General features: G+C 46.7%; 1 protein-coding gene across 1 annotated transcript; it reads right to left on the minus strand.

Moving 5' to 3' along the window:
- Window positions 1–9,054: 9,054 nt before the first annotated feature.
- On the minus strand, window positions 9,055–44,664 carry LOC135370523 (uncharacterized). Its single transcript, XM_064604299.1, has 2 exons — window positions 44,616–44,664; window positions 9,055–9,806 (listed from the first exon to the last, which is right to left on the minus strand). Exons 1-2 carry the CDS (start codon window positions 44,662–44,664, stop codon window positions 9,055–9,057), a joined length of 801 nt encoding a protein of 266 aa, XP_064460369.1.
- Window positions 44,665–72,089: the final 27,425 nt, after the last annotated feature.

Below are 72,089 nucleotides of genomic sequence, written 5' to 3' on the forward strand. Positions count from 1 at the left end.
ATGCTATACATTGCTGAAACCGGCCAACAAATGAACAACCGCCTTACCGAACACAGAACCGACACGTCCAACAAACTCCCCAAAGCAGTCGCCGAACACTTTAACGTTCCTGGTCACAATTTTGACAACAACAAACTATATATTCTAGAAACCGGGTTTAGATCCACACGTGACAGACATGATAGGGAGTCTTATCTCATATACAAGTTCAACGCTCTTCACCCGTTCGGTATCAACAAATCACAAGGCACCCTAGAAACACTTGATTTGATTGATTTGATTTTCTATTTATTTCATTTCCAAAAATACAGGAATGAGGTCCAGGTATAAAAGGCGGAGCCTGACGAGGTACCTGGACCGACAAACAGGAATGCATACAGACATATACATAAACAGTCGGCGGATATCTGTCCGCCATTACAGTGTCCATTGCAACGTGATTATGCAGTAGTAACATCGATAACATTTTTTTACATATACAGTATAAGTACTCCACTGTTCGTGGACACTCATCTATCACCTAGAGGGTACACACAAAAGAGAAAAACGAAATACAGCGCTGTGCAAAGTGTCCTTTAGCCAAAGGCACACGCAACCATACTAAGGTTTACCACTTTAAAATACCTTAATATTATAATTAACATCTAAATATGAGCGGAAGACTCCTCTGAACTGTGCCTGTGTGTACCCAGGCTTTACAAAATTTGCAAATTTGTTTAAAAATTGAGGCACTATAGATAGGCCATGGATTGACACCCGTAATTGGTTCGCACACATGGCGTTGTGTAATTCCTGAAGTGCCTTAGCCCATACGTCGTGGTTTTAGTTGTAAGGTTTATGCGATTTTCCTTAACTTCTTTATGAATATGAATTGAGAGTTTTAAAATGAACATTTGTTTAACAGTAAGAATGTGAGCGTCGGAAAAGAGGTCTAGAGAAGGAGTAAAGAAGTCGGCATTTGTTAGAAAACGTATTGCTCTTCTCTAGAGTATGTGTAATTTGCCTAGGTTATTTGCTGATGTGTTGCCCCATACTAACAGGCAGTAGGAGAGTATGGAATAGACAAGTGCGTTATAAATATTCCTCATGAGCCACCTTGGCAGTGCTCTTCTAATGCGACTGATAGCACCGATTACCTTGGATAGTTGTTTTGTAAGGTGATCAACATGCGTATTCCATAATAAATTCTCGTGAAACCATACGCCGAGGAATTTTATCTCAGAAACCTGTTCTAAGGGAATAGCATTAATACTTCGCGAGAACGTCGGGTCGGAGACCTTGTCGATAGATCGAACTATTATGAATTTTGTCTTGCTGACATTTACCCTTAATCGTTTTGCTGCTAGCCATCCTGAAAGGTGTTCTAGATAGCTGTTTATCAAGGTGGCAAGAAGTTACAGGCTATGGTGGGAAAAAAATGTTAGTATCGTCGGCATACAAAATTATATCTGGTGTGTTAGGAATGGAGACGATGTCATTGATGTAAAGACGGAATAAGAGTGGACCATCCACATCGAAAAATCCCTGAGGTACCCCGTACTTTATTAAAAGCTTATTGATTCATAACCATGAAGCTTGACGTATTGGAAGCGCTCAGACAGATAGCTTTTTACTAATTCGTGAATCTTCCTGCGTAAACCAGATGAGTAACATTTTCGCAGTAAAATATCGGGCTGTGTCTAGTCAAACGCCTTCCTCAGGTCTAGGAATATGCCTACAGTATAGCGCTTATCTTCTATATTTCCCACAATCTGGTCTCTGATTCTCATTAATGCGGTTTCAGTGGATTTCCCCTTCTGAAATCCATATTGTGCGTTTGTTATTATATGATGTTTCAAAAGGAAGCTGGTGAGTGTGTCGTTTATTATTTTCTCCACCACTTTTGAAAAGAGTGGTAAAACGGATATTGGGCGGTAGTTATTGAGGTCATTTCCATCTCCTCCTTTGCAAATTAGTGTAACTTTGGCTATTTTTAATGGGTCAGGGAAGGTACCCGTTTCTAAAATATTATTACACAAATAGCAGAGCTTGTCACTAATAAGTGGCAATATGTGCTTTATTGGCTTTACTTTAAGGTCGTCGACGCCAGCAGCCAGCGAATTATCTAATCCGCACAATATCCCCTCAATCTCGGCAACTGTAGCCGGATAAAGATAGACGGAGCTCACAGGGAACGAGCCATCGAAGGTTGTAGAACTGGCATCTGTGTTATCTGTTGCCCCAACATTGACAAAATGGTTATTAACTATGTTAGCTAGTTCTAAGCCCTGATATGATATAGAGTCAATGGTTAGTTCTGTAGGGAGCGGTGGTGGGGTGTTACCAAATTCTAAGTTCTAAGGGGGCTACTGCGGCCATCGCCCGGCAGTAGCCGCAGTAGCCCCCTCCCGCATTTACGGTTGGGTCGCCGCGGGAGGGAGACCCCCACGCCTAGCTGTGCGTGGCTCTCCCGTGTCTGGGGAAAAGGGGACCCTGGCGGTTGAGTGGCCCCGGAGGATGTTTAGGACCCTTAAGGCCCCTCCGGGAAAGCAACACACCGCTTTGGCCCCAGCTTCCCATAGTCGGGTGGTCCTGGAAGGCCCGGCCAGGGCTATCCAGCTTAGTCGCTGCGGCGGCAAGGGTCAACCTCGTGCAGAGCTACGCGCCTGCGCCTGGGTATAGTGTGAGGGCACGTGCCACCGTGCGGAGCACGGTCCCCTGGTTGGGCTCGGTGGTGGGCGGCACGGCCTCCGCACTGAATCACACACACAACACATATGGCGAACAAACCCCTTAAAAACCCCCATGATCGGCGCCTGAAGAGGCGCTGCACCGAAGATAATCCAGCAACCGAGTTTTTCTACCAGAAACAGCCAGCATGGTTCCCTAGAATCCTTGTCATACACGCAGATGAATCGATCAAGTCACTGTCAAAGCTGTCTCCATTTGCAACTGCTAAAGTTCTGGAACAGACGATAGGCAAAAATTACACTGCTCGAAAGCTCCGCTCTGGTGACATCCAGGTGGAGGTCCAAGAAAAGAAACAGAGCGTATCCCTCCAATCCCTGAAGGCAATTGCCGACATACCTGTCACGGTCACTCCGCACAAGACACTCAACATCGTAAAAGGCGTCATTTCAGAGGAAGAGCTCCTGATGTGCTCTGACTCTGAAATTGAGGAGGGTCTCAGAGAGCATGGAGTGGTCAGTGCACGGATAATAATTATGCGTAGAGACGGCAACGAAATACCAACAAAACATGTCGTACTATCATTCCAACTTCACACTCTTCCATCTACAATACATGCTGGCTACCTCAACTGTAATGTACGGCACTACGTTCCAAACCCAAGGCGCTGTTTTAAATGCCAGCGCTTTGGGCATGGCTCACAGACATGCCGTGGACAAACAACATGTGCAAAGTTTGCGGGAAAAGACCATGAGTCGCCAACATGTGAAAATGCCGTGAAATGCATCAACTGTAGTGGCAGCCACCCAGCATACTCCAGGTCCTGCCCACAGTGGAAGGACGAAAAGGAAATCCTGAAAGTTAAAGTTGAGCAGAATCTTTCTTATACTGCAGCGAAGGCACAGGTGGCATTTTCTAGAAAGGGCTCGTACTCCGAGGTTATGCGCAGGGGAGTGGCGCCACCTCGGAAATCTGTGGAGACTCAGACTGAGTCCCCACACAACACTCCCAACACAAACGTTGGGGACACAGCTCATGTGTCTCCCAAAGGAAACGTGGCCTGCCCAAGGGCTGGCCACAAGGAGGTCGCCAGCCCCAATCAGGCTGGCAATACCTCTTCCGAAGGGAATGGGGGCGGTGAGGGCTCGGTCCAAACCGTACCCCAGTCGATGGATGTCGATGACTGCTGCACGCCGCAGAAGTCATCGCCAACCCCTCAGAATTCCCCAGATCAACAGAAGGGGAAACAGCCGGGTCGAGGTAGAGGACATTTGCAGAAGGTGTCACCGAAGGCACCTCCAGCCAGGGTGCAAGCGCCCTAAGTACACCAAGCATGCTGAATACGCAAAAGATTTTCATGCAGTGGAACTGCAGGGGAGTGCTTCCAAATGTTGATGATGTGCATGACCTCCTGGAGGCGCACAGGCCAATTGGCGTCTGCCTCCAAGAGACGTATTTGAACTCTGGACACACAAATCCGTTCCAACAATACCAAATGTTTAGAAAGGATCGCCCGGTGGTTACGCGATCCTCAGGTGGAGTGGCGATTCTAGCATCCCGGTCTGTTGCTGCAGTTGAGATGCCGTTGACAACAACATTGGAAGCTGTGGCTGTTCGATTGAATCTCTCTACACCACTTACGCTCTGCTCAATATATCTTCCTCCTGCAGCAGATGTGCAGCGACAGGATATCGAAGATCTCTTGGACCAGCTGGCAGCCCCATTCCTCATTATGGGGGATTTCAATGCACACAGCCGTTTGTGGGGATGTTCAGATTTGGACTCGAGGGGCAGACTTCTTGAGGATTTACTCCTCCGCCACTCCATCACACTCCTGAACACAACACAACCAACATACTGCAGCACATCAACATGGACATTCTCTGCATTGGACCTTTCCATCTGTAGTGCGACCATTGCACAAGATCTGCAGTGGCACGTGATCCAAAACCCCTATGGCAGTGACCATTTTCCAACTTGGGTCGAGTATCAGTGTGATGATGCTGTGCTGTGTACGCGAAAACCCCGCTGGAGGCTGCAGGATGCGAACTGGGCGGTGTTCAGCGTGCTGGCTGACCTGACCCTACACAACACTGACAACATGAGTATCGACGAGGCCAACGACTTCATAACAAACACGATAATACATGCTGCTACACAATCCATATCCAAGACGTCGTCATCTCTGCCCAAGCGTTCAAAGCCTTGGTGGAACGACGACTGTAAACGGACGCGCAAGGAACAACAAAAGGCGTGGGCTCGTTTGCGTCGATACCCGACAGTTGACAACATGATCCAATACAAAAGGAAGCGTGCTGCAGCCAAACGCACAAGGGAGGAGGCCAAGCACAACTCGTGGAAGGAGTTTGTGGGTACATTGAACTCGCGAACTCCAGCCAAGGCTGTGTGGGACCGTATCATCTCGGGACCGTAAGATCTCCGGGAAATACAAAGGGTTTACAGTGCCTTGTCTTTCGCAGAATGGCGTTCCCTGTACGTCCTTGGAGGAACAGGCTAACGTACTTGGCGGACACTTTGAACACGTGTCTAGCTCCTCGCATTACAGCCAGCGTTTCCTGTCACACAAAACCGCTGCTGAAAAACGCATCATCAAACAACCTAAACAAGATACAGCACCTTACAATGTACCCTTCAACGCACATGAACTTCAGAGAGCCCTACAGGCAAGAAAGAACACTGCACCTGGCCCTGACGGCATACACTATGACATGTTGCGGCATTTGACACCCCAGTCGCAACAAATCTTACTCCACTTTTTTAACCGTGTGTGGAGAGAAGGAACTCTTCCGTTGTCCTGGAAGCTAGCCGAAGTGGTTCCGGTTCTCAAGCCAGGGAAAGACCCGTCTGCTGCTATTAGTTATCGCCCCATCGCATTAACCAGCTGCCTTGGAAAGACTTTCGAGCGCATGGTAAATGCAAGGCTCGTATATGTTTTGGAAGAGGCAGGCATCTTTGACAAACACCAAAGCGGTTTTCGTTCCGGCCGGAGCACCCAGGACAACCTACTCCACCTAGAATCACAAATCAGAGAGGCTTTTGTTCGAGGGCAGTTCTGCGTATCCGTGTTTTTTGATCTCGAAAAGGCGTACGATACCACATGGCGCTTCGGGATTCTGCAAGATCTACACGCATGTGGTATCACAGGGTGCATGTACAGGTGCATCGATAATTTCCTCAGAGATAGAAAGTTTCGTGTCAGTCTGGGCTCAACTTTATCTAACGTCTTTGTACAAGAGAACGGGGTTCCACAGGGGTCTGTGCTGAGCGTCACGCTATTCGTTGTGAAAATGAACTCGATAGCCAGAGCCATCCCACCTGGCGTCCAGTACTCCCTGTACGTAGACGATGTCCAGGTTTCCTACTCGGCATCAAATCTTTCAACAGCTGAGAGGCAGGTGCAGCTCACGATCAACCGTCTATCTAAGTGGGCTGATGAAAACGGCTTCAGGTTTTCCGCGCAAAAGACAGCGTGTGTTGTCTTTACTAGGAAGCGAGGCACATTTGCTGAGCCCTCGCTGCTCCTCGGTGGCAACACACTACAAGTTTCTGATGAGCAAAAATTTCCGGGGGTGGTGTTTGACAAGAAGCTGTCTTTTGTGCCACACATAAACTATATAAAACAGAAGTGCCTGAAATCCTCCAACATACTCAAAGTTTTATCCCATCGATCGTGGGGAGCCGACAAAGTCACACTGTTGCGGGTCTATGACTCGGTTGTGCGATCAGTAATTGAGTACGGGAGTGTCGTGTATGGCTCGGCGCGGCCTTCGGCATTGAAGGTGTTGGACCCCATCCACCACGAAGGCATCCGACTCGCCACCGGTGCCTTCCGGACGTCCCCTGTGAAGAGTTTGTATGTTGAGGGCAATGAATGGTCGCTCGAGAGACGGAGACAATTTGAACATGTGAAGGCTGCGCTAAGGTACAGATGCCAGGGCGATGCCCCAGTTGTACACTCTAGTGTGAACCCCGCTCTGGAGCGACTCTTCCTTGCAAAGCCCTCTGTTGTACCCTCGTTCCCGCTTCGTGTGGAGGCGGCGAGTTCCCGTGTGGGATTCAGCCCCTCTGGCGTTCCCTTGCAGCAGGCAGTCCTCGATGCTGCGCCTTGGCAGAGACATCTAATACAATCCAATTTAAAAATGACACAGTTTGACAAACAATCCACTGCACACACTGTCATTCTCCAGGAATTCCTGGAGATTCACCATAACTTCGGGAACCACCATGCAATCTACACTGATGGGACTAAAGTAAGCAATGGTGTGGCGGCCGTTGCCCTTGAAGGTGATTCTATTATGACGGCACGCCTGAACACGAACGCCACAGTTTTCACCGCAGAGCTTTACGCGATTCTCCTGGCTCTGCGGCACATTCAACAAAACGACCTTCAAAATTCAGTGATTTATTCCGATTCGCTAAGCTCTGTGCGTGCGCTGCTTTCATGCTATGACAGCAAGAATCACCTCGTCAAGCGAGTACGAGCGCTTGCGACCCAACTTTGTTCCCGAGGCTTTTCAATCTGTCTCTGCTGGGTCCCCAGCCACACTGGGATCCCGGGGAATGAACGAGCCGACCGTGAGGCTCGGCGAGCGTTGGCACAAGAGGAGTCAGCTCTAGGACTACCCTACCAAGACATCCTGCCAGTGTTAAAGAGAGCTGTCTGCACACAGTGGCAGCAGGAGTGGGACATGGAAGAAAATAACAAGCTACACCTCACACAGCCACACGTTTCTCCCCCGCATCGGACTGAACACATCAACAGATCATCCGAAGTTCTTTACGCGAGATTGAGGATTGGACACACATGGCTCACGCATCACCACCTACTCAGAGGTCAGGATCCGCCAGCTTGTGCGCACTGCGGTGACAGCTTGACTGTCTTGCACGTACTGGCATCCTGCCCTCACTTCGAACACCAACGCCAACAGTATTTCACCGCATTCTACAGATACCATGTCCCACTCCACCCAGCCCTTCTACTGGGTGACACCCCTCTTGTGCCGTTTGATAACGTAATCAAATTTTTGACCACGTGTGGGTTTCTTAGTCAGATGTAGATGATAAGCATTGCTCCGCTTTTATCCATTATCACCGAACTCCTCATGTAAATATCTCATTGTCACACTTGTAGATAGCTTTTAACTGCCATGCTCGCTTGCTATCGTCATCCCCCTCTCTCTTATCCTGGTCAATCAATCATCGCTCATCGCTCATACCTGTAGATAGGTTTTAACTACCACACTCTCTCTCACATCATCTTTCCCATAATCGTCTCCGACACACTCAGCATAGTTTTGGCGCTCTATGGCCTTTGTTGCCTTTGTGCCATTAAACACATAATCAATCAATCAATCACAGTCCTCCAGACTTTCTGTGGGTCATTCCGCTTATTTGTAAAATACCGCGCGTAGTATTCTTCCTTCGCTATCTTCGTATCTGTGGCTAACTGGTTACGGATGTGTTTGAATTCCTACCATATCATGCCATCACGCGTTTTTAGAAACCATTGAAAGAGCTTAGATGGGTAGAAATCCAGCGAACCGGTAGAATGTAGGAAGGAGTTGCCTCAGGACAGAAGCCGCCGATATTTCGAACAGAGACTGTTCTTCTTCTGGGCACCGTCCTCATCATTGGCATGGTATTTAAAGGGTTAGGTGTGACGTGTTTAAAGGTTCATGCGAATTGTGGGTCAACAGCCCGGAGGGAAGAAAGGTTCCGTACGGGGTTTTACGGCCGGAGTGAATGGCAGCTTTGTTAGAGTGTGGAGGGGATTATGTGAACGTAGTGATCTAGGCTACAGACCGGTTACAGAAAAATGGAAGGTTCACGAACACGTGGACGACATGTCTCCGACAAGCAGTACTGGAAGGTTTACGGAAGCAGCGTACGATAATATCGTCTCTACATGGTTCAAGAAAGAAATTCTATTCCCGGACGGCGGGCGATAAACAGTACCGAATACCATGCCGCACGTTGCAATCACCAGGGCTTCGACACTGCTATTCACAACGCTATATTTGTCACAAAGAATGAAGGCCTGTTCTGTGTATGTGGCAATACCGCCGCCCTGCCTATCTGTTCTGCCATTCGATACACAGCGGTAGCCAGGAAAATTTACCTGTACTTGGTTCCCTCTGAACCATGTTTCGATGAAAGTAAGAATGGTAAATCTATGGTCTAAGGATTCCAGGAATAGCTCCACATCGTTGTGTTTTCTTAATAAGCTTTGCGCATTTAAATGCAAGACAGACACGCAACAATGTGATATGGTACTATACTTTTCTCTAAAAACAGCTGGGTCTACGTACGATTTATTAACGTCGCTTGTCATAGTTATTGCGAAGAAAGAACATGTGTACAATCTGACTACACAGTATCAAGGTCACTGTCCCTGTGTATCCTAATCGCGGGGGACCCTTCCGATTTCCGCACAAAGCTCAGACCGTCCTTGTGCCAGGCAAACCTACCCTTGCCTTCCTTCACTTTCTTGCGGGAAAGAAAAAATAGCCTCTTGTTTTGACTGGTCATATTCTCGTCTATGTAGATTTCCTCCACATCTAACCGGTTTTCCACTCCAGTTCTTAATCTGTGCTTATTTTTAAGCCACTCATTTCGGTGTCTTCTATTTGCAAATCTCACAATGATGAGTGGAATCTTTCCGGGCTTCGACGGTAACCTATGAAGGGCTTCTATTTGGTGAATTTCAGGTTTAGCGAGACCAAGCCGGTCTGCAATCTCACAGAATTTTCCGTGAAGATCTTCATGCTGAGTCACCTTGACACCATGTATTTCTAGGTTATTCAGTCTTGTGTACTGCTCAAGTCGATTCACCTCTTGTCGCAATTGTTCGCAGTCATCGGTTTTACTCTCCTCGAGGCGCCTAACCTTAGCACCTATCTCTTTCAGCGCTTTCTCCTGCTCCATTTGTCTCCTCATAATTTCATCATATTTTTCAGACGTCACCTCGACAGAAAGCTTGATTTCCTGTGTTGTTCTAGACAGCTCATCTACTTTTCCCCTGACAGGTATTAATGTCAACAGCATCTGCTTAATCTCACTCAGCTCCTGAGCCAGGTTTGGTGAATTAGCTGTTTCAGATGGTTTCAGGTTTCCTCTGCCTGCGCGACAGGTTTGACATTTCCAGGCATCGTAAAATGCATTACGCTTACTGCGGTACGTGCTCTCTGACACGCCTGAGCAGGTACCAAGGTGATAGGAAAATCCACATTCACAACAGCTAAGACAAGCACTCTCTCGATCCAAAATTTCCTGACAGGAAAGACATATGTCGCGATCATTTTGGGCAATTGTACCCAGTTGCAGTCGGTGGCGACGTTTGATCTATACAGTGGAAGTTATTCAGTTTGTTCACCTGCAATGATAAGACGAGTAAGCACAACAGTCGACAGGTTCGCCACCGACTGCAGAGATTCTTGGTTTGTCGTTGTTTTTATGCTGACACCAGTCACGTGGCAACTCGCAGATCGCAGCGATCCCAACGGTAGTCGTCGTTGATGCGATGCAGTAGATACAGAGGAAGGCTGTAACCCGCAAAGTGGCACGTTGCGATTTCGTGGTAGCAATCCCAGCGGCGGATGGGTTCACGTTATCTTGGATGTTACTGCAATGATAAGACGAGTAAGCACAACAATCGACAGGTTCGCCACCGACTGCTTCACTTCACTGCTGCCACGACTGCCACACTCCACGACCGCCACACTTCACAAATAAAATATGCTTTTCCCTTCTATCTCCATTATGATGTGTTATGTTCTGCATGGCCACTGCGTTTTCCTTTCTTTATTGCATACCACAACTTTGTATTACAAATATATATCTTTAAAAAAAAATCATTTGCTCGCTCTGGAGGTTTCCGCACAAAACCACTAACCTCATTATCTTTCACTATGCTTGCCAATTCTTGCCTGTTGTCCCGTTTCGTCCACGTGTTCGTGAACCTCCCGTGTAACCGGTCTGCAGCCTAGATCACTACGTTCACATAATCCTCTCCACACTCTACCAAAGCGGCCATTCACTCCGGCCGTAGAAGCCCGTACGGACCCTTTCTTCCCTCCGGGCTGTTGACCCACAATTCGCGTGAACCTTTAAACACGTCACACCTAACCCTTTAAATACAATGTCAATGATGAGGAGGGTGCCCAGAAGAAGAACAGTCTCTGTTCGAAATATCGGCGGCTTCTGTCCTTAGGCAACTCCCTTCCTACATCTCTACCGGTTCGCTTGACTTCTACCCATTTAGGTGCCTTGAAGTTCTGCAGATGCAGTGCGATATGCTTAGGCGTATGCCCGTCACCATCACGAAACTACTTATCTCCTCTGTACTCTAGGGGCGAGTTGTAAGTTTTTGGGTAATGTAGTACTGACATCGCAATGATGGTTTGTGAGATGTTTCGTTTGGGTAGTTCTCTGGGACAACCTGGATCCTTGAGCAAGACGAGCACAGCACCTGTTCTTCGTTCATTATGCGACGTAGTATTGTCGCGCTTTGTAACGCGACGCAATGTAAATGTGTTAGATGAGCAGGAAAAAACAAGAAGAAGAAAATGCGAATAAAGTAATAGTGGTGAATATTATACCGTATAATGCATTTATTACACGGACGCATTCCACGAAACACCTCTCGTCAAGACGCTGCATTAATCCACCGACGTTGTTGTTGTATTACACGGACTCATCATCGGCATTATCACGGAAGATTTGGCACAATTCGGGCAAAATGGGCCCGCCAATAGCAGCCCATATGAGGTCGTTATTGCCGAACTTGGCAGCCCACACTCCGCCAATGTTGGTGTGCAGTCTGGGATATGGTCCACTTTCGAATGCGATATCGGCACAACACATGGCGCAACGATAGTAATATGAGCTGCGGAACTGCTAACAATCGATTCGAGACCACCGTGTCGTGAGTAGTACCTTGATTCCGCCTATATTGACTTCCCATTTACCCAATATGATACCAATATCGAGCTGCCGATTGCGCAATATGGGGTGAATTGACAATGCTGGAGCTGAATATTAGCTGCCAATATTAGGCCTTGCTTGGGCAGGGCAGCGATTGTAAAATTGGGCCAAGATTGGGAATCCGAGATAGCCTATATTTGTCCAGCCTAGGACCAACTGTGGGGTGCGTGCTTGGGAATTGGCACAATACGGCCAAGATGTGCTTGCCAATATAGGCAGCCCATATTGGTCCAGCGTGGGGCCTGGCTGCACTTTTCATGTGAGACGAATATTCGCAGCCCATATGGGGTAGACATTGACGAACCTGGCAGCTCAAGTAGTTCAATATTAGTGTGCTGCCTGGGATGCATTTTAAGTTGATCATGCGTATGCCCTCGCCGTTACAGTGCGTTTGAGTTCCCTGTTACTCCAGGTGCAGGATGTGCGTGTAATTTGTTGAGCTCGCCAATGAATCTTGTTGTCATCGTGATGCATCCCAATGGGGACGTTAAGTAGGCGCCCCCAAACGCGAGTATTTCAGTCTCCACTCACTTTACGTGACGGAAGCGCCACTCTCACACCCAAAATTGTGAGTCTCCGTACCGCTGTTAGTGCTCCTGTTTCAAATCGGTGCATCAAGCAGACACTAACCGTCCGGCTTCTTGAAATTTTCCATGACGTACTTTCTGTTGAGCGGCGGCAGGACAACCTTCGAAGTATAGACTCGGAAACAACGTACGAACTGTCTATGGTACCCAATGCTCCCATTTGAATAAAATTTAATATTTTTATAACGGTGCAGTGTAGCCAATGTGGTGCTGAAGTCGGGGAAGTGTTGCGATCGAATACTACCATATGCTGTCTTGCCTGAGGTTTTCCCTGCGTTTTCCGAACACTTTCCAGACCAATGTCTGCAAACTTCCCCCAGGAGTCGACCCAGGAATTATACTAACATCAGAGCCCGGTACTCCTTTCTGCTGTCCTCTCTCTACCTATCCACATCTGTACGCCGCTCACACCATAGTTGCTTCACTGCGCTAACACGGAATAAAATATCACTCCCGTGTCACTGAGACATCCTTTCACTCTTGGCTCCCCTCTTCCAACTGAAGCGTTGCTTCCAGCCCTCATAACTACGCCTGTAGTCTGGGACGCGGCGCGTGCGATGCGCTTGGAACGGAAAGCGCCAAAGAGCCAAACAGCATCCGCTCAAAGCGTCAATTCCCGGATATTTCTTAGCGCAACGCTCTGCGGGGGCCACAGAAATGATATATTTTTAAACGTCGCTGTTCTCGTTTCCGAACTGCCTGGAGTAGGGGCGTACAGGCCCTGCCACAGACAGAGAAGCGATAGATATATCTATATATATAGAAAAATACAACAAAAATAACACTGCTACTTCGTAAGAGCGAAGGACAGGCGCAGCGCCTGTCTTTCTCAGTGGTCCAGATGGTTCTACAGAGCTACCACAAACATTACATCGCACAACATCACCGAAAAACTTACAACTCGCTCCTATAGAGGTCTAAGGAGGAAAACACTTTCGTGAAGCTGTCGGACATACCCAAAGCAGCACAGAATATTGGATCTGTATTGGTAGGTCATTGGCGATAAGGGTCCAATATGTGACCTCTTTTTCCAAGATTTTTCCATATCGGCTCAAACTTGGCAATATAGGCCCAATATTGCAAGTTTTAGCCAAATATGGGGGAAATCCTGGCAATGTGGGCCCCATATTGCCCGTGTACACCCTATTGCGTACACTATTGTACACTAAATGCGGAAAATGGTACGTACCCGTGATGTACAAATTCCCAAGGAGCAGTTCAAAATTGGACGTTGTGTGGCGGCCCGTGGAAGACGATGAAGAGGTGCCCCTGCTGAGGCACGCTACTGGGCATTCCAGCCAGTTCTACCGACATCGTCCTAGCGTGAGGCCACGACCATATAACCATATGCTCGCTGGGACGTTCCATCATCGCCGGTCAGGAGTCATGTAGGGGAACAGTACGTTCTCTTCATTCCGTGACCCGAACGACGAACACCATGTTCGCCGTCATTCGACCATTGCCATCCCAGATTTCTGCATGACGACATTTGCAGCCATCGCAGAAGGTCCGGTGCACCGTTCTACCCAGGAACCGCTAGGCGGCTGCTCACTGCACGTACTTCACCTCAACACCAAGCCGCTCAACACCTTGGTTCGCCCATCTTTCTGCTCATTTCGCCATGGCCACGCACTCAGCGTCAGGTCGCTACACATTTCGCGATCGCATTCCGCGGGCTTTCACTAGCGGCACCTTCCCAAGCATCACGCTCCCATACCGTTCGTGGTACGCCGCTGGCGACTGCATAGTCCCATCTTCATGCCAGTCCCAAGAACCCTGCCCGCCCTGCCTTTCCACCTGGCTTCGATACAGGGCGCTGGTAGCCCATTCAATTTCGGTCTAGCACCGGGCCAACGTCCCACCGGGGTCCTGCACGGAGGCCCGTGCGTCACGACGGTCCTACACGCAGTCTCGTTGGCGGCAATACTACAAGCTCAGCCCTCACGAACAGGTCGCGGTTCATTCGCCCCATCCTGCATACCGTTCGGCCTACCTGCCGGCATCCCTCGCGCGCCACTGAAGCCTGCCCGGCTAGCCCCCCTCCGCGCTATAGTCAGCACCACAAAGCAAAGACGCCTTGCCCAGCCGTCCCCTGTGCACGCAGCGTTGCCATTCTTCCCGTCTTGGTATCGACGCGGCCTTCAACTGCAAGAACCGCTTCGCATCTGAGGGGGGGGGGGAAGGGGAGTGGTGTGGCGGCCCGTGGAAGACGATAAAGAGGTGCCTCCGCTGGCGCGCGCTACTGCGCCTCCCAACCAGTTCTACAGGGACCGTCCTAGGTTGAGGCCAAGACCATCTCGCCGCTGGGACATTCCATCATCGCTGGTCAGGACACTACCTCCTGTCCAGTTGAAGCGTGTGAAATGCCTAATTCAGTATGTCGTTACGTCCACCAACTTCCCACAGATGATTCACATTGTTCGAAAGAGTCAACATACACGGCACTGCAACATTGACTGCAACTCAGCAACTCAACTTTGCACTTGTTGCAAACTGCCGCCACTTTGCTTCGCGGTGCCAATGCCAATCGGTCGAATCGACTGAGAGCGTGATCGTTTCAGCGAAATCACGTGTCCTGCAACTACTGTGCATGCGCGGCACTCGGATCGGACCTTTCATTCGTGCTAAAATGCCACTGGTTCCTCTAACGACAACGGAATTGCGGCAGGCCGAATAAAAAACACGAGGTTTGAAAGGAAGGGGTGTCTCTTCTGTAACGCTAGGTGCTTTCCAGTTACTCCAGGCAGCGTAAGTTGCTGAAGGGTATGTCCGTCACTGTCACGAAAGTGTTTCGCTGCTTTGTACTCTAGGGTTGCGTTGGAAATTTTTGGTTGATAATTGCGACCCCAATTAAGGCTTCTTGGGATGTTTGGCATTAGCCGTGGGAGCGCCTGGGTCTTTCAACAAGACGGACGTAGCACCTGTTCTTCGTTTTTAGGGCGATGCAGTGTTTTTGTAACGCCATGCAACGTAGATCAATAACAGGTTCTGGAGAAATAAACGGACGGAAGAGACAAGAAATATCATTGTTGCATATTATACCGAATAATACTTTATTCCCAAGCAGCACACAACAGTGGGCCGCAATAATGGCTGGCCATTGGCGATACAGGTACAATATGGGGCCCGTTTCGCCAACACTTCCCCCATATTGGTTGAAACTGGGCAATATGGTCCCCATATTGCCCAGTTTCAGCCAATATGGGGGAAATGTTGGCGAAACGGGCCCCATATTGCCCACTTTGAGCCAATGTTGGGAAAATCCTGGCAATATGGGCGCCATATGCCCGTGTACACCCCCTATTGACTGAAAATACAGAAAATTGTACGTACCCGTGCTGCACAAATCCCAAGCAGCACTGCAAGATTGCATGTTGAAGCGTGTGAAATACCTAATTCAGTACTTGGTTACATTCAACAACCTCCCGCTGATGATACACATTATTCGAAGCAGTCAACGTATGTGGCAATCCCATTGTAACGTTCACTAGAACTCGACAACTGAACTTTCCACGTTCTGGAAGCAGCCGCCATCTTGCTTGGCGGTGCCAATGCCAATCGGCGAGCCGACTGAGAGCAAGCGGGTCGTTTGAGCGAAATCACGCGTCCTACAACTAATGCGCATGCGCGACAATCTGATCGGGCCCGTTTCATACGGGCTAGAATGTCACTGCCAGTGACATTCTGGCAGTGACTCACTGGTTCCTGTAATGATAACGGAATTGCGGCAGGTGAAGTAAAAAACGCAATGTTTGACAGGAAGGTATGGCTCTTCTGTACAGTTAGGTGCTTTCAAGTGCTGCAAGCAGTGTGAGTTGCTCTGCTGTGTGCCCGTCACCGTCACGAAAGTGTTGCGCTCCTTTGTACTCCCAGTGCGGGTTGGAAATTTTCGGTTCATATGATATTGCGATCCAAATGAAGGCTTCTGAGGGATCTTTGGAGGCGGGATCTCAGTACTGCTTGCGGTGCTGTTCAGGGGAGATCTTTTCTTAGATCTTTGGCATTGGCAGTTCCGTGGGAGTGCTTTTGTCTCTCTGCAAAGCGGGTGTAGCACCCGTTCTTCGTTTTTGGGGCGATGCATTTTTTTAAATTGTAATTGCATGCAACATGAGTCAATGAGATCTACAGAAATGAATAAGGAAAAGGAATAGAGAAGTAATATCAATGGTGAATATTAAACCATACAATGCTTTACTATTACACGGGCTCCCCGTTGGCGTTACCAGAGAAATATTGGCGCAAAATGGGCTTGGCCAATATGGGCAGCCCATATTGGTCCACTATGGAACCTGGTTGCACTCCCCATATTGGTCCAATATTGGCAGCCCATATTGGACCAATATTCGCAATCTTGGCAAGCCGTATGGGTCCAATACTGGCGTGCTGCTTGGGTTACTACTCCATCGGACTCCCTGATCGTGTTACCTGGGGAATATAGGTGCAATATGGGCAAACTGAGCTTGACAATATGAGCAGCCCATATTGAACCAATATTGGTAATCTTGGCATCCCATATGGGTCCAATATTGGACCAATATTGGACGCCTCAGCAACTCGCACTCCATCTGCTGTATACAGCTCAAATCACCTAGCGTTCGAGAACAGGTATTCCTTTTTATCACACATTGTGTCTATGACTTGACCAACCGCTTCCATTGTTATAGAGACTATACCACCATCATTTTCGCTCGAATGAAAAGGCCAATGCGACTGTCGCCATGCGCATTACGAGTGGTAGGAGTGATTCCGTCTTATGCCACAGCTACGTCTGATTGGCATCGCGAAGCAAGATGTGGGCGGTTTGCAGCGTGTGTACCAGATGAGTTATAGTGCACGTTACACTGGGAATGTCAGATATGTTCACTGTTTCGAGCAACGTTTATACTCCGCGGGAAGTTTTTGGATGCAACGACGTATTGAATAGGGTATCTCACACGCTTCAACGTCCAATCTTGCCGTGCTGCTTGGGCATTTAGTATGAGTACCAATACGGGCTCGTCCCATTTTCCGCATTTTCAGTCTATATAGGGTGCACACGGGCACGAGGCCCATATTGCCGACATTTCCACCATATCAGTCTCACAAGCTTTGCAAGAAGGCTTTGCAAGACGGCTTTGCAAGAAGTGTCCGCATTGATCGATATTTCGCAGTTAAGTACGAATGTAAAGAAAACTGTATTCATGCACGTGACGATGAAGAATACTGTCCTATTAGATGATTATTCCTTTACTGACAATGCATTTACCAGAGTCAGTTCTCTTGAACACCACCTTTCGTGGAATATTCATCTCCACTATGTTTGTCAGAAAGCGATGCGGAGACTATTCCAGCTGACGCGAAAATTATGGGACCCGACGTATGATGGTAGGCTAACAGCATATAACTCTACCCATTGTGGATTACAGTTCTGTAGTTTGGGACCTCATTTGTCATAAAAGACCCCAGAGCGTGGAGAGAAAATCATCTCAATTCATATGCAATGGCTCCCGTACAACAACATCTGCAACCAGTTTGTGTCACAGAATGAAGTTGCTCCCAATTGAAGAACATTTCAAGGTACTCCGTCTGAAACAGCTTTTTCCCTTATTTCATTCTCATTATCCTTTTTTGGTGCATGATGCCTTAAAGTCAAGACATAAACGTAACTTTGCGCTTACACCGTTTTATTTTACACAGGTATTTCCAAATTATCACTTCTTCCACGTACAGCAAAATACTGGAATGGTCTCCCAGCCCGTATCGTAGCAGAACAAAATACCAATACCTTTGTTAAAGTGCAGTTACTTATGTTTCATGGCCGCCACTTCCTGTAACGGCCCACACTGACGTGGGCCAACAGTATTGTTAAAATAAATACATTTATTTTGCAGTTCTTGAGAGGTACCTACATCGGATTTACGACAAAGGTAAGCACATGCATGCATTTACGATGCATAATCAGAGTAGCACAATTATATATACACTGACTCAGCATGCACATATTCGTCAGACATATTGCCCGATTGCTCATATCGGCCAAGTATGACGGTTGTGATGGAGGTTTGGGCGACGAGACTTGCCAGCCATTGTGTGCCGCATTTAGAGGGCAGTGTTACGACTGTGCCCAGGATGAAATGAGATCATATGATATCAGGTGTTGGGATCATGCCAGCCGACAGTTAAAGTGACTATTGCATCTGGAAATGTATGTACGACACCGACACGGTAATCTTCGGCACGTCTACTGGGCCAAGTTTCTCTTCCGAAAACATCTTATGTATTGAACACATTTTTCCTACGACTTGAAAAAGAAAAATTCACATTATTTTTCAATCCAGAGCGTCAAAGTGGGACAAAAAAAATAAATATGAAGCCCCAAATCCTGACAGTTATGGCGGTATGGGATGGTGCCAAATTTGGCACTTCGTGGAGTTCATATATTGCACAAACATACCTTCCTTTGCAACTCTCTGCCTATCATGAGACACGTCTATGACTAAGTGAAAGACATGAAATATACACATTCAATGCATGAAAAGATGATGAAATGATTACTAGAATCTGTATTTACATATTGTGAAAATTGAAAAGCAGTTGTTATTTTTGTTCAAGCAGAGATGCACGATGCACTTCTTGCATCGGATAAAGGATTTGAGCTTGCAGTAGGGGTGCCTGCATTTCTGCGCTTCTTCTGAGAGCTCGGGCCAGTGTCCCACACCACCTCTCCGAACATCGAAAGATAGAACTGAACCTCTGGGACCACGTTGCTCCTTCTCCTCCAACTTATATCTTTGCTTGCCTTCAAAATGAGGCCCTCAGCAACTTCAGCCGTGAATGATGCCACGCTGAGAATACCTGTCTCGTCGCTTCCCACTTCCTCTTGTACTCTTCGGTAGAGCAGCCATGCTGCAACAACAGTTAAGTCCAGTATGTGGATAAACAGCCGGAAGTACCACTTTCTGCAGCACACTTGCACTCTATATAGACCAAAGGGTGACTCCAGTAAATCCACTCCTCCCATGTGATTGTTGTATTGTGTGGTTACACTAGGGCAGCTGACCGCAACAGTTTCTTTTTCTTTCCTGGACCACCTCTTTACTGTCGTTAGGGGTTGGGATCCAACGAAAGTGGACAGCATGTTGACATGTTTGTTGTCATACAAAGACATACAGGCAATTTCAATGCCGTCTACGGTCGTAACGACTTTATCACAGGCACCATGTTCCTGCTTCTTTGCCGCAGTGTTTCCTTGCAGTGGACATCGCGAAACCCGGTTCATTCGCACCGTTCGACGCAAAGGTTTCCTTCCTTGGCGACCTCCACTTGTAGTTTCGGGCTGTTGAAGTAATTGTCGAAGTAAAATGTATTATTCTTATGCTCTGCTACATTGCCTGTCAATCGTACAACTACGTTGCCACTTGCACCGCAAAAAGGCAGGATCACAAACAGTGCTCTCTTGACTTGTGTACATTTCTATGTTTTATGGAAATCCACTCGCACCGCACAGCAGAAACAGCTTATATCCTCACTTATGCGGCTTCTTGTGGCTGTACTGTTTTACTTTTCCCTTTTTAAGCCGCAAATTTGCTCATCCACGGACAGACATTCGTCCAAGGGTATGCTCGAAAGTCTTTCTTGGACAGCTTGAAGCAGTGGTCGAATCGTGAAGATCCTGTCATAATTGGGTGCCCCTATTGGCGCCTGCTTATTGTTGTCGTTCAAATGAATGTACGTCTTTATATGTTCCCACTTCCTTACTGTCATAACATCTCCGATTTGTGGAACGAAGAACTTTACGTTCCAGTAGAGCCTGGTCCATGGAAGTTTGACCAGCGACATCCAGAACACTGTCCCGATGAATGCCCCAATTTCTTACTCTTTGAAGGTGGGTGGCCTTTGTAGACACCACTGTGTTGCATATATGTTGGTTTCGTTCATTTGAGCATCTCAAATGTGAAGACAAAACAGATCAGGACGTAATATACGTTACAAACGAATCGGGACACATAATAAGAAATGTGAACGACAACGTGTGAATGTCATACTTTGGATAGACAAACCCTTCCCAACAGGCCTTATCATCAACAGACAGTGAACACAGCAACAGAGCGCACAGATTTAGACAATCAGTCTGCTTTACCGTTACTAGATGTATCCAAATCCGAATCATTGCTCTTGTCTGGCTGCGCTTTCGCTGCAGTAGCTCGATGTCTGGCATAAAACATTGATGAATTCTTTTGGATTCCTATGTCCTAACCTGCGTCAACCGTTTTTCAAGATGGCCTGAAGCAATATCAGTGACGGATATCACAGCGGAGACTGTTGCAAGCGCTTTCCTGCATGGTTGGATCGCACGTTTCAGTCTACCTGCTAAATAGCAACGGTTCGTGGCAGCCAGTTCAAGTCCGGTTTATTCGATGACCTCCTGCAGTTACTTGAGACTCCCTTGTCGTCCCAGTTTCGACGCCAGCTCACAGTGATAGAGTACGCCATGAGCCTTTAGTTTTCAAAGTAGAGAGCGAATGTCATTTAGCACTCTTGTAAAGAAAAAAAAAAGCGTGGGAGAGAAAGTGCCCCGAAACCACTGAACGTAAGGCTACGGTTCACCGTGAAAAGAAAAAAAAAATGGAAAGCGCACAGAAGAACGCCACATCATTTTTTTGTGTGTGTGTGTTTAAATCGTAGATGCCGAATACATGATCACGCAGCTGTGTCTTCACCGCATCCGCAGTTCCTTTCCTTTTAATTCACATGTATAATATACCTCCCCATATAGTATTAGCCTCGTCTTGCAAAACTTCGGGAAGCAGAGAGAAACTGCACTTCTACTGAGTCACTCTTTCAAATGTTCATCAGCTTGCAAATGCATGTGTGCTGGTCCTCTTCAGGGACGTGGGTGGGTCTGTATATATCCGCTTGCCTCTTTGCTACATTGTGCTCAAATTGCTTGAAAACAGCTGGGTTGGCGAAACTCACTTACAGTTCGGCTCACAGTAAACATCTAATGCACTAAAACATCCCGCATCCACAGCTGCACATGCTGCGATTTACAAGGAGACTGTACCTGGCGAGCAGGCGGTAGTGTCAGAAGCTGGCGCTATCGGATACAAATAGTCCACCACACCACGTATTCCATTCAATCGGATCAATGCCTACAAAGGTCTTTCGTATATGATGATCATTATCAGGATGAGCGGCGCACGGTACGTCTGTACGAAACGGATAGCTGAATCATAACCGCGTATGGCGGCAACCACGTTGCATGCGTGTATAACGCTAGACCGGACATAACAATCCACCATGGAATCAAATCTCAAATCCACACAACTAATCACATCTCCGATAATCAGTAATCAGACTGGACAAATACGGTACACTTGAAATACAAAGCCCTTAAAAAATAACAATAATAACGTCAGGTCTCGATTATCCATTGTGCGTCCTCAGAACTAGAGATGGGACGAATCCGGAATTTTCTGAATGGAAGTATTTGTAAAAAAGGGGAAAAAAAAGAGGGCCGGAACAAATGAAGCACAACCTGATATCTTTGTTTCAAATTTTGTAATATGCCACTTTCAGAAGAAAACATACTCATAATCTCAAGTGTAATTCGTTTAACATGTCGTTAATTGACAACAGCTAGGGAATATATTAACTGTTGCCCTCGAATTCATCCCGTAAAATTAAGAAACAATCAACTATAAAACCATGCTACTTTTACACATGTAATGTGAGTGTTCCTGCGTGAACACCGTCACTGCAGAGCAATGTAAACAAACAAGAAAACTCAGCTCATTGTTCTAAATTAATGCAGTTCTTCTTGTTTACTTTTTTTTTTCAAGCACACCATTATTTTCACTGTTTTTCGTTCCTTACCAGCTATGGCACATCAGCTTCAGACACTACTGTCGATGTGGGAGAGAAACTTTTTAGGCCAATCAGGACTTCCGCCGGACTTCGAAAGTTTCACTTAACATAAACAAACAAATGTGATTGGTCGATATCGAAGCGTTCTGCGATCGGGTTTCCCGGACCTCGAATTCCTGACTAGAATTCAAGGATTCGTGGATTCCGCATGCCCATCCCTATACTCAAAATCATTACTTTTCGCCATGTGGTGTATACATTCTAACGCAGCGTATTTGTTAAAAACAAGATCCACTAGACAGCTGCGAGGCTCTGGTGCGGCTGCGGTAACTGCATAGAAATATAGAAGCATATTTCAAGTGATTGCGACGTTCAGCGTTTTCAGAAATCGTCGTGAAGCAGTCATAAACCTTAAATGTCGGCCTTGTGTCAAGGTATGAATTGCGAATTGATATAAAACAGTGCATAGGCAGCGTGAATTAGTGGTCGATAAATTTTAATTGGACTGGTGGTGTACAGCTTGAGAGAAAAGTTTGCGGAACAAGGCACTGGTGTATTTCTTTATTGGAGCGGTCCCTTGCTAGATAGCAGAAGAGATCAAATAGCGAACGCGAGGCCAGCCGTCCTATGTACCCGTCACTTTTAACTGCTGTGTTGCACAAGTCTAAACATCCGACGAACCGGTGTTGCTAATACTTTCATCCCAAGTTGTACAAGTCGTGGTCCTGAACCTGTGTAGCGTTACATGTCTAAAGCAGTGATGGGCAAAGTACGTCAAAATTATACTTCAAGTAAAGTACCAAGTACCTAGCAGTAGTACTTCAAGTACTCATCAAGTACGTTGCCAATTTAATTTGTATCACTTTGCGTTTCACTGTTTAGTATCTGTGTGGTATTTGCTTTTTTGGCAAACCTAGCAAGCATTCTTGACAAATGCTCTGAAGCCATAATGTCTTAGGTTAAGTGCTAACCCGGTAATATGAACTTAACCAGATGGTATAATTTGGAGTTACATGTAGAGAGGTAATCTGTCAACTGTGCTGTGATTATGCAGAATAGTATTATGCCCTGACTGATACAAGATCACCCGCCAAGTGTGGTGTTCCGGTATTAATCTTCTGCTATAACAGGCTAGGAAATTTCAAGGGGAAAAAAAGTACAAGCCAACGGAGATTATATATTTCTCGGCATTCCTAGCTGCTTTTTGAAATACAACATGTTTAAAAAAAGAACACGAGGAAAGTAAAAAAGGATGAAGTACAATCTACGCCTTCATTTTTATACGACTGTCGAATCTTCATCATGTCATGCAATCACAGATTGTGATATAAAATGATTATTACTTGCCAATCAAAGAAACAATATAAAAAAAGCACAGAAACGTAGAAAGAATTGGGAGAACTGACCAAGTGATAATGATGCCGGTTTCAGTGTCATTCGTTTTACATCATCATAGAGGCGATGATACTTTTTCAACATTTCAAGCCTCTCAACAATATATTTGGTTCAACAAATATGCTCTTTAAAAGCACAAAAATCCTTTTTGGTAAAATGTCAGACTAGGACTGTTGGTACTGCATCCCACTAAAAGCGCTAAAGTGATGGCAAGGAAAACACAAAGATCCTTTTCTGTGTTCCTATTTCTGTGTTTCCGTTTTCTTGTTGTCACTTCAGCGCTTTTAGTAGGGTGCATTTTTTTATAAACTTTTGTGATTTTTTGTCTGGAGTCCAAATTTTGGTACTTGTACTTGGGTACTTGGGAAAAAAGTACTTTAAGTACTGTACAAAGTACAAGATTTAAAATGTACTTAAAGTAAAGTACAAGTACACAGAAACGTACCTAAAGTACTACTCGAGTACTTGGTACTTCAAGTGCTGCCCATCACTGGTCTAAAGTCACTTTGCCTTTCTCGTACTCAGATTGATTCAACCATCGTGTGGAGTAGCCTATTTAACAGCTCCCGTATTGTCCTTTCTTTTTGCAACAGCAGCTAGCTTGGGAGGGTGCAGTATCAAACATAGAATGAGCTCACTACCAGATTTTCTCCCTCTGTCGAGAATGAACATCTCTCCTCGAGGACAAGGGATATATGTCCACCATGGCAACACATCTAGAGTAGACCAAGGGGAGGGGGGGGGGCACGACCCGTCGCCATCATATGAAGGAGACATACTTTGTCATCCAGACATGAGAAGGGGGCTTGCTTGTGTCCGAACCCGTGGGCCCGTAATTTCTGTCGTTGGCCCTGAACTCATCCAGTTGAGGACAGCTTTGTCATGGCCTTGAGATTTCAAACAAGACCCCCCACACTACAACGCTCTGCCGAAAAATCCCTAAATCTGCTTTGTGCTCATCGCAGTTGTCTGAACTCATGAAGGACGTCATTACATATAATAGGGATAGCTGTGAAAATTTAATATATAACAAGTGTATAAGCGTGTGAGCTCGACCACACCAAGTTCATGCACCTGAAAGACAAGCAGTGCAAAAGCCCAGTTGTGAACCACCGTGCTGAAAGACACTCAGAATGCGGCAGAATGAATTACCACTTGATAGTTTCCTGACTTGTATTAATACGTAGCTCGGGTTCGTGCAACGGAAATACTGAAAGATTCATGTATGAATTATGAGTGAAATGCTCCTTTTCAGTCATGAATATCAGATATTGCACAACAAGAGGGAGAACAAGATACGTTACGTTGCCATCTTTGTATTGCTTCCCCACCCACCATAATGGGGTCCGACTGAGTTCTTCACGTTTCTGTGACTTGAAAAAAAAAAGAAAAACAACAACAACACAAATATTCGCATTCCAGCTTACACAGACAACAATCGACGCAGAACCTGGCTGACCGCAATGAACTCCAGAGCCCAGACGAACACGAAAGCAGAGCGTGACGATGGGCTAGTCGGTATAAGTTTTGACCTTGCGAAGGAATACTTCTACGTCCACACGACAACATTGAACACCGAGAAAGGCGCGATGGACGACAGAAATGACGAACATGTCACATCCACAGAGCAATCAGCGAGAGTCTGTAAAGCCGCGAAGGCGCCGAACAACGCGACGTGAGAGTTAAAATTGCTTTAGTTTTAGTTTAGTTTACGAGCAAGAATGCTGGGAAGGAAGAACATCGGCGTCGACAACAAACATGACGGATGCGCAGCCTGGTTTGCGAAATTATAATGAAGGCTCCAATGTAGCGCTAAATGTTGTACGACAGCAAACGCAAGAGGAGCAGCAGAAACGTAGATATGAAGACAGCGTCATAGCAGCTGCTGAGAAAGGCCGAGGAAGTATATGGAGACATGTGTAGACGAATGCCGTCTGCTGCTCGCAGCGGGCATCGCTTTTCAGGCTGTTTTATAAAACGCAATAAATACGCGTTTCGGAATTATCTTGATTTGTCACAAAAACATCATACGTATTACACCTTCGTCTACTTCACGTGCGGTGCTTGAGTGCAGTTCGAAGAATGAAATGGAACAGTTTTTGAAGCGGAGGACGGTAGTGCTGGCATTCCCGGTGTTCGTAGCACAGTGTGGACGAGACGGTCGCGAAAGCGGTGAAGCAGTTCCACGCGTTCGCCGGCTTTCGACGATGTAGTGTGGACGTAGTATACAAAAGGACAGGGACAGTTCCAATTATATACATTTATGTTCTTTTTTTTGTTTTTGCATCGCAAGCAAAGTGTTTACGGAGCTTCATTAAATACCATCCATTACACAATATTCATTCTTAGTTCACATTATTTTGCACGAAGCTGAACAAGAGGGGGGGGGGAATAAGTAGTTGGAAGTGAACATATTCTACACATATGTGCCTCGTCAAGTGGGAGTCAAGAGCGATTCTCAACCTCCAGCTACTACAGACGGGGTTTCGACCTTTTGAAGCAAACTTCGGTCCTTCAGCGACGACAGCGAGTCGACATCTCTTGAGCAGGAAACATGCCGTTCCTGGTCTCCGTCAAGGCAATGTCGTGAAGGCATTTTTCCGCTGGCTGGAGCGAAAAGGCACTGTTACTACAGGTTTTCCCGTCCATTTTAGTCCAAGTGCCATCTGAATTAGTCCAGGTGCCATCTGAAATAATCCAAGCTCCATTCAATTTAACCCGTTCGCCATCTGAAAAAAATCCAGATGCTATTCAATTTATTCCGTGTGCCATCTGAATTAATCCGTGGTGTTTTTAAGCACTATAACCGTGTGTTCACATGAGGGAAATCTTTGTACAGTATTTTAGTGGAAGAAAAAGTACAAAAGCAACTGCTGACGGAACTGAAGTTGTGCCGTGTCTTATGTGGAACATTCGCACGAGGCTGAGACATTGAGAGCTGGGGCGAAAGTGTAGCAGACGACACAACTGGAGCTGTCGTCTGCTACACAATGTCTTCCGACTGAACTGCAGGATATTCCACGCGGTTAGCAGAATGCGAAAAGGCATGATGCTCAGAGCAGACTACACCAGTGTTCCTGTCGTCTGCGAAGGAATATCTCCGGACTGAACTGCAAGATATTCCACGTGGTTAGAAGAACACGAGAAGGCACCACTCACATTGCAGACGACACTACTGGTGCTATCGTCGGCTACAGAATAGCTTCTGACTGAACTGCAGGATATTCCATGCGGTTCGAAGAACATCGGAAGGCATGATGCTCATAGCAGACAACACCAGTGTTCTTGTCGTCTGCGAAGGAATACCTTGTGACTCTGCCGTATGATATCCTCTGCGGTTTGAAGGGCACGGAAAGACATCCCGCACATCCCATACAGCTTAGTCACAAGATATTCCGTAGTAGAACAAAAATCCAAAAGGTCTGCCAGGTACACGTACACAGAGAGAAAAATCGGGGAGGGAACTGGTGTACCGAAGAGGGGAGCAAAGAAAGTGTGTGTGTGTGTGTGTGGGGGGGGGGGGGTGACGTTTTGAGCGAAGGCTCTTCTTCAGACTAGTGGGACGGAATGTTACATTCCGACACATTCCGTCCCTCCAGTCTGAAGAAGTGCTTGAGCTCGAAACGTCACCCCCCCCCCACACACACACACACTTTCTTTGCTCCCCTCTTCGGTACACCAGTTCCCCCTTTCTCTCTCTCTCTCTATTCCGTAGTAGACGACATATGCAGGACCAATGGTGTCGTCTGCTATGTGAGTTATGCATTCTGTACTCTTGTAATCACGTGGAATATCCTCCAGCTCAGTGGGAAGATATTCTGTAGTAGACACAGCACCAGTGGTGTCGTCTGCGATGCTAGTCATCCGTTTTCGCGCTCTTCTAACTGAGCGGAATATCCTGCAGTTCAGACAGACGATATTGTGTAGCGGACAACAGCACCAGTGGTGTCGTCTGCTATGCGAGTCATGCCTTATCGCGCTCTACTAACTGCCCGGAATATCCTGCAGTTCAATCAGAAGATATTCTCTAGCAGACGACAGCACCAGTGGCGTCTTCTGTTATACACCCGATCCAACTCCCAATATCTCAGCGTCATGCGAATGTACAAAATAAGACACGGCACAACTGCCGTTCCATCAGCAGCTTTTCGGTTTACTTTTCCTTCCACAAGAATACTCTACAGGGATGGATACACGGTTATAGCGCTTAAAAACACCATGGATTAATTAAGATGCCTCCCGGATTAAATCAAATGACATCTGAATTTTTTCAGATGGCGCCTCGATTAAATTGAATGATGCTCGGATGGTTTCAAGTGGCAGCTGGACTAATTCAGATGGTACTTGGACTAAAATGGACGGGAAAACCTAGCAGTCAGTGCATAATGCATGTTTTCCAACAACTATATTATTCTGATGCAAACATACCGGTGGCAGACATGTCAACGTTTTGAAATGGTAAACTAAGACTCTGAGATAACTTTTACAACAACCTACCCCTGAACAGTATGTTGCATACCCGGCTCCTTTTCATTTCACGAATTTTCTTGCTGATGGATACTTCTGCGTTCTCATGAAATATAGGTCCTAGCATCTTTCAGGCCATTGAGACTATTGATGAAGCCGTACTTCTCTATTTGGGACCTTGATTTCAATTTGGGAGACTGATTTCATCACATGCTGGTATCTTTGTTTCTGCTGCATTGATGCAAGTTCAAAACTCATGATCTATTCAATCTTGGTTCTACTGATAATCCATTGAGTCTTGGTTCCTGTTTATTGTTGACACCTGACGAAATGCAAGACTATTGTAAGAAAATTTGTATGTTATTTAACAGCGTTTTAATCTTTATACGTATCTGAATAAGAACAAAATTAAGATGGCCAGAAATGAATTTTAGTAACAAAAGCACTGTTTCTCGCAAAATGATGTCTGGTCGTTGATGGGCATGGAAATTTTTTAGTCGAATACCTCAGAAAAAAAAAATGCTCATACGATACATGCTCATACATGATCACACATGTAAAAGGCGAAAGGGCGAATTTTCAGAATCCAAGGAACAACGAAAGATAATGCAAAGATACTTCGACACTCATTGAGTATATATTTCTAAGAACGTGTTAGGAGCACCATCAGTGCCCTCGGATATCTTTTGTTTATGATTTAATACCATTTGCAAAAATTCCCTCCCCTGATAAAGTATCGTAATGATTCTCAGTAGGGGTTAGGGACGGAATCAAAAACGGCTGATTACCAGACATATATCAGAATATCAGACATTGTTGACTCTGTCCCGAACCCCTGCTGAGCGTCATACCGATCAGCCCAAACAGCACACAATATTGGGCACATATTGGCTGGTCATTGTCGATACGGATCGATTGTCGATTGAATATGGGACCGGTTCCGCCAAGATTTCCCCCATATTGGCTCAAACTGGGCAATATGGGGGATATTGCCTAGTGTGAGCCAATATGGGCAATATGGGCCCCATATTGTCCGTGTACACCCCATATTGACTGAAAATCTAGATAATGGCACGTACCCGTGTTGCACAAATGCCCAAGCAGCATGACAAGATTGGACATGGAAGCGTGTGAAATGCCTAATCCAATCCGTCGCTACATCCAACAACTTCCCGCAGATGATGCATATTGTTAAAAATACATACGTGGCAATCCCATTATAACATTCACTACAACTCATCAACTCAAATTCCACTTGCTGGAAGCAGCCGCCATCTTACTTCGCGATGCCAAGGCCAATCGGTCGAACCGGCTGAGATAATCGTCGTTTGAGCGAAATCACGCGTCCTACAACTGATGCGCATGCGCGACAGTCGGATTGGACGTTTCCTAAGGGCTAAAATGTCGCTGGTTCCTCTAAGGATAACGGAATTGCGACAGATCAAGTAAAAAAAAGTTTGATAGAAATGGGTGGCTCTTCTGAAAAGCTTTCAAGTTACTACAGGGTTGCTGAGGCGTATGTCAGTCACCGTCACGGAAGTGTTTCGTTCCTTTGTACTCTTGGAGCGGGTTGGAAATTTTTGGTGCATACACTATTGCGATCCCAATTAAGGTTCCTAGGGATGTTTGGAATTGGTGGTTACTGCGACTGCCTGGGTACTTCAGCAAGACGGGCATGGCACCTGTTGTTCGTTTTTTCGGAGATGCGGTGTTGTTTTTGTAATGCTATGCAACATGGATCAATAAGAAGATCTGCAGAAATGAAAAAAAGCAAAATGAAGAGAGAAGTAATATCTGTGGTGGGTATTAAACCAGATAAATCTTTCTTATTAAACAAACTCTCCGTTGGCGTTATCATGAAAATATTGGCGCAATATGGGCAAAATGGGCTTGCCAGTATGGGCAGCCCATATTGGTCCAATATGGAGCCTGGTTGCATTCCCCAGATTGTCCCCTATTGGCAGCTCATATTGGACAAATATTGGTAATTGGTAATCTTGGCAGCCCATATGGGTCCAATATTGGACGAATATTGGCGTGGCGCAAAATGATCGATTCGAAGTAAGATTGGAAATTACATTCAAACGACCGTCGGTTCGGACACCAGTTGGCCGTCTATCGCTATTTCGTCTATTACGTCGGTACTTAACGAAATGAATTTCAAAACTGTATTCGGTGACTACATCATAAAGTTTGGCAAAGCGAGAGAAATGTTGTTCTGGCATCAGACAGTTTTTACCGCAACCAGCCTGAATGTCTATGGAATTACCTAGTATACGCAATGACATAGTGATGTGAGGCCGTATAGGCTCGCGCGATGCTCGGGGGGAGGGGAGGTAATGAAAGACAGATGACATTCTCCTTGAAAGGCGACGGGACGGCGTGCCATCAAGGCTCCCCATCTGGAAGAAATTACCAGAACAGCCATTTCGAGCGATTCGATAGAACACGACGGCGGCATCAGAAACTAATGGTAAATGAGGACGGCCCGGGAGGACGAAGCGAGGGACAAACGAGTTGTTCTATAGCCTATTTCGGATAGGTTGAAGAATAACGTGCAAAGCGAATCGCTTTGCAGGCCAACTGCGGCTTGTTGCACTAAGGATTCCGAAGGGCGAGTGATTGGCCGTCAATTTGGCATCTACGAATCTAACGCAAAGAAACCTCAGACGCTTTCAGACATATGTCGGCACAGTTCCCTTAGAAGTCGGCCCAGGACGCACATTCCCCCAGGGCGTCAGTCGTGACGTTGCCCACATACGTGAGGCCGACAATGGCAAGCCCTATCACCACCACCACCACCTAATGCAAAGAAACTAAAAGAGGAAGAAAAAGAAAAACGCATGCACTGCAATACGGTATACACTCTGAAAGTGAACATATTCGACACAAGTGTGTCTGGTTGGGTGAGAACTATGATAGTAACGGAAATCTCCAACCAAGTTACAGGACGTCCTGTAACTTGGTTGGAGATTTCCGTTACTATCATAGTATACACTCTGCATATTGATGTGGGGTGCGCACTTGTAGCGCATGCTTTCGTTATATTGAATCATGAGAAATAGCAAAATTGTTTTGCTGAGATGGGACAGTTCCCTTTATGATGTTTGTTTGTACTGACATTTGCTAGACACAAGATTCCGTACAACAATATGTCGTCATCCACAGTAACCGAAGTAGCATACATTGATTGAAAGTGGATTGTTTCTCTCTGAGACTAGTCCAAGTATAAAGACGCAGTCGTCATGGACGTACCGTAATTCTTGTTCATGTTACAGAACTACACAGTCTGCACTCCTCTTAACAACGTGAGTATACTTATGACTGCAGTTGTATAAGTGTTTGTACGGTTAGATACGGTCAACGTGAAGTACGTCTAGCACTCAGAGCGCGCACAAAAATTTTAGACCGTATCTTCGTTGCCGATATTTTCTGCGGCTCGTACAGCAATCTCTACGACATCAACCAGTTAGGGTGACGTAGACCATACACTTTTGTTGTTGTTGTTGTTTGTATTCATTATGGAATTTTTATTTAAAAAAAAGCTAGCAGAGCAAAATAGATGCCGTTTTTGCAGTTGAGTTATGTGGCAAGGCGTACAATCTGTCATCGAAAGTATGTAAGTACAGGATCAGTTATTAGCTAAAATTCATTAATTAACTCTTCAATTATGGCATCAATTATGGCATTTTGCGCAAACGCGATGCAGCCGTATGGGAGATTCTTCGTAGAAAGCTATTCTATGTTTAAAAAACCGTTGAACGTACACGAACGGTGATATATCTGTCGCTGAGTGTAGCTATGCAATGAGCCGAAATATGAACTACGTACTTTTCGAGCGCAGAAGTGAAGCCACCTTCGCCTCACCTGGGTCTATCTAAACAATAGATTAGTTCACGCACCAATCAACTCCATTGGTCCAAAGTGGTTGACCCTTTCACGTGTGGGGGGGGGGGGGATATGTTTATTAAGAAAAAAAGAAAGAAAAGGATTCCCTGTCGCTCCTTCGGCGTTCGAAAAGTGCAAAAATCCAGAAAAGAGCGCGTGCCGTCCGTTAAATATCCATCCCTGAATTTCGGTACGCACACGCAAGTGAGCTGCAACCGAAAAGGCTTGCCTCAAGAACGCCTCATGTATCGCTGAGCTATCATAGAGCTGATCGTCACTTACTCCTGTCATCACCGTTGCTCAAAATGACCTGGCCCTCTGACGTGAAATGACAGCTTTCCCTCCCTGCGGTTGCTGGTGGTTTCGGTTTCGGCATATTTCCATATTTGAACTCGGGGTTGGATACTTTAACGCACGCACGTATGTCATGATTTAGTCGACTTGGAATAGCTTTCAACGAAGATAGTCTCTAATTCTGTTATCTCACTTGTGAATAGAATCCCCTAAGTAAATAGATCATTATTGAAGTAATTTGTCAGTTGAATCACAATTGACATAAGATAATTAGTCATCTTCTGGTGGCATTCTTTCTACGAGAGGATGACCGCACGGACGTACATCTCAATTGCAAAAACGACGTCGGATTGAGTGTTTATAAAAAAATGTGTAATGGATAAAAATAAACATGCTCTATAGTGTTGCGACTCAAATTAAGTGTGCACGTGCATAAGAACGTTTCCGCGTTGTATTCTTACACTTGTGTGCCACGCTTCGTTCGAGCCTGCGAGTTGTAAAGAAGCAAACGTAGAAATGAAAGGAACACATGGGTGCATCAACTTCGTCATGTATAAGGACCGACCTACCGTAAGAACTGGCGACAGAACCGTGAAGATGGAAATGTTCCCCAGTTCCCAACTTCCCATCTTCCTGCGGGTAAACGGACACCGCGTCACCTTTAGTTACTGAGGCATTAAGAGGGTCTGCAGGAGATGCAAGTAGGAAGGTCACTATAAGGAATCGTGCACCACACCATTCTGTGACCGTTGCTTGGTGTTTGGTCACGCTGGAGAGGGCTCTCGTTCCCCATGCCGACGGTGCGGTGCCGCCCACGCGTCGGTGCACCACTGCACCAAGCGTAAGGCGTACTCGGAGGCTGTGAGTGTGTAGATTGCAGGATTTTCCGCCGCTACCATCGTCTCCGCCGGCACTGGGACCAGGAGCAGCAGAAGGAGTCCACGACACCCAGGTTACCTTTGAGTCGAATGTCGTTCTGAACACGGGGTCACCTGTTTTCGAAGATGCCACTTCACCTCCTGCGATATCCAAGGAGCGGAACACATGCGAAGATAAAGTCGAAACATCAGTTATGGAGACATCGAGCGCAAGCGAGTCCTCGTCCTCGGAAGAGGCTTGCCTCACCCGTGTAGACCAGCCCGCAGTGGAGGCCGTGCACCCTCTCCCGAAGCGGTTGGCAACATCAGTTCCAACTCGGATTTCATCAAAGGCCACAGTTCCCCGCCGTCAGGCTGCATCGACAGCAGTGGGAAGCGAAGATGAACACAATCGAGAGGAATCCAAACGACAATTGTCTTCGAGTGGTCACACGCGACGGAACAACTTGGGACCATGTCAAGTAAGCGTACAAAAGTGATCGAAGTTGTTGCTAGTTCAGCACTTGACAATGAATCTGAATCGGACTCGAACATGGACTAAGTGTCTCATTATTCTTATTATTATGAGTCTTCGCATAATTACGCTAAATGTTAGAGGGTTTCGTAACGTCCATAAGCAGATCGATATGTTGCATGGGGCTAGATCTGTTAGTTACGATCTGTTGCCTCTGCAAGAAACCAATTTTCGTTCTGTGAAAGATGTTGCGGAATTCAAGTCTCGTTTTGGTGTAGAATGTTACTTTTCACTCGGAACAGCCAAATGTGAAGGCGTTGGAATGATTCTTTTTTCGGGTCACTTTGTTTTCCAATAACTTTGTGCGAGATGATGTTAACGGGCGATTTGTCTGTTTAGATTCCACTATTTTCGGCTCAAGATATGGCTTCACCAATGTTTACGCCCTCGCTAAAAAAATGCCAGTAACCCCTTTTGACGTGATGTAGATGTCTTCATGTTCGATTCGCATGCCACCTGTTTCGTTGGAGATGTTAATGGTGTCCTCAATCCGGGCAGGGATGCAAGAGGCCCTGGGTTAGGGAGGAGAACATGCAAGTCCAGGGAACTGAAATGTATAATCGAACAGTACACTTTTAAGGATGGCTGCTATGCTTGCAATGGAACAGGTTCCAGTACACCTGGTCACTGCCTTTCACAGTCTTTCACGCGCCTAGATCGGTTTTATTTTTAAGCACATGCACACTGTAGAATAGTGGACTGTGAAGTTTTACACTTTCCAGCTAACTTAAGGAGCACCTCCGATCACCTCCCTTCACTGTTAAGCTCTACCCAAGAAAGATAACGGCGGGCATTTAACGGGCGTCTTCATGTTGGTCTGCTTCGCGAGGATAGCCTGATGCCTGAGGTACACATAAAGGTAAAATGAATCGTTGATCGATTCAGGTCAAGGAAAGATAAGTTGGGATATACTAAAGAATAAGAAATGTGGCGAAATCAGATCGATGAGGGAGAGTGAAAGAAAATTAAGGACACGATCCAGTTAAGAAACATCTGGCAGAAAATGAAAATCGTCAAAAGGGGAGGGTCAGCGACCCTTGTTATGCAGGATTATCTCGAGTTACAGCGAAACGCTATTACCGAGTATTAAGGCTATTATCCCGAACTGACGCAGTTGTTTGTAGCAGGAACACAGCAATCGGAACCCCGGAGCTGTTGCGGTACATTCGCAACGGGGAAATTGCAGGAAGTTCCAGCTTGCATGTAACTCAGGCTCGTAAACTCAACGGGCAGGTGTCACAGTCCCCTGCTGACATTAAGGACACATTTGTCAGCTTTTTCGAGAATCTCTTCTCTCGGGGGTTAGTAACCACACGGAAGAATTTCAAACGCAGCTAAGCTCGATTTCTGTCTAACTTACCCCAAGTTCCCGAAAAATGTAATGAAGGGCTGCTTAAAGCGGCCACTACAGAGGAGGTGCGGATAGTACTTCAAGGCATGAAGGCATCTTCCTCGCCGTGTTGTGACGGGCTCCCAGTTCAGTTTTATCAGTGTTTCTTCCCTGCACTTAGTCGCAAGCTGGTTAACCTAATTAACCAGTTTCTTGTAGTTCGGAATGTGCCACCATCTCTTTGCAAGGGCAGAATTGTTTTGATCCCAAAGGAGGACCAAGCCGACATTGGTAACCCACAAGAATGGCGACCCATCACTTTATTGAATGGCGATTATAAAATACTCGCTTCCCTGTTAGCTAGAAGGTTGAAAGGTTGAAGATAGATTTCCCTATGTTGTGTCCCCATACCAAACCCTGTCAGTGGTGGGTAGGAACATTTTTTCCTCGCTCTTGCTGACACGTGACTTAATAGAGTTTACGAACAGCCGCCTCATTTCAGGCTTGGTCGTCTCTTTGGACCAGAAGAAGGCGTTCGATATGGTTGAGCACACTTATTTGTTAGCGGTACTTGGAAGCTTTGGTTTTGCACAACAGTTTATAAGTATTATGTCCCATTTGTACGCCGACTTGGTGAGTGATTTGCTCTTGAATGGTATACGTACCAGAGAGCTTGCTGTATCGAAGGGGGTAAGACACGGATGTCCCTTGTCACCCATGATTTTTGTGCTTTGCATTGACCCGCTGCTGCGTATATTGAACGCCAATCGACAGATAAGGGGACTTCCACAGCCGGGGACGAAGGCCGCAGCGGCATACGGAAGACACCACTCTGTAACTGAGGGACGCCGATAGCCTATTTCATGTCTTCCGCGAATTCGGCGAGTACCCGATATGTTCGGGAGCTCTACTCAATCATCAGAAGAGCAAGGCACTTCAGCTTGGGGAGGTACTGGGTACGCTTCCTGACGGACGGACTTCAGAGCGTTCAGGGTATGCGCACCTTGGGAGTTGTGTTTGACAACAAAAGTGTTTCGCCACATAACTGGGAAAGCTTGTTCAAGAAAGCAGAACAACAGCTAACGATTGCGTGGAATTTCCAGCTATGGCTACAAGAAAAAGCGTACCTTATCAAACCAGTATTCTGCGCCAAGACGTGGTACATAACGATGATTAGTCATCCCCGAGGCTTTTCTGCACGAACCTAACAACACTCTGTCACTCTTGCTTCTGGGGTGGGAAGACGGAGCTTGTTGCGAGAGATGTGCTTCGGTTACCGACTTCACAAGGCGGGTGGAGCATGCCCTGTGTTTCCACCTTTTCACGGTTACTGTCTCTGCGACAAGTACTAAGCATACTTAGAGCCGGACGTTTTCAGGTTGAACCCGATTTGGCCCGAATTTATCCCCCGAACGACCCAGCAGGCAGTCGGGTTTAACCCGATTTCTACCGGTCGCAGCTCCCGTCCCGTAAGTTGGCTTTCCTGTGTAAGCTTCGCTTACACAGGAAAACCTGATTTGTTTGCTGTTTTGTGCAAAATATAAGGCGGGAGCTCGGCTCAAAATTGGAGGAGCGGCATTGCATGTAGTTTTCGTTTAAAAAATATCAGACTGAATACAGAAATTGTAACATCAATCTAAATGAAAAAGAAATGTGACAGCCTAAAATTTACTCGGGCTACCATATGCAAAAATATTTGCCATTATGAAATGTCACGGATGAAAACAGACGAGCGAGACGGCGAATAATCGGCGAGCGCTTTATTCTAGCTGCTTAGCTGGCTAACACAACAGCGGTAGCTCTTAGACAGAACTAAGGTAAATAATGCTCCGGCTGGGAGGTCACACGCTTTTATAAACAGGGGCGCACATTGTAGAAAGTGCGCGTTGACGAAGAAGAGGAAGTACGCTCTTAGAAATGATGGTGGTGGTGATGGTGAAAGGGCTTGCCGTTGTCGGCCTCACGTATGTGGGCAACGTCACGACTGACGCCCTGAGGGAATGTGCGACCTGGCCCGACTTCTAAGGGAACTGTGCCGACATATGTCTGAAATGAACTTCACCACATAGCACGCTCCTAGCCAACCATCATCCCGAATGACAACGTTCTCGCCCCTGATTTGCTGAAAACGGCAGGAGGAGCCTATTTTGTTCCATTATGCACGGCACAAAATAGGCCTAGCCAACCATCATCCCGAATGACAACGTTCTCGCCCCTGATTTGCTGAAAACGTCAGGAGGAGCCTATTTTGTGCCATTATATGCACGGCACAAAATAGGCTCCTCCTGCCGTTTTCAGCAAATCAGGGGCGAGAACGTCGTTTTTAAGAGTGTAGAGAAGCTTCTCCAAGGTCGTCGATCAGTCCATGAGATTGATGCGAGCAAAGGAACCCCAAGCAGCACAATGTACTGAAAGTCAGGTGCAATAGGGGTGGATGGTATGTGTCTTATCAATGTTCTTTAGTTTCACAAGTCTGTTCAAGGCATTCCACCTACCCGTCCACCCCTATTGCACTCGACTTTCAGTACATTGTGCTGCTTGGGACAGATGCTTCTGGAAGGATCGCTCGCTACAGCGCGGCGTGTCGTGGATGTCAGCCCGTCGCTGGACGCCTCTCCACCCGCTGCCGCTGTTCCATGTGGTCGCTTCAAAGATGATACGTGGCAATACTGTGATATTGTGTTCTTTAAGTGAAAATTACAATGTGTTTCATGTGGAACTTCATACTACTTGGGGATGAAAGAAAGTAAATGTGGGCAGTAATTTACCAATATAATCGTACTAAATACTATGCCAATACTAAAAATATTCAAGAAAATTGTGCATGCAAGTGTCTGTCTATGATTTCATTAGAGGGTCACGTCGCTCACAACCGAGGAACATAGGGGGAGGTTTCATTAATAGTTGGTTGAAGAGGCTGTGCGGCAATGTAGCATATCTCAAAAGTCTCGGGAGGTATTGAGTCTTGTCATCATTTCATTTGATTTCGTTTTATTGCACCTGAAGGCGCCCTATGGGGCATTATATCAGGGGGAGGGCATGGAACAACACGGAAATCCAACAAGAAGAAAAGACAACAAAGCAGGCAGAGAGCACTTCTGCGTAAGAAGCATACATAGTCAAAATATAAAAACATACATGTACAGTCAAACTGAAATGTGTACAATCAAACTAAAAAGAACTCTGTAATGGCAGATTGAAAGTGAGATCTAGAACTGATGGATACAATGTGAGAAAGTAGCTGATTCCAGTCTTTGATGGTTTTCGGTAAGTAAGAAGAAAGAAAGGTGGTAGCTTTGCAACGATAACATCCAACCTTAAATAGATGATCTGTTCGGCGGGTCAGGTGCAAGTACAAGACATGATTTAAGAAGGTGATTAGAATAATATATTTTATGGAATAACAACAGCCGGGAAATCTGACGCCTCTTAGACAAAAGTGGAAGTTCTACAGAAGATTTGTGGGATAAGACACTCGTGAAGCGCGATTAATTAGTGCAAATGAAGCGGGCAGCCCTATTTTGAATGCCTTCGATGGAGGTAACAGGAGAGGATAGGTGCGGGTCCTAGATTGCAGACGCGTGTTCCAGCCATGGACGTACAAGCGTAGTGTAGGCCAGGCGCTTTAATTTTGGCGGAGCCAGAGAAAGAGAATTACGTAAAAGGCCTAGAGAGCGATTGGCGTCCAATATTATCTTGTTGATATGGGCCTTCGAAGAAAGGCCGGAAGAGATAATGACACCAAGTTATTTTATGAATTAGACTGATTCCAAAGGTAGTCCTGATAATAGTTTTTTTTTGTTTTTTTTTTGTATACGGTCGATAAAGTTATCGTCTCTATTGGAACCAATCGCACTCGTGCGTGACTCAGAATCTTATCCACTGATTGGTTCCTGTTGATACGTTGAGACGCCAGCCACGTTATTGACGGTCTGCTAAAACTCTTTAGTGTGTAAGTATTAACTGTAGGAGCTTTGCGTGGAGAGAAGTGTACTTGCTTACATTTGTCTATATTTAGGGTCATGCACCAGGTCGAACACCAAGAGGCAATCTGGTCAAGATCAGATTGTAATGCACAAGTGTCATCACTGTCAGATAGTGTGCGGTAAACAACGCAGTTATCTGCAAACAACCGAATCTGAGAAGTTAAGGATACCGGGAGGTCGTTGAGAAAAATTACAAAAAGCAAAGGGCCTAAAACGGAACCTTCAGGGATTCCGCTGAGTACGGGGGCGGGAAGAGAGAGGCAGTCGTTGACTACAACTCGTTGGTACCTGGAGGACAGGATACCGCGCAGCCAGGAAAATACCAGGGGATCTAAGTTAAGTTGAGACAATTTCACAAATAACCTTTGATGGGGAACACGGTCGAAAGCTTTACTGAAGTTCAGAAATAAAGCATCAGTTTCGACATTCTTGTCTAAGTTTATGTGTATGTCGTTAGACCACTGTTTGGCAGAATGCCACTGTAGGCAGTGTTTAGCATGTTCATACTACACAATGTGGCCGTCCTCTATAGCTTTCGTCAACGTTAAACTGAAACAAATTTGGTCTCATTTCCAAGCGCAATGACAGCTACATTGGGGTAAGACAACCACATACATATAAATGGCCGGTTTCCTCTTCATCCTTATTTTCATGTATAAGTGTAGATTCCAACAGCTCGTCATGTGCTGTTGGTACTTTGTCAGAACCTTTGATATATAAGCCTGTCAAACACCGTGACCGAACTGAACGGTGCTTCCAAACATTGCATTTATTCGCGATGTACCTCCCTGAATAGGGCAACACATACCTCAAACGCTCTGTCTTCCGGTGCGGAAACGTCAACCAATGGCGTTCCCAGGAGATTTTTCAAAGACGCTAATAAAGGACACGCAGGAAGGGAAGTGGGGGGAGCAGTGCCGTGACACCAAAACTTTCCTGAAAACGACGGTGTGGCTTGGAACGGCGAAGCGATGATTTCATAACAAAAATTTTAACAAATTCCTTGAATCTTATAGCAAAAGTGTACATTGTGTTGCAGTTATGTTACAAATCACATTCAAATTATGTTCCGCCGTTGATGTTTAAGTGAAAAGAATATATGCTTGGCGGTCATGGTTACACCTATAAAGACAACGATCGCAAGCAAATAGGGAAAAAAGAAAAAGAAAAAAGAAACAGCGGATGGGGCCGATAAATCTGGACGCAAGATCATTATGTTGGCACGTCGACACTGAATACAATGAATACACTGAATTCAATCTGATCCAATCCAATTTCCCGAAAATGTCGGTGCCCAGTGAATACAAGTAATATACAGGGTGTCCGGTGAGAAAGTGTCGTTGAATTTCTAAAAATAAGCTTTACTTAAGAAAATTTATGAAACTACTTGGAATACAAACACAAGCACTTTTGCCACATATTGAGGCCGTTTTCCCCAATTGAACTCTAAAATTAGGTAACCAAAGGTAACGTTTTTCTTGGCGATTTCGGAAGCCGATGGCCATAGCACACTATTCCAATTGAAATCTCTGGTGTCTCCTGAAGATTTCTGAAGACATTTGATAGGGGGGCAGAACGTTACTTGGCAAGGCGTGCTCGATGAGATTTGGGTTTCCGTAAGCGTTGGCTCTCGCTTTATCGAGACAAAGTGGAAACAGCCACTCTTGATCGAGGGCATTACCGCGGTAACCGACGTTATCAGTGGCTGGGAATTGCAAGCATGCACGTTGATAAGGGCGGAAGACGTGATTGTGCCCTTGCTCGCGTAGAAGGGAGGGTATTTGGATGAAGCGAAAAGTTCCGCAAACAGGGATATCAGCGAGCGCGCCTCGCACGGGGACGGCTTTGCGACTGTCAATTTTTTTCAGGTACCCTCTGAAAAAAAAAAAAAAAGAAAAAACGTGATTTCGAGTGGGATAGTGAGCTATGATCATTGTCTTCCGAATTCATCAAGAAAAAACGTTACCTTTGCTTGCCTAATTTTCGAGTTCAATTAGCAAAATTAGCTTAATTAATGCGTCACGCGAATACAAACGGCCTCAATCTGTGGCAAAAGTCTCTGTGTATTTATTCCAAGTAATTTCAAGTAAAACCTATTTTTAGAAATTGAACGACACTTTCTCACCTGACACCCTGTATTGCTTGGATAGTCTGGGATTAATAACGAACTGTATTTTGGACTTGAAAACCCGAGACGAGGTAGGGACGATAGGTGTGTTTTGGCTCGTGATTGGCCAGAGAGCCCAAAAGTGGGTGGAGCTCATGATATAGTCTCGTCCCATTAACCGGACTGCGCGGATGTTCAGAGGTTCACATTGCTATGACTTCCTATAAATCAAGTGTCTATGCACAATTTTCACAGGTGACCTTGAAGCTCCAGACGCGGTAGACGGTCAGGAGCGGATATAGACGAAGTGACCGGATGTCCTGATCCCCTCCTCAATTTCTGTCTTCACAAAGTGTTTAGTTAACCCAGGTCGTGTGTCTAGCATGCTGTCCATGGCTGGACCCCGCGTTAGAAAAAATCCTGGATCCCTCCGGAGCACGGCCCACCTTGCCCCCATCTCGGCACGCCCATGGTCTCAACTGTTGTAGCTGTCACACATCGCCAATGCGTTTTCCCGGGTTTCGAGTCATAATACAATTTATCATTCGGTTTTTATCACGTTGTTTTGTGTATTGTGACGGGACATTGTTGTTAGCAAAGGTCACGTATTCTGAGAGACGCCTTCTTTCATTACAGCTCTGCAAATACGTCACTGCGACCATGCAGGGTGGATTGTTCGCTGCATTACTTGAAGCTGGCAAACTCGTACACCTGGTAATGCATTATATATTGTATTGATATTCTGCATTGCAAATCGGCCGCTTGAAGATTGACTTAATTAGGTGGGATGCGTCACTAGGGGGCCTTCTTGAAACCCGAGCAGATGCGAAGCTAATTGTTATATGTAACCAAAAACAACTAAAAAGCACATAGTTGCATACCCACGGGAAAGACCCGCAACACACACAGACACACATACCTTTTCATCTGCTTTAACGTAATGGATGAAATAGTTTTAGATAAAGTCCTTTAATACGGGTAATTGGATGTTTTATCAGTATGTTACCAAAGTGTTATCGTCCTCCCCCCATGTCAATCTGCAGAGCATCGTGGGCATAACACTCGCGGATTGTCCGTGAAGGGTCATTCGGGTACGTCATGCGCACGTCTCTGTGTGTAGCTCGTGCGATGAGTAATACTGTTTCGTACATAGATGGGTAGAAATCCAGCGAACCGGTCGTACAGTTTTCCTGCAAAGACTCCTTAAACGTTACTAGCTACCTTAGCAACGATACAGCTATTACCTGAGTACGTTGCCGACGGAGAGAGGTTGGTAGAGTCGAGGTGTCATGAGCTCGGGGAGCCTCTTTTTTTCGTACTTCTTATAAGAGTGGAGACTGATTGATAGGCGAGATGACCAGGGGTGCGTTACTGGCGTTCGCAGGTGAGAGCAGCTCGTCAACGTTCCCAGAGCAACAACGTGTCCGCGTGACCCCCGCCGTCACGTGCAGCTAAAGAGGTGTTGCTGGCACACCGTCGCTGCGCTCCTCGGTTACCGTCATCGGGCTGAGGGTGACAGACGACGGGAATCTTAGCGTCATTCATCGCCAGTAAGAATTGCGAGAACTCAAACATGGCTCAGCTCGCGCATATGGGCATTGGTGAAGATGATGTGGTTCGACAGCTGTCTTAACTATGCCGTCGAGGGAGTTTAGGGAGGAACCTTCGTCCTCCCATTTCTTCCTCCTGTCTTCTTTGGTCCCCCCACCCGCATGAATTGACGGATGTTGCAGAGCTCCGGCTGCTGTTCCATGAAACTTACCAGGCGGCAGTAAAAAAATATTATTTTGAACTCTTGTTTGTTGGAGACGCAGGAGCCGACAAGCGTCTAGCGATGTGCGTCGAAGCAGAGCGGCAGATCTAGCAGACGACACTTGGGGATCTCTGATTGGCTAACTTATATTTATAGGCCAATTGTAGAACCACCTTCATGTGTGTGAGGCCGACAACGGCAAGCCCTATCACCACCACCACCACCTTCATGTCAGCGCATAAAGGGCAACTTTATTCGATAAAAAGAAGGATGACATTCAATGAAAGTACTGACATTTCTGTTACTGAAAAGATTTCTAATTTTTTGAAGCCGCAAAGAGGCATCCGATCCGGAGAGTATCGGCATATCTGCGTCGCGGAAATTGAAAAAGAAGAGGACGCAAACGTGGTGGTGCTTGCGATTAGGCTCGCCGTTGTCTGTCTCACAGAGGACGCAAATGACGGTTCGTTAGAATCACTTTGCTGGCAGTGGCAGGGTGTCGTCATCCAGCTAGCGGCACAATGACGGTGACGAGCTGCGATACGAAGCGACGAAGCCGAAAAGTGCGTCGAGTTCCCTTTCACACGCAAAGCTATGACCAATTTCCCTCTTTGGGTTCGTGCCAAGAAGAATCGACTCGGACTTGCGCTGGGCTCGCCACATTAAACACCTTGAAACTAAAGTGTAGCGATGGCTCCCCGCAATTCAACATCTTTCTGGCTCAGGATGGGGCTGTGATCACCGTTCCCTGCTCGCAGTTCACGCGGCGTTGGTGAGGGCGACTGTGCTTTACAGCCTTCCTATTCTGCACAGGATATCAACAACATCATTAAATACCCTTCGGTCCCTGTTTGCTCGAAGCCTTCGTCGCTGCCTCGGAGTCCCAAGAATGCCTGAAAAACGGCAAGTCCTGGCTGAAGCTAGTCAACTCACGGTTGAAGTTCTACGTGAACGTGAAACGGCTCGACACTTTGTACGTTTGCGTGCTCACATTCCGCGTCACCCGCTCGTCAGGAAAATTCGATACCGCCCTGAAAGCGACTTCTATCGAGTAGCGCAGAGGACACTCCAGATTCTGACTGGCTTTATAGCTAAGGGCATTATACCGCCGGAAGCCCCCTGGTCTCTGCCGATACCGCCGACTTACGTAAGCCTTCTGCACCTTCTGGAAACAACAGATCAGGTCCCCCCTCAAGTCCTCCGAGCCCTTTTCTACCTTTTTCAAATTTCAAAAAGTTTCAAAAGTTTTCTACATTTACGGCAGCATATACAGATGGCGCATCCCGAAACAACAAGTCCGCCTCAGCATTCGTCATACCATCCGAAGGCGTAGTGCAAGGACGAAGCCTTTCACATCCAACCTCCTCAACAGTTGCGGAATTCTATGCCATCCTTTTCTTTCTACAACACATCGCTGATTTTACCCCGCGGGAATGGGCAGTCTTCACACATTCCAAATGTGCATTTCAAGCTATTGAAAATTCCGGCACACGAGGCCCATCCGCACCCCTCGTCACAGATGTGTTAATGGCTTTCCACACTGTCTACGCAGCAGGCCACAGGCTAGTTAGTGGGTTCCAGTCCATTGTGGTGTCGTGGGGAATGAGCAGGCCGACAGCGTCGCAGAAGCAGCAATCTCGCATCGGAAACGGACCAGTATTGTTCTGCTGAGAGGCGACCGCCGTTCCATTCTGCGCCGCCTAGTGACACCCCTTTCTTCCCGCCAATGGACAACTGACATTCTGCCCCCATCTATGTTGAGCCGAGTTGATCCAACGCTCGCTTTCCGCATGCCACGAAACACCTCTGGTCAAGATGCTGCATTAATACACCGAATGCGACTCGATGTGGCCTTTACAGCCCAGTGGCATTACCGCTTGAGACAAGTTGACTCTCCCACCTGCTGCCACTGTGGTGCTCTTGAGGATCTGGAGCACATTCTTCTTCATTGCCCCCACTACCAACCTTCATGAACCGTGCTCCCCGAGTCCGTTACTCAGCTGGACTCTCCCCCCTTCTCCCTATCGAATTGGTCCCTGGCCCAATCCAGCCCAGAAACGATCTGCGCTCAAAGCTCTTTTGACATTTCTGAACACCATCGGACTTCGATCGTTATTGTGAAGGGGCTCATTATTTTATTCCCCACATCCCCACCAGCAATGGGGTAGAGTATCGCCTCTGGCGATGAACCTCCCCACTCTCCATCTCAAAATAAAGTTGTTGTTTACGAACTATGTTTTCAACACCGTTTCGGACGAAGTCCTCAGCTTTTGGGCGTCGCCATGCTTTTGTCTGACCCACATTTATCAAGCTTGCCTTTCTTTCTAAATATCATTGTCCTCACTGTGTTTTACACATTTTGAGCAAATGCTCTGCCGTCTCTGTATTCCGTACGATCTGTTGGACAAGCGATATCCTCAAGGGAATTGTCAAAAGCTGTGGGGTGCGACAGAGGGGCAGGAATGTTTTTCTGTATCTCTCCTACTTCCAGTCACGGCTGGTGAGAACACAGTTGCTGTTCGCAGGGCGATAGGACATTAATTACGAAAGGGGAACCGAGCACGGTGCCAGGAGAAAATTCTGACGGCAGCTTCCTGGGACAAGCAACTACAAAACCACCGACGGCCACGAGGCCCGAACGACGGCGACGAGGGTGCCCGAACACCCTGAAGAATTTCAGCCACTTGGTAGGCGTTTACCAAAGAATGGGTGGGAGCGACAGGAACCTGACGAAGTCTCTTCCATTGCGAAAGGCAGTGGCAGTTAGAGCACTAGAAAAACAGGGTTCAGAGTACCGCCAGCCTTTTCCCTCGCCGCCGCGATGCCTATTGGCCGAATCCACCCACGTGACCGTGATGCGCCATGTCCCTTCCAATTATTTATTCATTTGATATATGTTAATGCTGCGGTTGATCACTAGCACTTTTAATTAAGACGCTACAGCCTGACGTCTGTGTTTTTCAATCAACTTATTGTATAACTGAGATTATATTATTGCTACCTAGGAAAACTTTTTCGCTTTGTAATTGTCCAGATCCGTATATCTGTACGGACAGTAGTTTCTCACGCGAGTTTATATTGCCGTAGAGCGTTAACGCAGCGGGCCATATTGGCGTGGAAGGGAAATGGTGGCGTTGCCTAGTTACGTGAGGTGAGGTGAAGACAAGTCAAGTCAAGCCAAGCAGCTGGCGGTACTCTAAAACTCGTTTTTATAGTGCTCTAGTGGCAGCTGCTTTGTATCGCTCATCATCGTGAGCAGAAGACAGAACTGTTTTCGGTTGCAGCAGGTATCCTCTGAATCCGGTATACCGGGAGTTTTGCTTAGCTGTGAGGTCCAACGCGCGTGCGAGTTCGAGTCACTGATAAGGGAATTTGAATCCGACTTCGAGAACTGTGGCATAATAATTAGTACCTGCTGCATTCTTCATAACATCTGCAAAGATATGAATGACAGCACGAAAGCAGCTAGATGGAGGACGACCACCACCATGTCACCAATATAACATCAATGTGCACCAGTTACCCATGAAGGCGGGCACGTGTACGGCATGCCACAACCTTGAACATTTATGGAGCAATGCATGGAGGAAGGAAAGAGAGCAGGAGGCCTATTACGCCGAGAAGTGAAGCCGAGGTTGGGGGCCACGCGAGTGACATCACCCCTGGCTTTTCGGTTTGGACTGTATACATCTCTATGGGACAGACTGACGGGCAGCCGGCGACTGGACGTGGCCGAAGTCGCTGGGCATGAAAACAGCTGCCTCTTTTACGTGAACGACACCGCCAACCATCGAAACTGGCGGTGAAGTCAGTATCATTCCACCCTATACTTTGGACAATCATATCAAATCCCCAATCAAATATTTCGGTGAGCGCTCCTTCACCCTGAACATGGCCGCGTGGATAAGTTCCCAAGGATCTTTATCACAGCTAACGTCTCTGACGCCATGATCGGTGAGCGCTTTCTCCGACACTTCGATGCGATGGTGGACGTGAAGAAACGCCGTCTTATTGATAACAGCACTGGCCTGTCTGTTTCTGGACTTTGTGCAGCCTGTATCCCAATTTGCCCTCTCCTTACTTTCCCGTCGGCGCAGTCCCGGGACATCCTTAATAATTTCCCTGACATTATCCAAAATTATAGTTCCGTATGTGGCGGCACGCATGAAAATCCGCACGGCTCTTCGACGGCCAAGAGGTCTGCGGAATGTTGCTCTGTGTCGCCGATCGTAGTGCTCCGCTCGCACTCGTTGTTCTTCCACGTGCCTTTCCGGTACTATCACAAGTGTGGCCAAGACGGAATCGATGAGCTTCTCGGAGGCGGATTTTACCTGAGAACGCCGACACATAAGCAACCCCGCAGGTGAGTTTCCGTTTGCGGCTGGCTTCGTTCTGTGCACAAGCAATGCGTCATTGATGTCGGGCGACTTTGCCAGCAGAAACTGCCTTTTGAACGGTTTTGAGCGCTTAGCCGTTACTTTGACGTTAATATGAACTGCAGGTGACACGACATCACATGACTGTTCTGATGTTGAATGAATGCGTGCCGACACTCGGTGTTGCAGTTGAGCTTGCGCAACGCTGTGTTCAGAGACGTTCAGAAACATATTCGTCGTGTCGAGCAGGTGTTGCTGTGGGCCCTCTTGCTCGCTTCTGGTATCGTTCACACGTGTCACGTTCCTGCCACGACGTCCACGATGGAACCGGAAGTCGTTCTTCTCGTTCACGGTGTACAAGACATCCATAGTGATCACTTGACTCGGAGCGACGAAAACAAGCTGGTGCCGTTATCGTGTTCGAATATCCGATGAAACGTTACTGCCTGTGGTTTGCGTATGCTGATCGCTCGCACCACACGGATGGACAGGAAAGTGGTATGACTGGCTATCTTGTGCCTTTCTTTGACACCTGCCATCTCACAGATGACAAATATGTGTGTCGTCTCAAGGCAAACACTATTTATATACGTACATATACAGGGTGTCCCAGGTCAATACTAGCATATTAATATATATATATATCGCTTTTTCGGAAATGAAATCACTTGCAATATAAGCATATGCTGAAGGGCACTCCTTAGGAGGAAGGGGAGGGTATATGTTTATTAAGACAAAAGAAAGGCATTAGCAAACCCCTAAGGCAATGTCCGTATTAACTTTCAATAATTAATATATTAACATCTAGTCCCTTCGGGCACCTGATACGGGAGCCGTTTTCAGAACAAAAATCCGTTCGATAGATCGTCTGTAAGAAAAATTCCTGAAGGAACATCTTTTTTTTTTTCCCTTATTTTGTTCATTGCGGGTCTTCGAAGACGCCTCTTCAGCCCCAATGTGACAAAGTTTAGGAGCACAGTGCCACCTCCTGCATCGCTTCATGACCATGATGAGCTTTAACTGATGGAAAAAAAACAAAAGCAAATGTATCGGGTGACTCTATCCGAACTGCCCTTATTTTGGGTTGCATCTTCTGTTTTCTTTTAATTTTTTTCCGGCATGCAAGAGGCGATAGTGTGCTCTTTCCTCCTCTCACGTTGGGGGTGAAGGCAAGGGGCGTCTCTAGCGATGCCCAATGAATGAAATTAAGAAAAAATTGTGTTCCTTCACAATCCTTCTTCTTCTTCTTTTTTTTTTTTTTTTTGCGGACGATCTATCGAAGGGATTTTTACTCTGAAAATGGCTCCGGTATCAGGTGAGCGAAGTGACCAAGAGTCCTCATTGGGACAACTTCGTACCTTTTATAATTAAAAAGTTAGCTAATGAAAGTTAATTAAGACATCGTCTTAGGAGTTTGCTAATGCCCTCCTAAGGAGTGTCCTTCAGCATATGCTACCTCGCAACTGATTTCATCTCGGCAAAGTGATATATATATATCACTTTGCCGGGACCGGGAAGTTTGGCTTTTTTGTAAAGTCAGACCAGTGGTTGTTGAACCTTATCCGAAATGATGTTTTCCTCTGACCTACGTATTGTGCTTAGCACATGTTGCACTGATTGGCACAAATGATGTTAGATAAATTACAGTCAAAGTCACCATTAATTTTGAAGGAAAAATTAGAATTAGTGCTTTTAAGTACTTGGGCGGTTTGCATTAATTTGCATATTTGACACCTGCGACCATCGCACGGGCGGCAGCCGGTCCGAAGCAGCACTCACCCTACCCAGGAATTTTTCCACAAAAATAGAGAGGGACCAAAGGAGAATCACCTTACCACCCGGACTTGACCTTCTGGAATATTCCCGCACCTGACTCACCGACAACCGCCTGTGGGGTGCCTTGTACCAATGATGACGTCACATACCAAACCTATTTAAGCAATCTGTAACCGCCCGCGCATCTTTTGTCCTGACGAAGACAGTGCCACTGTCGAAACGTCGACCCCTCTTTTTCATTCAACTTTTAGTTTCTGCCCATTAAATGAACTAGTGTTTCTAACTTCCCTAAAATCTGTTGTCCGCGTCTTTTTCCTTCCACAACTGTAAAACTTCGTGGCTGTTTGATTTTTTGTACTTCCCTCGACCTATATATATATATATATATAAATTTAAATAATAATGTTCGCAACTGGGACACTCTGTATGTGTATGTTTCCGGACATGAAATAACCTTCAAGATTTCGAAAGAGTGACACTGTTAGTATGCTTGGAGGACATACTTGAATTTCATTGTTTGCGTGCCTCCATGTCGCTTAAGTAATTTTTAACGCGACCCCAGAAAATTAAACACTGGGTCATAATTTCACGGCAACGTCGTTCAGGGGCCACGACATCCCAAGGGCGTTTTTGGTCCTGTGAAGCAAGAGAAAATGAATAAAATAACGAAGTACGGCTGTGAAAATGCGGCTCAGCATGAAACGTAAATCCGCATAGTGAGTTTTAGTATATCGGTAGAATTCTACGAAACCGTACAAGGAATCGAGTTCCAAATCCAATCATAGCAATGTGATGTCATATGCTTCAAAGGAACAAGTCGGTTGACTTATGGTGTTTTCGCATTTGTTACCGTGAACACCTTTTGATCTTCTAAAACTCGCTAACTGCGAGTCCTCTAAAAAAACTCGGTAAAAGCGAGTCTGATAAAAGGTGAGGAAAACAAGAGTTATGTATTGTAGAGTTTACGAAACTCTTGCCCCCCATAGGGAATATTAGGAAACCGCGAGCGCCTTCGAATTTCATTTCCGCATCGCTCTCAACCAATCGGCTATATTGTCACGGTGATAGCTCATTGGCTGATAGGAATACTGCAAATGAATCGAAAGGGGCTCACGGTATCTGGTACACCTTCATGTTGCTTGCTTTTCCAGCAGGGCACACCTATTTTACATTCTGTGAGCAGCTACTCATGTATACTACTTTCTCAATTGACAGCTACACGACTGGCATGAAGGCAACAAAAGTTTCTTGGTAAGAGCCATATTTCAAGTGTGTGTATGAAGGGACCCAGATGGAACGCTATCTCCTGTCGACAACCGTGGTGCTTCATAGGGCTTTCAAATGTTACAAGTGACGTCACAATCAAGGCTGCCTCGTGGCGCGACTTCCCAGTGGCGCAGGGAATAGCGCTTATCACGCTCACAAATTCAATTGTCAGATAAACGATGAGACAGGAATCATTACAACTATCCGTAGGTTGCATTCCTAATCTTCCCACAATGATCATTCATGATCATCATCTTCCACAGGGATGGGCAGTATTTAAAATAGCATTTAAAACATAAATACATGTATTTAAAATACGTATTGAAATACAGGCAAGAAAAATGTATTTATATTTAAATGCCGTTTTAGGCGTATTTATATTTAAAATACACATATTTCATTCTCCCATGTTTGTAGGCTTCTCTCGAGTTCTACATTTTCAGCCTCCAGCGATGAAGGGTATCTTGGTTAGATGCTACAGGTCACTCATCCCGTGTGTTCGGGGATTTCCGTCCTTCTATAACACAGCACAATGTGTGAATGAGGGCATCGCCACCCCCGTTGCAGCTGGGGACAGACAGACGGGACGAGAACCGACAAGAACGACTCAAAATGAGCAAATTAACAGTTTATTCAACATAGAGAAAGTGGAAGAAGCGATAACGAGTTCATTAGCTGGTTTTGAGTGGTCGTCGGTTCTTGTCCCGTTACCGTCCTGTCTAGTACCCCCCTCGCTGCTCCTGAGACTCAAGGAGACGTTTTCGTTCAATGGAAAGTCAGTCCACGCAAGATGCTGAAATCATCACACTGCATCACGAAAAAATAAAGAAATATGTGGGCATTGTGTGCAGCAGAGATGCCTCGATAGGTGGCTCCATTTATTATATAATATAAAAGAATAATGTGCCTGGACGGCTCAAAATATTTACAGAAGTAGTTACAGTATTTAAATACTGTCTCAATGTATTTATATTTTGTATTTAATTACTTTCATCGTAAAGTATTTAAATACATGAAAACATGTAGTATTTTGTATTTATATTTAAATACCTGAAAAGTGTATTTACGCCCATCCCTGATCTTCCACGATCATGGTTATTCGGCCATGGCATCACATCAGGTGGCACCACCACCCTCCTCACGATAGAAAGAAGAAGAAGAAAAAACTATCTGGAAAAGCAATAGAATATAAGCGGCAGACAAGAATTGCAATATAAAGAGTCCCCACTCATTGCGTACATACACTTCTCAGTATGCAAGAACGTCTACCACGCAGATCAGTGGGAGCTAGCCGCCGAGAAAAGGTTTACGATGTGCGGGCAGAGCTCAGGTCTAATCACAAACATGTTCCGGCATGCACGAACATCGCTTAACACGAACTCGTAAACAAGTCCGCATGTGCCAATCGCAAGAACACATACACTGTAAAATGCGAACACGTATCGCTACGAAAGTCAATGACTCGCACACGGAGTCATTCTTTGCTCTATGCAAGAAACGTCATATAATGCATACAACTAGGCAAATGTACCGCTCACAAACCTAAAAATCACCAAACACAGACTCACCCCTTTGCTCCACAAACATCAATGCGATCACTACAGCAGACAACCCTCACAAGCAAGGTGTGACCGTTCTCATCCAGAGGCAAACACGGGAATGAATCATGGCGCCTGCTCGCGGCGTATTCGTCTGGCATATGCACCACGACCACCAGAAGGCGTCAAAACGGTGGAGCTGCACCCTTGTACAGGCCCTTGGCGCGTCGCTTGGACCACGCGACGCAATGCCAGGGAATTCAGTGAACAAAACTAAGCACCCTACCAAAACGAGCTAATACAAAGCCACCTTCATCTTATTAGAGCACACACTGGCCATGTTGTTTGGGGACATCTGTTTCAGTTTGAAAATCACGACCCTACATAAAACGCTCAATGGGTAGTTTGACTCACATCAGCTCTAAGCCTAATGGGATTTTTCGCGTATATCGTCTATACATATACTGCAAACGCCAAAAGAGTTGCACATTTCAGAGCCGTTTTTAAACCTGCTGCTGTTATTCCCATTGATCGGCAGGGGAGAAATCTAGGAACCTCTTGCCGCGAGCTTCGTGAATTTCACGAGCAATTTTTTTTTTTCACGCGCAAGAATTTCACGTGCACGTATCTGTACGTCGCTATTGTGCTTCTCGCTCACACATGCGAGAAGCAAGCCAGTAGTTGAGCAGGCTTCAGCTTCGACCAACCCGAGCAGAAATGTAATATTTGACATCACCTCCTCGGTGATTTCCGAGTACATGACCGACCTTCTGAACTTCGAATCGCGAACAGTGTTCATGGAGGGTGCCACGAGCTGCATCGAGGTGGTTCTCAAACGCACATTTTAAGACCATAATTATCTCCACGGATATCGTAGAACCCATCTACATGAGAAAGAAAAAAAAAACGATATTAAATATACTACCTTCTTTACCACAATAACACATCATCTGCACAGTAGATGACGTTCAATATTTTGAGGTGTCTCAATTTGAAATCCCCTCAGTGACGATTCTTCGCGCGGACGACTCAGGATCGCTCTTACCATTGCGATCCAGAGGTGGAACCAATTTGACTTTGCACTCTAAATATGCACTGTCATTACCCCCAAACAATTATGATACTGGACTCCTGTTCCACTGTGGTGGCGATGGATTGAGCAATATATTCAAATTTATCATGGCCATTTAGCAGTAAATAAAACCGTTTGCAAAAACGTTAGAGCGTTTTGCGCAGAATCTCCCTGGTGGTGTAGGCATAACGCGTGCAGTAAAAGAAAAAAAAAAGAGAAGAAAAATACACACGCACAAAAAGAAAAAGAACACGCCCATCGTTGCACCTGTAGACATATTTGGTTCTTTTTGAGCGAGAGGGTCACACATGCGCTGTGCTTCTGACGCTATTACGACAATGAAATAAAGAAAGCGGAAGGAAAGGATGCACTGCCTGACGAGTGACGTGATCGTCTTGGACCTCATTCCGTTGTAGGGGGTCTTAAGATAGTTAAAGATACTACCTATCAACATTTTTATTCTCTCAACGGTGTGAATAATGCCATGATCCACTGTCTTCAAAATTTACACTCGGACCTCTGAGGTCGATTTCATGCCTTTAACCGTACATATAATCTGCCATCACGGAGAAGACGTGGACAGAACAGATATCGTTTTTCTAAGGAACCATTTGCTGATTTGCATGTCTGGGATGGTAACCGTTTATGCCAATGACAAGCTCGTCAGCTCGAATGGGTTGTACGCCTACAGCGGTATTCTTGATGGCATGCTACATTCCATTATCTTCCACTCTCTGAATACAAGTAGCCTGAAAGATCGTCACGTCACTTGTCACACTGCCCGACCATAGCCAATGTTTTCTCTCCTTCGTTGACGTCATGGCGTCGAAAGCTCATCGGATGTGGGACCCTTACCACAAAAAACAAAGCAATATATCCGCACGTGCGCACAGTCGATATTAACCGCACTCTTAAAAATAAACTTCACCACATAGCACGCCCCTAGCCAACCGTCATCCCGAGTGACAACGTTCTCGCCCTAGATTTGTTGAAAACGGGAGGCAGAGCCTATTTTGTGCCATTATGCACGGCACAGAATAGGCTCATCCTTCCAATAGGAAGCAATAGAAACGTTTCTTGACAACAACCCAAAGAGCGACATTTGTGATGACCTTGCCTTCGAAAGGGACTTTGACATATTTTTGGTCGAAAGTGTCGCTTTCTTGTATACAGATGACGGTATGGCGGTATTTCTTGTATACCCTTTGGATGGTAAGAAAATCAAGAACAGCCATTCAGCGCTACTTGCAGCTGGTTTTAAATTCTATACATTCATACCTCACACAACTTGGGAGGGGCCACTGAAAACAAAATGAAACGAATGGCAAAAACCAAAACATTCGGAAGCAGACATAGCGCATTTGGACACTTGTTTAGCGAAGGAAATGAAAAGACCGAGTCTTGCAGAGAGCAGCATACATCGTCCTCAAAATCCGAACTGCGTTCTCAATACACATTTTTCTTAATAAAATGGATTGGTTTTCCGTCTGTTTGTCTGACGCGAAGATGCGGTTGAACGTCTTCATCTTGTCCTGACATATTCCTTGACATGTTGCGGCCATTCCAGATGATGAACATGAAAGGGTTCCTCCACAATGTCCCAAATAAATTCATGGCGTTCTTCGTTTTTCTTGCTTTTCCCGTCAACAGAAAGCACGGGACAATAAACCACACATTCCCTTTGCCAAGTATTGGTATGAACGATGACTCCCCAGAAGTGGATCAGGACGAGAGCTGCCGAAATTTCGAACAGGGGCTGTTTCTCTCTGATCAGTCCTCCACCCCAGACCTTGTGACTGTCCTTGGAGCTGATCCTTGTAACTGGACTTGCGCCTCGATGCCAATACATATACATCATCCTCATGTTATTTAAACAGTCATGCCGAGTTATTACGGGGTCATTGGTATTGTGTGTCAACAGCCGGGAGGGTAGGAAAAGGTGATTCAGTTTTTCAGGACAGAGGTGCACCGACTGCGTACGCTAGCCGCTTTCTTACACATCGGAAGGGAAGTACGTGAATGAAGGCATCTTTACACCATAGCAGGTTACAAAAAAATGGAGGTCCCAACGCACGGTACGAAGACCGGAACAGAACGGACACGCGGGCAAGCATTCCGAAAGATTAGAAGGTTAGCTTTACACATGACTAAAACTGGTAAATTTTGGATATCATATCAGCTCTGTTTCCTCAGTGGGAGTGAGCTGATTCTAGTTATATCCACGCATCGCAACTGATATTCCAAAGAGCTGAGAGTATTAGCATTCTATTTAAAACCGATGCTGTTTAACTCTTCTTGCCTTGTTCGTAATTAAAATGCTTTTTCTGCGAAATGTTTCAGGACAATTTTGCGGCCCTTTGTCTTGCGGCATTCAATGTAAGTACCAAGGGCACTGCAGAGGTGCGTTCGAACACGACTAAAAATATGTGATTGGTAACACAGTGTGGACATTGTACTGTTATAACGCTTTAATCGAGCGATTTCATGTTGGACAGGGTTTGCTCTGAAAGTGAATTTTGTGATGATTGTGATGTTTTTGCCCGAGTCTTTCCCATGGCGCAGGCAGAGACATTTTGGGAACATAACGGTCTACAGAGAAATCTGACAAACGTTTAATTTTGCTGAACATTTCATCACGCATTTGGGACGGTGATGCGCACAGGCGACATTTTAAGTTCAGTAGTTCAGGGAACGGCGTACGTAAATCAACTTTGAGGTCCAGACAACTTTTTTTTTCTGGGCCGCTGTGAGTGGCTCCTAGAAATCACGTGGTTTGGGCCCCCGCCATTTTCCACGGACCATTGCGTCTATGGCAGCTTCCAGTGGATGATGTCACACAGCCGGACGCCCCCTTCCTACCGACCTCTAGGAACGAAGAGTTCAGTTTCCCCTTGAAGTCCTTCGAGCCTATTTTTATGCTCTGGTAGACGGGAAGTTTTCTACCTCCGCCGCAGCATACACCGACGGCGGATCTCGAAATGGCAAATCCGCCTCGGCATTCTTCATTCCATCCGAAGGCGTAGTGAAAGAACGTCGCCTTTCGCATCAACCCTCATCCACAGCTGTGAACTCTATGCCATACTTTGCTTCCTGCAGCACATCGTTGATTTTACCCTGCGGGAATGGGTCGTGTACACTGACTCTACATCTGGGCTGCAAGCAACTGAAAATTCTGCCATCTTACGCTCCTCTGCACCATTGGTGTTGGATGTCTTAATGAGTTACAACCTTGTCTACGAAGCAGGGCACAGGCTTGCTCTTCGGGTTCCAGCCCAATGCAGTGTCGAAGGCAATGAACAGCCTGAAATTGCTACCGAAGCGGCTCTCTCATCTCGGACACGGACGTGTATTGCGCTGCTGAGAGGAGATAGTCATTCTATACTTCGACGCCTAGTGACTCCTCTGGCTTCCCGCCAATGGACCCCTGCCATCATCCCCCCCCCCTCATGCTGAGCAGAGTTGATCCCGCGAGCGGAGTATTTTCCCTGGGCAGAGACACCCTAGCGGCGAGCGGAAGCGGGCGAGTCCACTTGTTCAGAGGGATGAAAGCAGGTCCCCCGAGGTCGCCATTTTCCCATGTATTTGTTCCTATCCCGATGCGTGCAATGCTGGAGGCCGCCCTTAGATACCCCATTGTTACCAGACGTTGGCTTGCGTGGATTGTAGCGCGCTAAAGATCCAGTTGAAGCACAATCCAAGCCAGGCCAAGTCACCGAAGGAGAAATGGACGACTGCAGCGCCTGCGGCGCCTGGTACGACAGGTATGCTATGTGATGCACGCAGCCGTGCACTAGATCCTTCCGATCGCTCAACACGTTTAAAAACGGGACCAAAAAGTGAAACACGACAGAGAAAGTTGTTATACGCATTTTATTTGGACATATAAAGACTATATTCATTCGCAGAAACAACAAAAACATTTTGCCGCTAAACTTAGCGCGCTGAAGTGATCCGGAACGGCAACAGTGGGGTATCTAGTGGCTGCCTTCTTCGTTGCACGATTTTCCGAGGTGAGTTTGGGGGACCTGGATGAAAGAGTGCGCTTGTGGCGGCCCACCGTAGTAGCAGTGGTAACTTTGCTTTTGAGTGTAACGAACGCCAATATGGTTTCGTTTTCGGTCTACTGCACCGAGCGCGAGTGGCTATAGCGGGAAGGAAGTCTCTCCGCTATCGGAGAGATAGCAGGGCGCTAAGATGAATTGAGGTTACAACGGGCTGAAGTGCCTAACTTTTTTATTAGACAAAAACTGAAGAAAAGAGCGCGTACCCTTGAACGGACACACACAAAAGAGACGGGGGAGACGATACTGTCTCAATACTTTGTCGGCCTCCCTTTCGCAGCAATAACTGAGGCCATGCGCACAGGAAGGGAAGCGTGTAGCGGACGGACAATGTCCACGTCTTCACCAAGCAAGGACCACTCTGCTTCTATAAATTCCCAGAGTGCGTCCTTGATCCTTGCAGGCGTCCGTCTCGTGCTCATCCTATTCTCATCCGAAACGAGCAACTTTATCGATGCTTTGCTGTGGTAACAATCCATGCTCCTCGTGAAGCTTCTTCTTTGTGGTTATTGTGCACGTTGCGAGCACTCACGTGTTGTGATGTCACCGCCCTGAGCAAAGAACAGGCTGGCAGCGAGGCTGCATCTTTTCCGACCAATAGGACTGTTTCATTTGTTCCGATGGCTCGCATTCTCGTGCTCTCATACATGCTCGTTGCGTTCCAATGTTCGTTCCCATGCTCGTTCACCATCTTCTTTTTCTTTTCGTCTCAATATATGGCTCGCTAGCCGTGTGAAAATTATGGACAGACAAGCACGTCACTGTAAAGGCAATCGTCGAGCAATACGCAAAAGATTGTAAATCATTTTCCTGCCCTGACGATGGTGTCGGGTGAGCATGGTCTTAAGTATGGCATGAGAACTAGTGTGTGCTGAGTTCTATGGCACGTGGGAGTCCGAGACCAGAAAGGGAAGATGTAGCGTTATCAGAAGTATCAAAAGAAGAAAGAGGAGGAGGCTGCCCGTTCTCCTCAACATGTTCACATATTTAATTAACTTAATGTAATTTTTTCCTTCAAGCATTGTACAACCCGCAGCCTTACTGTCAGGCTTCATAAACAGTAGGCTTAAAATAAATTCGCAGTGCAACGTTTTTCTAGTGCGCTTGAGCAGAACGTTAGTGAACTGTTTTAATTCCGTGTTAGCACCGCGAAGCGAGAGAATGTTATGGAAGTATTCAACACAATCAACCTGAGGAAATGTAGAGAATGCTTTGCTCTTCACGTTCATTACTACGTCAACACTATGTCCACTATGTCGTTGCAATGTACTATTAAAGAGAACAATTCTAACACTACTATACGCATCCATTTCGCCTTTGTCGTTCATCACAACACCCGTAACTATCAAGACGGAGTGAAGTACACGGTCGCAAGTCCTCACAAATGGTGCGGAGAGCGCTTCTTGGCGGACAGAAGAACTTTACAAAATCTGGCTCGTTCAGTTGAAAGGCATCCTGACGCCATTACGTTCATGGGGCACAGTTAGCCGCTTGTGTGATCGCCAAAGAAAAGAATCCTTCCGCCATCTTTCTTTGGTAGCTTCAACGTCAGCGAGTCATTAGGAATAACGGAACTAACAAACTTATAGTAAAGTTGTTGTGGTTGCTTTCCTCGTTTCCCTCTGCTTGCTCGGTAACCCAGGAAAAAAGACGTCTGGGATGCTCAACAATAACTTGTTTATTTACACAACGACAATATTTACGGGAACAAACAACTCAACAAGACGGCTTGGCCGGTCCGCGGGCTACGGAGTCCGGCAGCCAAGTCGACCTCAATCGTTCACACGCGTCTTTTAAAAGCGCTGTAGCGAAATCCACAGTACTAGGAAATACACCACACGTGCTAAAACATCCACAAACAGCACTGTCTCAAGGCTCGCCTTCTCGGAACCAATCTCCATCTTAGGATATCACACAGAGCGAACCCATTTGTATACACTCTTACTTTCACTATCTCTGCTGTAAGCTTTCTCCAACCTGTCAGGGTCAGTTTTCCCCCAAATTCCAGCTCTTGTAATGTAAGCACTTACGAATACAACAAACGATAAGAATGACGACTGCTATACAAAAGCTTCGGCCGACCCACTTTCTAGGTCTTCCTCTTCTGAGAACGCCATACACTGGGCAGCCAGCTCTAAGCTAATCCCTCAGTCGCTCGGAGTTGAAACGATGGACACTATGGCGATGACTTAGCGTACAAACATGACGGAAATAAAACTGTCATTTTCGTCGGGTCGCAAGTTCAACCTTTACAGCTCCCTCCACAAGAATGTGACAGGGCATTTTGTACTGTCACAGTCAAATTAACTTGCGATACGAGGAAACCTACGCAATACCAAAACTGTCAAAAACGAAAACTCGAAATTCCTAGACATACACAATCTGGGAAAGTGGCAGCAGACTTTCATAATCCGACAAATAACGCCATATTTAGCGTATGACGGCTGACTTTAAAGGAAGACACTTCTAGTAACCAGGCAAAAGATTCTGACTGAATGCTCGCACGAACAGAACAACGGTCATTATTCACTCTATACACCGCAATGTAACTCAAGTCAGAATACATACGTCAACGTAAATATGGGCTACGACACAGCACAGTACAACGTAGCTGAAGGTAGAGTTCACAAGTAAAGTCCCACTGCACTTGCATTCTGGGTGCCTCATTGCCCCACCCGAAGTGCACTACGAGAAACAATACCACGGGCGATATGCTTTGCTTCTAATCTACTGTGTCGAACACTGTCCTGTGTAATATACATGTATGCTCACTGACACTCCTCTCCCACAAATCTCTCGAGGGAGCGACTTCTCGTGCACGTTTACCACTCGGAACTGAACGCCCAGCAGCTGGCCGTGATTCGAAGTCAAGTAGTGTCTGACCTCTCCCAAACTCAGGGCATGTGGGCGGCACGGTGTGATACCTCACTCTGATTAGGGACACTACGGCCCCTTCCAAGTTAACCTCGTGCAGCCCCATGCCGTGTTCCGCCTTTGGTGTCTCCGCGGTTTCTGTGCCGTGATTATGTCCCGTTGGATTTACCCTAGGAGCACCGTTTACGCTGGACGCCCTCGCAACGTGAAGTACAGCGACGTTTACAAGCCGATCACTGGCCTCTACAAAAGCACGGTGATCATCAGAATTCCCAGGGCATTCCGCCCTTCTTTCTGCTTCTGGCATGCTCTTACATGCACCGGAACAGTCATTGTTATCAGTGCGCTTTTGGAATGCTACTACCTCTGGTTCTTTTTGAGTACTGTCCCGCCTTTCGGCTTGTCTAACGACAACCAGATCACTGTTCACCGACAGCTTCACTATAGCTTGCGCCAATGCCTGAAAGTCGCTTCCCTCGTCTTTTGAGAGCCCCGCAAACAGCTGCTCGGCCTCTATATTTAACAGCGGGTACGGAAATCCCGTCTCGGCAGGAACGCCTTCTTCATCAAACGTCCTTTCTACGTCTCCTAAAAATTGGCCTACCGATGATACATCTTCTAGCATTTTTGGAAGGGACACTCTCAATCTGCTCAGCATGTTCCTGATATCCACAATCTTTTCGTTTGAACATACACTGACCTGTTCCCGTTGCTCGTTACGCTGAGACAGGCGAGAATTGTAGGCCCTAAGTTGCGCCCAGTTGGAGTTTCATTTCCAAAACCTCCCACTTATTGGCGACTGGTGCGCCGAAAGTGAGAACGCGGCGCTCATACTCAATGGCGTCCGTAAGCGCCGCATCTACTTCTAGCTCATCGCTACTCCTTATCTCCCTGTCTCTACTCTCGTTACTAGCCTCGATCATAGTGCACACGGGATATAAGCACTGTGGGGACCATTCCCACTCTCGGGGTCGTGCTCGCCCGTCCGGCCCGTGAAAGCAACTCAGAAACCAAGTCAATGCATCCAAGTTTTATTTACCGCCGTGCCTGAGCAGTTTACACGAGTCCATCCACCAAGGAGAGCCTTCCCGTACCTTCTTCCTTCTGCTCCTTAAATCCGTTTCCCTTAAAGCACCACCACGCCCCCCTTCCCGAAGAGCGGACCGATGAGGACTGCGCCCTCTATCGACATGTTGCCAATATACATGGAAGAGTGCCCACATTTCCCGCATCCCAAAAGTATGTACACAGTGGAAGACAATCACGATTATGCGTCCAGGTCCAGGTCGATGAGGTCGTCGTCACCGGCGGGGGGAGGAAAGGGTTGTCTGGGTTGCCCCTCGGTCTCGCGTAGCAGCTCCGGACGGAGCCGACGGAGGGTCGAGAGGGCGGTGGCCACGTCGATCGTCTCAGGGCGGTGGGCCTGCTCAACACGAGATCGGTGCAGGTTGCCGCGCCGGTGAGTTGCTCGGTGCAGCTCAGGTACCGGACAGACGGGGCATAACTTGCTCTCCTCTTCGGGTGACCAAGGCTGAAGAGGATCAGCTGGGTTCCGCTCTGACATGGTGAGTCCCCTGAACGGTGGTGGGGCAGAGGCCAGATCAGCAGTCCTAAGGAGGCGTGGCTGCGCCGACCACCGGCTATGTGACGCCCAAGAAACTGGGTACCCTTGATGAACTACGGTCCACGTCGACGCCGACCTGTGGGTGGGTCCGGGTGACCGGGAACGGGCGTACTGCGTCGACCGAGGGAACCGAGATGCCCATCGAGATGTCCTGGGTACGTTTTCGTATTGAGGTTGATGGTGCATAGTAAACCTGGAATAAAAAGGAAAAGGGAACGGCAGTAAGAGGGTAACTCCGTACCGCGAGCGCCTGGAAAAGCCCTCCCCAAATGTAAACGTGGAAGTCCGCGTAACGGAAATCACAGTAACAGATACTACATCGCGAGCACCAGGTTTTGGTGACCGAAAATAGTAACAGCTACGTGCGCATAGTGTCGTAGCTGAAAGCAGGTCCGGAAGGAACGAAGCGTAGTTGGTGCAATGCGGGCCTCTCTAGGTCCCTAATTGCGGTGATAAACCTTTGCACAAATGCGAAGGGATCGAATGCTTGGGGGAACAACACATTAGAAGCATGGTTTGCTCATCCCATCAGCTAAAAGCCTATACTCGGTTGAGTAGGCGCCAAATTCACCAGGAAGATTTCGTGTAAGTACGATCTTCCCACGCTATCGCTTCAGAGCTATCAAAGTGATACGCTCGGAGATACATGCGAAAGGGGGGTGGCAGTGGCGGGAATAGCTTGTGCCAGACGTCTGATATCAGTGCAGCCTACAGGATGCACGTGGTTGTTACTCTGTTGACGGTTCTCATGACAGTCTGATAGGCAGTCATGCTAGCTACGAAGTCTGGTTCAGACCTCTAGTCTGTGTACCGGTACTAAGTGAGCACCAAATAGATTTTGGGGAAGGCGCTGTAGATACCATAACCCCCAAGAACGTGACTGCCCGGCAAATCGGGTCACCGTCAACAGGCCTACGTCCGACCGATGTGACTGGTCGGTGAGGAATCTCCCCTTGGGGGCGGGTTTCGTATCCATGGTCGGGACGCGCCGGGAGCCAGTCCGCGCCAGGACCTCCAGTAAAGCGCCTGCAAGACTCGAAAACATGGGAATGCACAATAAAAAAAGGAAACATCCGAGGCTTCGAGATACCGTATTCCCTACCAATTTCAAATAGTGGCAAAAAAAAAAAAAAAAAGAAACGTAATTAGCTAGAAAAAGAGAGGAAACTTGAGTAACTGACGACGTCCCTCACGTGGCCGGGCACACAAGCAGGTTCTGCAACAAGGGGCGTTAACCACCCACTTCGGCAGCGCAGGTATCGTGAGGCCAGAGTAATAATAAATTTAAAAACAACGCGGTTTTCCGGCTAAACTGTCCCCGAGACAGGAAAGCCAACCGGCACCGGGACAACAGCGCGAGGCTGTTCAAACAGTCCCGAAAAACAAAACACATTCAAAAACAAGGAAAAACCTAACCTGACCGCATCCTCCCGCCACCGAACGCACGTGTACATCTCTAAACCAACTGGGCGCCAAAATGTGGGGACCATTCCCACTCTCGGGGTCGTGCTCGCCCGTCCGGCCCGTGAAAGCAACTCAGAAACCAAGTCAATGCATCCAAGTTTTATTTACCTCCGTGCCTCAGCAGTTTACACGAGTCCATCCACCAAGGAGAGCCTTCCCGTAACTTCTTCCTTCTGCTCCTTAAATCCGTTTCCCTTAAAGCACCACCACGCCCCCCTTCCCGAAGAGCGGACCGATGAGGACTGCGCCCTCTATCGACATGTTGCCAATATACATGGAAGAGTGCCCACAGCACCGAAACACCTACCTCGTGTATCTTGCTTCCGTAGGATGCATTGAGGTTCTGTCCAACAATCCAAGAAGACAGTTGACTCCGGTGATGCTGCCGCGTCGCGTCCCCGCTGCTTGGGTTTCCCGCTTGTCCTTGCTACTCGTCACTGGCACCTTCACTGCAATCCGTTGCAGTTAGCTTCCGCCGTCCGTCGCGGAGCTGCTCCTGTGCTTGGCTAGCACTGCTTTCTGGTCACAGCCGCTCCAACGGCTGCAGCCGGCAATGCATCGACTGGCTTGCCTGCGACTGACTTGCTCCATGTTGCTTGTTGTTCCATGTTGCTGCTGGTCGTTGGTCTTCTTCGCAAAGCAGGGATTCTGTCGACTGCGCCAGTAAATGAGGTTTCTATTCCTCGGTTCTCCTCGGTACTCCTCAGCTTCCCACTGCTGGATGGTTGCCGATACATGGTGATGGTGGTGTCCCGAACTTGGCCGGAGACATACTTCAACGACACTCGACGACAACGTTTATTTACAGCAACAGCGAAAGTAGGCTTACATGGCAAAGTTAGGTCAGCACAACCCCGGGCGGCACGACTGGTCTCAAGTCCGCAGCACAAGATGCCGATATTGTGTGTCCGTGGCTTATATAGCCCATGCGCGCAACCAGTTTCTTTCCACATGCGTCACACGTGACAGCCGTTTCTTCGTATGTGCTCAAAATGATTCTATAGTTTTCACACTACAAAAGATGCGTTTAGCTTCTGCGTTGAGGCTATCGTGGTCGTTACGAGTCCTTACGTGTTGTGCAGTCACCGCCCTGAACGAACTACAGGTGGTGGTGGTGATGGTGAAAGGGCTTGCCGTTGTCGGCCTCACAGCGAACTAGTGCTGCCAACGAGGCTGCAATCTTTTCGACCAATGAGGTTGTTTAGTTTTGTTTGGGTAGCTCGCATGGTTTGTCTGTGGTTTGTCTGTGGCTTGTTGTTGTCACTTCTTCGTCTTCTTTCTCGTCTTCATCTACGTCTTCTTACAGCCCGCTTCCAACCACTAGTGTAAATACGATGAAAGGGGGAGCATGTCATTTTGTACACAGTCGTGGAGCAATACATGTCTGTTTCTGCAGAAATTCCGCTTCTGCAAATCTCCAAATGATTCACATTGTAACGAGTGGGTAGACCCACTCGTTAGGCAAACGATCTCATTCGATCGTAACTGGACCGAGAGATTACGCCTTTGTCACTTCAAAGAAAAGAGCGCGTCATGCACTACGTGCTCGAGCTCCCGAGCGCATCGCGCTTCGTTAGATCATAAGCAATGTAGGCGATGAAGCCTGTGAGCACGTGAACACATTCGTTAGGCAGACGACACCATCCGCCGTTACGCGAGCAAGAGATTACGCCTTTGTCCCGTTAACGAAAAAAGCGCGTCACGTGAAACGTGTCACGTGTTCGTGTTAACGAGAGCTCCGCCCCTCGTTGGCTCGCGAGCGATGGAAGTGATTAAGGCTGCGTTCCAATACCCCGGTTAGTGGACTGCCTAGTGGTCGAACCGGAAGTGCCGCCATGTTAAGTCTCGTTCCAAATCTCGCCAAGTCCGCTATTCAGTCGGCTACCGCCTAGTGCGCATCGATGCAGTCTAGTTCTACGCCTGACCATCTGACAGCCGGGATGGCTGACAGCGGAAATGCTAGTACCTGTTGCGCTTGCGCCTTACGAAGTTCTTGCGTGAGCAACGAGATGGCGCCACAAGCGCCTCGGCTAGGCAAGCCTGTTCCAATAGTACGCACTCAGACAAGCAAAGGGGTCTACTCAGCTGCCTAGTCAGGCGGCTTCGCGGCGTGAGGTATTGGAACGCAGCCTAAGTGTGTGTTAAGACTACACGTGGGATGTGGGGTAGGATTACCACGTGCAAATGCCTTTTGTTCGACACACTTGACCGTCGACCCACTTGTTACTACTGTGTTGCAAATTCACTTCAGGTTTCTACTGTATTGCAATTGGTTGGTTGCTCTTTTTTCTATGTATATTTGTCTCCTCCCATTGAACTTCTGTTAGTTGCGGGTCTTCTGTCGTATAAGTTTTAACCTACATGTCCGCGTCTCTTGCTACATTTTCACTCAAGAATGTACTTCAAGCAACTACCCCGCTACAACCCCGTTGTTAATTATTTCATTCCCCGCATCACAACCAGCAACGAGGTAGTGTGCCGCCCCTGGCAATGAAACTCCAGATAAACAATGAGACTCCTGATAAACAAGTTGTTCTTGTTGCTGTCACTCGTGAATTCGCACATGTGACGATGACGGTTTATCAGCTCTTGCGATTTTGTTGCTACGACACTAAAGAACATTGATATATTTGGTATTGCATACATAATCAATGCTTTGAATATGCGTTATTGGCGATAGAAAATACCAAGGCTCAGTTTGCAAAAAAATACTGAAATATTACTGGAATACTGGTCTCCACGTTCTTTGCAAATATTTTCAGATTCCCACCGAGTGAAAAATCCGCAAAGTGTTGCCTATTTCAAAGGCAGGAGATACGCATTGTACAACTAATTGTCGTCCCATTTCATTGACAAGTATACCGTGCAAAGTTCACAGGCACGTTATATATTCTAACACTTGGACAGTTCTGAGAACACCACTCAGACAACTCACAGTACTCTGATGCTTTGTTATCCATGCTCAGGCTGTGACCATCATGGACATGGCCTACCAGCTTGCCTTCGTCTACGACATCTTGTCTATCTTCTGAAACACAATTGATTTGACTAACTACAGGCTTTAGGCGTGGTAGCCAGAGAAGTAGTGCTTATCTAGGCGTGCTATCGTGCTATGACGCCTGAATACTTGTCTTGCTTCGTAGTGCTTATCTTGATTTGATTTGTTTCCTACCAGGATAGGTCTACAGGATAACCACCCCCACCTCACCCCAATAAACACGTCAGAAGTACGATGGTGATGGTTATTTCCCCGTATGTCCCTCCCGTATGTGCGGCTTCTTCCAACACCGTAAGGGCAAGTTAATAGGCATCAACATTAATTGATTTTACTAACACACGAACTCTATCACTTAGTGACCGGAGCTCTCTCGTTTCGTTAGCATGTCACGTTCCATGTCATGTTCCATGGTCACAGTGTTACTCTTTCCTCGCAATGTCACTTTTACAATAAACGTTAAGGGTCTATACTTCCCGTTTGACACTAATATTGTGCTTTCTAGACGTCACCGACAGGGATCCTGTCTCCTTTCCTACCAAAGCGGACATTGTCTTTTGTCTGGTCCTCCACTGTGGTTGCTGTTGCATTGGCTCTTCAATCGTCCCGTGATCTAATTAGAATTCTCTAATGAAACCCTCTCATGTTTTGTGTCAAACAGAGACTGTTACCATCATCCACCGCTACATGGATATGTTTATTCCGAACTCCTGATTTCTCTTGTTTCGATCATCCAATTTCGGCTGCACATTCGTGGATCCCCAACCTCATCTTTAGTTCGGAATCCCTCTTATAAAGCGCCCTCCAGTTCTCTCTCTCGGTGGCTTGTGGTTTTCAATGTGCTTCCCGGGTCAGACGGCGCTACGGTTTCAGTATGGCACCATCCGCGTGAAAGCAGTGTACAGCATCGTTTAGCGCTTTCGAAAGCGTTGTTTGCTCATGCATGATGCGTGGATTTTAGATACTTGACATAGTTTCGTTTATGTCTTCTGTAACCCGAGTGCATAGAGCCCTAGCGTCTGACGTTTAGCAACCTCTCTGGCTGCAGATGATAATCATAACGCAGCATTTGCTTGATACTGCATGTTTAAAATTGCCCTTTCTTCGTCTTTCTAGATCGCATTGGCTTATGCAAACGAAATGCAAATGGTAAGTGAACATATTATTCGGTAATGTTAATGATTCGATGTGCTGGTACGTTATGTAAACCCCCACAAAAAAAGAAAAAAGAACATGGACGAATAGCAGAGGAGACAAACTAACGCTTATTCATTAAATTAATTCGAACATATTTTAAGCGAACCGGTGTTAGAAGTAAACGTGTCTGAAATAACGAGTAAAACGTTAGTGCATTGTATCAAGGCTAGTGTGTAGTAATGACAGGATCTACGTATGAGGTTTAATCCAGTAGAAGACATCACAGCTCATTGGCAGGACAATGAAATGTCCAAAGCAGAATTCTTTCGTTCCATATGAAACGTCTAAGGGCACTTCGAATGAAGCCATAATTTGCCATCCAATCTAAATTCTTCACATTATCTCAGCTGTGTCTATGATTGGTTCTGTTCCAACAGCATGGTGATAAAAGACTATCGCGAGTTTGCCTTTTTGCCGAGTTTGCCTCCCCGGCTACTCGCGCAGCTTGTACATGTACAATCATCTATTGCATTTCTTGCAGCAGGTTCCCAACATATATGAGTGCGTTTGGGTCTTCAGCTTGCACTACACGAAAAAATTGAACAAAAGCAACCGGAGCTCTTTGGCTGCACATGCAACTTGTGTTTATTAGTCCCAAACGTCGTCATACACGCACTGTACACCGACCTACCTAATTGGGCCGACGTAATTGGGCCACCGTCAGCAGTGCACGTTAAGTAGGCGACGTTTAAGCGAGTGGAGTCGGAAGGTCACGTGGAACGTGATGCCCTCCCGTCAGGGTGAGGGACTCACCTCTAAAAGCCCGGTGCAAATTCAATCACTGGGCTTTCAATCTACTTTCAGAGGTGAGTCTCTGACGCTGACGGGAGGACGTCACATTTCACGTGACCTTCCGACGCCACCCGCTCAAACGTCCACCTACGCAATGCTGGTGATGGCCCAATATAAGGCCGAAGCAGCTGTCCAGTGCTGGTGTGGCGAGGTTTGGAACTTATGAACGTCACGCGAAGGGTTTGTTTCGCGATGCTCAGATGTTTGTCGGTAAAGATTCACAGCGTCATTTAACGAAGGTAACGGAACTTCCGCGCTCAAGCAACCAAAGTTGTCGGAACGGGCGGCGCCGGCTTTTCGAAATAGTGAGTATACAGGGTGTCCCAGAAAACGTGTCATTGAATTATAATAAAAAACTACACCACCTAGAGTCATGCGGTCAAACGGCATTTGGTCTTACTGGGTTTTTGCCACCTCCTCATGTAAATGTCGTGTAACGTAAGTTTAATTACGTAAATTTTTACGAGCTTAGGTCGGAAATTTGCCTACTAAAGTTCACTTTTTTACCCCAGCAATGTGAAGAGCGTGTCTAATTTAGACAAATTAATTATAATTGACAGGGATATTCAGGAGCTATTCCATCGGAAAAAATAGCCGAACATCATGCTCTACGGAGGTCGCACAGAATAGCGCACGATGAGTTTTTCAGCGCAATCTTTGTCAGTCCGACGAAAGGAGGTTGGAAACCCAGCCCTCCCCGACATCGCAGAAAGAGATGAAACAGGAACGGCTTATCACGTCCGACTTTCGCTGAGATAATGCTTTCCCTCTCCCAATTTTAGGAACTTACTTTTTCTACTATTACTCTGTGGGCTGGCTTCGGAACCTCCTTTCATCGCACTGAGAGCGATTGCGCTCAAAAAGTCACCGCGCGTTATGGCCTCGTGCCCCGAAAAGCATGATATTCGGCTATTTTTTCCGATCGGATAGCTCGTGAATATCACTGTCATTTATCGTGAATTTGAGTGAATTCGGCACGCTCTTCATATTGGTGGGGTGAAAAAGTGACCTTTACTTGGCAAATTTCCGAGTTCAGTTCTCAAATATTTACAGATTTAAACTTGGAGTACATGACATTCACGTTAGCAGGTGGCAAAAACCTAATAAGAAAAAATGCTGTTGACTGCATGATTCTAGGTGGCGTAGTTTTTTTTATTATAATTCAATGACACGTTTTCTGGGACACCCTGTATACGGACCGCTTGATGGTTGCATATAGACGTACACTCTAAGAATTTTTCTTTTCTGTTGTTTCACTGGAGAAATAGTGGGACAAAATAATCCAGAGCCCTCGCTGTAGAATGCAGGGCTCTGTAAAATCATGATTGCAGTAGAGTGGTATGTGTAACATCTGCCCTGTCCATTTTGCAAAGTGTGCGTTTGCTCTGAATAGCAAAGCTATATACACGGATTACGCACAGCGGCGTAATATTCCCAACAGCCCTGTAATTCATGCATGAACCTCCCTAACCTTGGGAGAGGTCCTCATGCACATGCTTTTCTTTGATGACTGAGATGACACGCATGTACGACGGTACGTGGAGTGCAACCAGGCTCCATATTGGACCCATATGGACGGCCCATATTGACAAGCCCATTTTGCGCCAATATTGCAAATATTTATGTGATAACGCCAACCGGGAGTCTAATATCCACCACTAATGTAAGTTATCCCTCCTTTTTGCTGTTTTACTACTGAATTATCCACGTTGCATCAAATTACAAAAACAACACTGCATCGCACCAAAAACGAAGAACAATTTCCACGCCCGTTACACATGAATTTCAAAAATAGTACTGCTCTCGCCTTGAAAACAAGGAGCAGGATCAACTAGTGCTAGGCAGGCAGTCCCTCGAAACTACTTGTGCCAAACATCCCTCAGAAGCCTTCGTTGGGCTCGCAATAGCTTATGAAGCAAACATTTCCAACCCGCTCCAAGAGTACAGATGAGCGAAGCACTTTCGTAACGGTGCAGGACATATGCCTCAGCAACTCACACTGCTTGCAGTAACTTGAAAGCACGTAACTTGACAGAAGTGGCATCCCTTTCTATCAAACACTGTGCTTCGATGCTTGACCTGCCGCAATTCCGTTATCATTAGAGGAACCAGCAACCTTTTAGCCCATATGAAATGTCCAATCCGACTGTCGCGCAAGCGCATTAGTTGTAGGACGCGTGAGTTCGCTCAAACGACCATGCTCGCTCTGCGTCGGTTCGACCGATTGGCATTGGCATCGAGCGATGCAAGATGGCGGCTGCTTCCAGAAAGTAGAAAGTTGAGTTGTCGAGTTTTAGTTAATGTCACAAGAGGATTGCCACGTACGTTGACTGTTTCGAACAATGTGTATCATCTGCGGGGAGTTGTTCGATGTAACGACGTATGGAATTGGGAATTTCACACGCTTCAACGTCCAATCTTGCCACGCTGCTTCGGCATTTGTGCAACACGGGTACTTACATGGAGGAAGGAAACACAGGAGCGGCCGTTTCGAGCAGATTTCCGTGGGACCCCTCTGGCGGTCGCTCCTGTCAAAACCGCCATTACTTCCTGTCCACCACGTGATCCTCTCTAAAGTTTCGGTTTGGCAACGCTTTGTTGCTCGCGCTGCTTTTCGTGCTTTTATGCTTTTCCAAAGTCACTTACTCTTAAAATGCGAGCACCACTGCGGAAACAACGTTTTGTTAACGTGTTCTTACCGCGGTTGCGGCTGTCGTTCAACAGAAAGCAGCTCGGTCACGGGAATAACGTTCCTTCGTAAGCATGTACTTGACCGCTTGTTTCGTACCCCTGTCTGTGAGAGAGTCATCTTGAATCGTTCCTTTGCAAGCTGGCGCTGTGCTACAGCTGCAGATTCAATTGATTTCCTAAATCGCTGTACAACTTTGATTACTGGCATGCTTTACCACTTCAGCAACAAACACACAAAACGTGGCCGCGTCGTCACACAAACATCGCTGCCGCGAATGATGTTCCTAGTCCTGCGTGGTTGTCCTGCAGACCCTGACCGGTCTTGTAGTAGAAGGGTAAACCAAGAGTAAACCTCCGAACACACACAAATAAAGTTGGACGCGCGGCGTTCGTCACAATGCAGATATCTGAACTGGAAGACAATCACGGCTCCCGTCGTCTGCTTTGGCAGCTGGCCTGCGCATGCTCTTAGGGTCACGTGAGCGGTCACATGGTAGACAGGAGCATCCGAGAATGCAGTGCGAAGCTGGCACGCCCGTCCCAATGGCAAAAAGTTGGAAGGGCCGCTCCTGTGTTTCCTTCCTCCATGGGTACTTACCATCTTCTGCATTTTCAGTCAATATGGGCTGTACACGGGCAATATGGCCCCAGACAGAACATCGTGTCCCATAATATTCCCAAATCCATAATCCATATCCGCATCCTTGGCAAATGCCCTAGGGAAGTCCCATACGGATGTGAATATCCCCCCTTCAAAGGCTGTGCTCAAGCTGTCCGGCGATGATCCGTCCAGGACTCGAAACGGATGCACCAGCGCTGTGTCACGTAGTCGCAACGGTCGTTGCATGTTGCACTGTGAAGTGCAATCATTGCGCAATCGAAACGACGCGGCAGGGCGTAATCTGTGTGTAGTTTCGGAGTGGAAATTGTGTAGGTAGATGGCTAGATTTAGTTTCTTGGCATTTCTTAATTTATTTTGCAATACGCCATGCTGGAATACGAATAAATATTATTACTATGTGTCTTTGCACAAGTTTCGCATTCGCAAATATCGTGGGAACGAAACTTGTGCTTGGTATGTTCTGCTAGATCTTGGATAACCTCCCGTACGGTTTCAATGGGTTTGAGGTGCGATGGTCAAGCGGTCTCTGCGTCTGCCGTGGAAATGTTGATTGGACAACCTGATTTTGAATGTACCGATTTTGAACCGATGTGTTCCGGACTCCGGTTTTCAGTCTGATAATCCAGGTGAGTTGTTTTCCGCTAGCATCCATGCGCCGTTTGACGTACTGATTTCATGCAACACGAGTGATTCTCCCTTGTCAGGTCATCTGTCTGTAGTACGAAGCTTCAACCACAAAGAAAAGGGCATACCTCGAAACTGCTAAGGTAAGATCGGTTTGGTGTGATGCTTTGTGGTGGTCAAATTTATTCTTAGCGCCTGCATAAGTGGCCTGCCTTACACCATCAGTTGCTGTTTTTAATGTCAGTCATGCTGAACTTCATGCTGGTGTGCATCTTTTACTTGCTTCGATTTTCCTTGAATTTCTTCTATCGGAAGATCATACTGCACGGCTCTTGAGGCGCATGATCTAAGGGTACTGCAGAATGGTTTTACTGCTCATGGCAAACAGCGTCTGCTCACTCT

This window comes from Ornithodoros turicata, chromosome 10 (genome assembly GCF_037126465.1).
Source record: "Ornithodoros turicata isolate Travis chromosome 10, ASM3712646v1, whole genome shotgun sequence".
Lineage (NCBI taxonomy): Eukaryota > Metazoa > Arthropoda > Arachnida > Ixodida > Argasidae > Ornithodoros > Ornithodoros turicata.

What these genes read in the sequence shown, in the direction of transcription:
- LOC135370523 (XM_064604299.1), bottom strand. Translation starts at nt 44,664, where the DNA reads ATGAAGAAGAATGTGCTCCAGATCCTCAAGAGCACCACAGTGGCAGCA. An exon ending in GAGCACCACAGTGGCAGCAG is followed by an intron (nt 9,807 to 44,615) that starts GTGGGAGAGTCA and finishes CCTGTCGCGCAG; the next exon opens with GCAGAGGAAACCTGAAACCA.